Genomic DNA, 60,948 nt, shown 5'->3' on the forward strand with positions numbered 1-60,948 from the left:
ATTTTATGATGAGTTTATTTTCACTGAAAGAAAACCATCAGAAACAACATCTTCTTCCCAATATTGAAAGGTATATGTGTTTGACAAACTAGAACTCTGGACACATTTTCAACACCCAACACAAAGAAAAATCATCTCCCATTTTCAGAAAATAAATCGTGAAATTGTATGTTAAGACACCACTTGGAAACTTCAAACATTAAGAAAATGCATCCTTGAGGAGGGAAACACAAATCTTTACCACAAAAAAAAATGCATAACGTGAGTTTCTAAAGTAAGGAGATAAATATTTATGGGGTATCTTATCCTTTCAAAACGTTTATAAGTGGGAACTTTTAGTTAGCTCACAAAATAGAAGTCAAATGAGCTGCAGGCTTACATGACTAAGATAAGAGAAAATAAAACACATGGAATTATGCATGGTCATATATAAAATGAGAAGATACATATAAAACAAGAATTTCTTCCCATTTACCAATGTAATATAATACAATTTTAGCTTAGAATCAATATATTTCTAAATTATTTTTAAAATGTTTTCTTTATGCTCTTTATATTATAAATAATTCAAGAAACATAGCTCATATGCTTTTTACAGCACTGCTTAAAGCCATAAGAAGAATTTTCATTTATCAGTACTTAAATATTCATTAATATTGCCTGTAGAAGTAGGTAGGGAAACAAATTATAATCATTATTCAAATTTTATTGTGTGTTGTTATTGATGGCTAATATCGAAATTGTTTTTACATAAAAGTAAAATATTAAAGCATTTAATAAGAAAATTACCTTATCTAAAATATTTGGCATGTTTACAATGCTTAACAAATCTGTATAGTAACCAAATGAATGTTTTCTCATTTCAGATAATTAAAAGGCTATATACTCATCTTCTAAGTATAATTTGATACCCATATTTCAATTTCCAAACCACTCTTTCTAGATAAGAAATAAATGTTCTGAAGTGGTTAATGTAATGACTTAGAAATCTATCATTGTATAATGTGTTTAAGTTATGATCTACTATTTAAATGACAAACAAATATATGTATAAACATACATATATAACACACACACACATATTGAATGTATATGTACAACTTGCTATAAAAGAGTAGTAAAATGTTCAACTTTCCTATCATCTCAAAGTTTTGTATTCTATTATACCAATAATCACTACCACAATAAAAACAGCAGCATTTATTGGCACTATTAACTCAAGAACCTAAAACACCAACTACATTAATTATATTCATTATGCTTAATTGAACATAATCATCTAACCTAACAATTCCTTGTACACTAATTAATAAAACAGCATGTCTTCTGGATCAGAAATATACAAAAATAGCCATTCTTTATGAGATAATTTTGTTAAAAATGTGTGAACCACAATTTAGTATATATAAAAGATGTGGAAATACATTTAATTTAGTAATTTTAATGTGTTTAGTGTAATATTCATGCTGATAACGACTTAAGAATATAATGATGGATTTTTTAACATAAGCAAATGTTTTCCAATAGTCCTTGAGAATATTTACTGTTCTTATTAGCATATGATTTAGCTGAGTTTGCTACCCTCAGTAGTTATTCAAATTTTCATCTCACCCATCAAATGCTTAACCAATCCATTTACCCTCACTCCAAGTACATGACTTTGTGTTCTACCTAATACAATATTTATTGCAACGTTGCCTCTCCAAATAATAACCTAAACTAAGTATTCTGTATATTTCTCTGAAAGAGGTGTCCTCACCGTCCAAAGTTTCTGATCCCAGTGAAACTATTTATAACAAGGTCAATAATTACTGCCATTATTACTATATTCCACTGATACTTTTCTATTCCTTTCTGCTCTTCTCTGGAACAGTTAACTGAAATTGCCTTCCTAAACTGTCCCCTCTCTTATTTTACAGGGCATCCCTACCTCCTGGTTTCTTTCTCAACTTCTTCATGAGATTTCTTTCCTATTCAGTAACAATTTCACTACCATTACTCACTTGCCCCCTTGGATATCTATCTTTCCTTTATATATATCTCTATCATATACATTTTAGTTAGATGCCCAACAGGTAACTCAAAACCAACTCCAAAAATAATTTCATCATCTCTTAGCCTGTACCCTCTATAACTAACCCCAAATCTTCTCCTCTTCATGCCTTCCCTAACATAGTACATGATGTTGAATTTCATCCCATCATTCAAGGCAAAAATCAGTGAGACATATAGCCTTCTTCATACATAAGCTGTACACAATTCCTATATATTCCATTTGTTCAATATGTTTTTTTAAAAAATTTGCCCTGTCTTCTATTAAAAAGAAAACTATTGACACAGCTTCATTTTAATCCCTTCTTCCTGGCTGGAAATAGCTTGAAGAATAGTCTTTCTGCTTTCAAACTTTCCACAATTTGTTTTCCACACAAAAGCAAGAGTAATTTTTATATATATGTATATATAAAGTATATATGTATCATAAATCGGACATCAATACTTGCCTGCTGGAAACATTCTAATACAATAAAAATAAAAACTAAATTATTATTTTCTTTTTTGTCTTTATTGTTTTTTAAGCATTTTTAGTCATTTTTTACTAATGTATAATATTTGTACATATTTATGGGGTCCATGTAACATTTTGATACATGCATACAATATGTAATGATCAAATTGAGCTATTTAGGATATCCATCACCTTAAACATGTATTATTTCTTTGTGCTAGAAACATTTCATATTTTCTCTTCTAGCTCTTTTGAAATATACAATATATTGTTGTTAATTATAGTCACCACACTGTGCTATGGAACAATATAATTTATTCCTTCTGTCTGAATGAATATTTGTGCTGATTAACAAACCTCTTTTGGTCCACACCCTCCATATCCTTCCTAGTATCTGGTAACTATCATTCTACTTTCTGCCTCCATAAGATAAATTTTTGTAGCTACCCCATGTGAGTGAGAACAAATGATATTTGTCTTTCTGTGCCTGGCATATTTTACTTAACATAATGACCTTCAATTACATTCATGTTGTTGTAAATAATAGGATTTAATTCTGCTGTATGGCTGGATGGTATTTCATTGTGTGTGTGTGTGTGTGTGTGTGTATACACACACACGTATATATATATGTGTCCATCAACTAATGAATGGATAAAGAAAATGTGAAATATATATATATTTCATATGTATACATATATATTTCATATATATATTTCATATATACATACATATTTCATATATATACCTGTATATTTATATATGTATATATACATATATACATATATATTTCATATATACACATATATATTTCATATGTGTGTGTATGTATACACACACACGTATATATATATATATGTGTCCATCAACAGATGAATAGATAATGTGAAATATATATATATGTATATATACATATATCCCCATATACGTATTTCTTGTTTCTTGTATATATCCAATTTTAGGCCCTCATTGGATGAATAGTTTGCAAATATTTTCTCCCATTCAACAGATTTTGTTTTCTAAAGACACATATATGACAAAATATATAACATATATATGTGTGTGTACATATATATGTGTGTGTATATACATATATATATATAATCACATTTTCTTTTTTTTTTTTTTTATTATACTTTAGGGTTTTAGGGTACATGTGCACAATGTGCAGGTTTGTTACATATGTATCCATGTGCCATGTTGATTTCCTGCACCCATTAATTCGTCATTTAGCATTAGGTGTATCTCCTAATGCTGTCCCTCCCCCCTCCCCCCACACCACAACAGTCCCCGGAGCGTGATGTTCCCCTTCCTGTGTCCATGAGTTCTCATTGTTCAATTCCCACCTATGAGTGAGAACATGCGGTGTTTGGTTTTTTGTCCTTGCGATAGTTTACTGAGAATGATGGTTTCCAGTTTCATCCATGTCCCTACAAAGGACACGAACTCATCATTTTTTATGGCTGCATAGTATTCCATGGTGTATATGTGCCACATTTTCTTAATCCAGTCTATCGTTGTTGGACATTTGGGTTGGTTCCAACTCTTTGCTATTGTGAATAGTGCCGCAATAAACATACGTGTGCATGTGTCTTTATAGCAGCATGATTTATAGTCCTTTGGGTATATACCCAGTAATGGGATGGCTGGGTCAAATGGTATTTCTAGTTCGAGATCCCTGAGGAATAGCCACACTGACTTCCACAATGGTTGAACTAGTTTACAGTCCCACCAACAGTGTAAAAGTGTTCCTATTTCTCCACATCCTCTCCAGCACCTGTTGTTTCCTGATTTTTTAATGATGGCCATTCTAACTGGTGTGAGATGGTATCTCACTGTGGTTTTGATTTGCATTTCTCTGATGGCCAGTGATGAGGAGCATTTCTTCATGTGTTTTTTGGCTGCATAAATGTCTTCTTTTGAGAAGTGTCTGTTCATGTCCTCTGCCCACTTTTTGATGGGGTTGTTTGTTTTTTTCTTGTAAATTTGTTTGAGTTCATTGTAGATTCTGGATATTAGCCCTTTGTCAGATGAGTAGGTTGCAACAATTTTCTCCCATTCTGTAGGTTGCCTGTTCACTCTGATGATAGTTTCTTTTGCTGTGCAGAAGCTCTTTAGTTTAATGAGATCCCATTTGTCGATTTTGGCTTTTGTTGCCATTGCTTTTGGTGTTTTAGACATGAAGTCCTTGCCCACGCCTATGTCCTGAATGGTATTGCCTAGGTTTTCTTGTAGGATTTTAATGGTTTTAGGTCTAACATATAAGTCTTTAATCCATCTTGAATTAATTTTTCTATAAGGTGTAAGGAAGGGATCCAGTTGCAGCTTTCTACATATGGCTAGCCAGTTTTCCCAGCACCATTTATTAAATAGGGAATCCTTTCCCCATTTCTTGTTTTTGTCAGGTTTGTCAAAGATCAGATAGTTGTAGCTATGCGGCATCATTTCTGAGGGCTCTGTTCTGTTCCATTGATCTATGTCTCTGTTGTGGTACCAGTACCATGCTGTTTTGGTTACTGTAGCCTTGTAGTATAGTTTAAAGTCAGGTAGCGTGATGCCTCCAGCTTTGTTCTTTTGGCTTAGGATTGACTTGGCGATGCGGGCTCTTTTTTGGTTCCATATGAACTTTAAAGTAGTTTTTTCCAATTCTGTGAAGAAAGTCATTGGTAGCTTGATGGGGATGGCATTGAATCTATAAATTACCTTGGGCAGTATGGCCATTTTCACGATATTGATTCTTCCAACCCATGAGCATGGAATGTTCTTCCATTTGTTTGTATCCTCTTTTATTTCATTGAGCAGTGGTTTGTAGTTCTCCTTGAAGAGGTCCTTCACATCCCTGGTAAGTTGGATTCCTAGGTATTTTATTCTCTTTGAAGCAATTGTGAATGGGAGTTCACTCATGATTTGGCTCTCTGTTTGTCTGTTATTGGTGTACAAGAATGCTTGTGATTTTTGTACATTAATTTTGTATCCTGAGACTTTGCTGAAGTTGCTAATCAGCTTAAGGAGATTTTGGGCTGAGACAATGGGGTTTTCTAGATATACAATCATGTCATCTGCAAACAGGGACAATTTGACTTCCTCTTTTCCTAATTGAATACCCTTTATTTCCTTCTCCTGCCTGATTGCTCTGGCCAGAACTTCCAGCACTATGTTGAATAGTAGCGGTGAGAGAGGGCATCCCTGTCTTGTGCCAGTTTTCAGAGGGAATGCTTCCAGTTTTTGCCCATTCAGTATGATATTGGCTGTGGGTTTGTTGTAGATAGCTCTTATTATTTTGAGATACGTCCCATCAATACCTAATTTATTGAGAGTTTTTAGCATGAAGGGTTGTTGAATTTTGTCAAAGGCCTTTTCTGCATCTATTGAGATAATCATGTGGTTTTTGTCTTTGGTTCTGTTTATATGCTGGATTACATTTATTGATTTGCGTATGTTGAACCAGCCTTGCATCCCAGGGATGAAGCCCACTTGATCATGGTGGATAAGCTTTTTGATGTGCTGCTGGATTCGGTTTGCCAGTATTTTATTGAGGATTTTTGCATCAATGTTCATCAAGGATATTGGTCTGAAATTCTCTTTTCTGGTTATGTCTCTGCCAGGCTTTGGTATCAGGACGATGCTGGCTTCGTAAAATGTGTTAGGGAGGATTCCCTCTTTTTCTATCGATTGGAATAGTTTCAGAAGGAATGGTACCAGTTCCTCCTTGTACCTCTGGTAGAATTCAGCTGTGAATCCATCAGGTCCTGGACTCTTTTTGGTTGGTAAGCTATTGATTATTGCCACAATTTCAGAACCTGTTATTGGTCTATTCAGAGATTCAACTTCTTCCTGGTTTAGTCTTGGGAGGGTGTATTTGTCGAGGAATTTATCCATTTCTTCCAGATTTTCTAGTTTATTTGCATAGAGGTGTTTGTAGTATTCTCTGATGGTAGATTGTATTTCTGTGGGATCGGTGGTGATATCCCCTTTTTCGTTTTTTATTGCATCTATTTGATTCTTCTCTCTTTTCTTCTTTATTAGTCTTGCTAGTGGTCCATCAATTTTGTTGATCTTTTCAAAAAACCAGCTCCTAGATTCATTAATTTTTTGAAGGGTTTTTTGTGTCTCTATTTCCTTCAGTTCTGCTCTGATTTTAGTTATTTCTAGCCTTCTGCTAGCTTTTGAATGTGTTTGCCCTTGCTTTTCTAGTTCTTTTAATTGTGATGTTAGGGTGTCAATTTTGGATCTTTCCTGCTTTCTCTTGTGGGCATTTAGTGCTATAAATTTCCCTCTACACACTGCTTTGAACGTGTCCCAGAGATTCTGGTATGTTGTGTCTTTGTTCTCGTTGGTTTCAAAGAACATCTTTATTTCTGCCTTCATTTCATTATGTACCCAATAGTCATTCAGGAGCAGGTTGTTCAGTTTCCATGTAGTTGAGCGGTTTTGACTGAGTTTCTTAATCCTGAGTTCTAGTTTGATTGCACTGTGGTCTGAGAGACAGTTTGTTATAATCTCTGTTCTTTTACATTTGCTCAGAAGAGCTTTACTTCCAACTATGTGGTCAATTTTGGAATAGGTGTGGTGTGGTGCTGAAAAAAATGTATATTCTGTTGATTTGGGGTGGAGAGTTCTGTAGATGTCTATTAGGTCCACTTTATGTAGAGCTGAGTTCAATTCCTAGATATCCTTGTTAACTTTCTGTCTCGTTGATCTGTCTAATGCTGACAGTGGGGTGTTAAAATCTCCCATTATTATTGTGTGGGAGTTTAAGTCCCTTTGTAGGTCACTGAGGACTTGCTTTATGAATCTGGGTGCTCCTGTGTTGGGTGCATATATATTTAGGATAGTTAGCTCTTCTTGTTGAATTGATCCCTTTACCATTATGTAATGGCCTTCTTTGTCTCTTTTGATCTTTGTTGGTTTAAAGTCTATTTTATCAGAGACTAGGATTGCAACCCCTGCCTTTTTTTGTTTTCCAGTTGCTTGATAGATCTTCCTCCATCCCTTTATTTTGAGTCTATGTGTGTCTCTGCACGTGAGATGGGTTTCCTGAATACAGCACACTGATGGGTCCTGACTCCTTATCCAGTTTGCCAGTCTGTGTCTTTTGATTGGAGCATTTAGCCCATTGACATTTAACGTGAATATTGTTATGTGTGAATCTGATCCTGTCATTATGATGTTAGTTGGTTATTTTGCTCGTTAGTTGCTATAGTTTCTTCCTAGCCTCGATGGTCTTTACAATTTGGCATGTTTTTGCAGGGGCTGGTACCGGTTGTTCCTTTCCATGTTTAGTGCTTCCTTCAGGAGCTCTTTTAGGGCAGGCCTGGTGGTGACAAAATCACTCAGCGTTTGCTTGTCTGTAAAGTATTTTATTTCTCCTTCACTTATGAAGCTTAGTTTGGCGGGATAGGAAATTCTGGGTTGAAAATTCTTTTCTTTAAGAATGTTGAATATCGGCCCCCACTCTCTTCTGGCTTGTAGAGTTTCTGCTGAGAGATCAGCTGTTAGTCTGATGGGCTTCCCTTTGTGGGTAACCCGACCTTTCTCTCTGGCTGCCCTTAACATTTTTTCCTTCGTTTCAACTTTGGTGAATCTGACAATTATGTGTCTTGGAGTTGCCCTTCTCGAGGAGTATCTTTGTGGCGTTCTCTGTATTTCCTGAATCTGAATGCTGGCCTGCCTTGCTAGATTGGGGAAGTTCTCCTGGATAATATCTTGCAGAGTGTTTTCCAACTTGGTTCCATTCTCCCCGTCATTTTCAGGTACACCAATCAGACGTAGGTTTGGTTTTTTCACATAGTCCCAAATTTCTTGGAGGCTTTGTTCATTTCTTTTTATTCTTTTTTCTCTAAACTTCCCTTCTCTCTTCATTTCATTCATTTCATCTTCTATCAGCGATACCCTTTCTTCCAGTTGATCGCATCTGCTACTGAGGCTTCTGCATTCTTCGCGTAGTTCTCGAAACTTGGCTTTCAGCTCCATCATCTCCTTTAAGCCCTTCTCTCCATTGGTTATTCTAGTTATCCATTCTTCTAATTTTTTTTCAAAGTTTTTAACTTCTTTGCTATTGTTTTGAATTTCCTCTCGTAGCTCAGAGTAGTTTGATCGTCTGAAGCCTTCTTCTCTCAACTCATCAAAGTCATCCTCCATCCAGCTTTGTTCCATTGCTGGTGAGGAACTGCGTTCCTTTGGAGGAGGAGACGTGTTCTGTTTTTTAGAGTTTCCAGTTTTTTTGGTCTGTTTTTTCCCCATCTTTGTGGTTTTGTCTACTTTTTGTCTTCGATGATGGTGATGTACAGATGGGTTTTTGGTGTGGATGTCCTTTCTGTTTGTTAATTTTCCTTCTACCAGACAAGACCCTCAGCTGCAGGTCTGTTGGAGTTTACTAGAGGTCCACTCCAGACCCTGTTTGGCTGGGTGTCAGCACCGGTGGCTGCAGAACAGCGGATTTTCGTGAGACCACAAATTCAGCTGTCTGATAGTTCCTCTGAAAGTTTTGTCTCAGAGGAGTACCCGGTTGAATGAGGTGTCAGTCTGTCCCTACTGGGGGGGTGCCTCCCAGTTAGGCTGCTCAGGGGTGAGGGACCCACTTTAGGAGGCAGTCTGTCCGTTCTCAGATCTCCAGCTGCGTGCTGGGAGAACCACTACTCTCTTCAAAGCTGTCAGTCAGACAGGGACATTTAAGGCTGTGGAGGTTCTCGCTGAGTTTTTGGTTGTCTGTGCCCTGCCCCCAGAGGTGGAGCCTACAGAGGCAGGCGGGCCTCCTTGAGCTGTGGTGGGCTCCACCCAGTTCGAGCTTCCTGGCTGCTTTGTTTACCTAAGCAAGCCTGGGCAATGGCGGGCGCCCCTCCCCCAGCCTCGTTGCCGCCTTGCAGCGTGATCTCAGACTGCTGTGCTAGCAATCAGCAAGACTCTGTGGGCATAGGACCCTCCGAGCCAGGTGCGGGACACAATCTCCTAGTGTGCCGTTTTCCAGGCCCGTTGGAAAAGCGCAGTATTAGGACGGGACTGACCCGATATTCCAGGTGCCGTCTGTTTTCCCTTTCTTTGACTAGGAAAGGGAACTCCCTGACCCCTTGCGCTTCCCGAGTGAGGCAATGCCTCGCCCTGCTTCGGCTCGCGCACAGTGCGCTTCACCGACTGTCCTGCACCCACTGTTAGGCACTCCCTAGTGAGATGAAACCGGTACCTCAAGCAGAAATGCAGAAATCACCCGTCTTCTGTGTTGCTGGGGCTGGGAGCTGGAGACCGGAGCTGTTCCTATTCGGCCATCTTGGCTCCACTGTTTGTTTTCCACATTTTCTTTATCCATTCATCAGTTGATTGACACAGGTTCCTTCTGTATCTTGGCTATTGTGAACAGTGCTTAACTAAAAATGGGGGTGCTAGCATCCCTTTGATATACTGATTTTTTGTTCTTTGTAGAAATACCACATAGTGAGATTGTTAAATCATATGGTAATTCTATTTTTAGTTTTTTGAGAACCTCCATATTGTTTTCATAATGGCTGTACTAATTAACATTTCCACTAACAGTGTACAAGAGTTATCTTTTCTAGTTAAATCTTATGAAAAACAATATGGAGATTCCTCAGAAAAAAATGGAACTAACATTTTATCCAGCAGTCCAGCTACTATCTACTATCTACCCAAAGGAAAACAAATCATTATATTAAAAAGATAAAAACCAAAAAAATTCCACCTGCACTCATATGTTCATTGCAGCACTATTCACAATAGCAAAGTCATGGAACCAACATGTGTCCATCAGTGGTTGACTGGATGTCGAAAATGTGGTATAGATACACCAGATAATACTACACAGCCATAAAAAAAAATGAAATTAAGTCCTTTGCAAAAAGATGAATGGAGCTGCAGACCATTACCTAAGTAAAGTAAGACACAGAAAACAAAATACCACATCTTCTAACTTAAAAATGGGAGCTACACAATGAGTACACAAGGACATAAAAATGGAAATAATAGACAATGGGGACTCCAACAAAGGAGATGGAGGGGGACAAGGGTTGAACAATAACCTATTGGGTACACTGTTCACTATTTGGGTAATGGATACGCCATAAGCCCAATCCCTACCAGTACACAGTATACCCGTGTAACAAATATGCACATGTATCCTCTGAATATGAGATGAAATAAGTTTTGTAAACAGCTGTAAAAATGAATACTTTTTAAAAAATATATAGTAATTTTGAAGAGTTCCCTTTCCTCCATATCACTGCTGGCATTTGTTAATTTGGGTTTTAATTTTTATAATAGCCATTCTAACTGGGATAAAATGATATCTCTTTTTGGTTTTGATTTGCATTTCCCTGATGATCGGTGTTGTTGAGTATTTATTCATATACTTGTTGGCCATTTGTAGGTTTTCCTTTGATAAATGTCTTTTCAGATTCTTTGACAATTTTTTAATGGGATTTTTTTTTTTATTTAGTTTGCTGTTGAGCTCAGTTTCTTGTATATCCCCAATATTAGTTCCTCATTAGATGAATAGTTTGCAAATATTTTCTTCCATTCAACTGATTCTGTCTTCACTATATTGATGGGTTTCCCTTTTTGTTCTGATGTTTTTTAGCTTAATATAGTCTGGTTTGTCTATTTTTGTTTTTTGTTGTCTGTGCTTTTGAGGTCTTAGCTGTAATATCTTTGCTTACACCAAAGACTAGATAAAGTGATCCTTTCATACTCAACCAATACCTTTTTCCCTAGCTCCTTACAGTCCAGCTTTATGACTCTATCTAATCCTCTAATACAAAAATAACGTTTAAGAAAGCTGCCTGGAGTGATGTGGTATTCACCGCATGTGTCCAACTTGCACCACAAGTGGAAGAAGCCAAAATGCAACCCACCCTAGGTTATATACCTCAAGGGCCATGTGAGTCCCTGGAAAAAGTTTTGAAGGGCACCGTGCCTCCAGTGAACAGATAAAAAACCGCGGCTATCCCAGAGAGCTCTGCCCTAACTTAAGATGATACATGCGGGAGAGACAGAAAAAAGAAAAAAAAGGTTTAGGCTGTCTCAAGCAGTGGTTCTGTATCTAAAGGTGTTGCATTATCAGTACATTCTACAGTTTTTCTGAGATATATAGGCAAACAAAGGAAGGAGGGAGAACTGGGTCAGTCCAAAGCCATCCAGAGAACTACCTCCCATATGCAACTATAAAGCTTGCTCTAAAAGTAATAATGTAATCCAATTTAAAATACTCTCATACTGTAATGGTGGTGAGTAAATCAATTTAATGCTAATATAAAAAAAACCAAACTATTAAAAATAACCATAGCTACAATAATTTGTTAATGGATATACAATATATAAAACATGTAAAATATGACATCAATAACACAAAATAAAGGAGAAAGAGAAGTTAAAATGTAGAGCTTTTATATGCAGTCAAAGTAAAAATATTACTAGTTTAACTTGTCATTAGCTTTTATAACTAAAAGAGGTTTTATGTAAGCCGCACAGTAACCACAGAGAAAAAAGTTATAGTAGATACACAAATAAAAAAAGAAAGAATTAAAGCATACCACTAAAAAAAATCATGTCACAAAGCTAGACAGTAAGAAAGCAAGTAACTACAAAACAGTCAGAAAATCAATTGCAAAATGGCAGCATAAATCCTGACCTATCAATAATTACCTTAAATATGATGAAAGAAATTTTCCAGTCAAAAGACAGAGTGGCTAAATCAATTAAAAAAAAACAAGAAAAACAAGCTCCATCCATATGCTACCAGTCAACAAACAACTCACTTAAGCTTTAAGCATACACATAAGCTGAAAGTGAAGGGATGGAAAAAGATATCCTATGTAAATGGTAAACAAAAGAGAGCAGAGGTTCTATCCATCTATAACACAAAATAGACTTTAAGTCAAAATTGTCACAAGAGACAAAGAATTTCATTGTATAGTGACAAAGCGGTCAAAGAATCAAGAGGAAATAACAATTGAAAATATGTTCCACCCAACATGAGAGCATCTAAATACATAAAGAAAATACTAACAAAACTAACGGACAAAAATACACATTAATACAATAATATTAGGACATTTAAGTATATGATTTTCAGCAATGGATAGATGTTCCAGACAGAAATTTAATAAGGACACAGTAGACTTGTATTAATACAACACTATGGACCAAGTGAACCTGACAGACATGTATAGAACATTCTAAGAGCACCAGAATATCCATTCTTTCTGAGCATAAATGGAACATTCTCCACAGATCAACGTAAGGCCATAAAGAAAGGCTTAACAAATTTAAGAAAATTAAAATCATATCAAATATCTTTTCTGACCATAATGATAGGAAATTAGAAATCAGTAACAGGAGGAATTTTAGAAAATTTATGAATGTGTGAAAATTGAAAAATACAATTCTGTAAAACCAAAAAGTAAAAGAAGAAATAAAAATATAAATAAAAAGAGAGCTTGAAGGCCAGGCATGGTGGCTCATGCCTGTAATCCCAGCACTTTGAGAGGCCGAGGCGGGCAGATAACCTGAGTTCAGGAGTTTGAGACCAGCCTGGACACCATGGTGAAACCCAGTCTCTATTAAAAATACAAACATTAGCTGGATGTGGTGGCAGGCACCTGCAATCCCAGCTACTCAGGGGGCTGAGGCAGGAGAATCACTTGAAACCAGGAGGCAGGGGCTGCGGTGAGCCGAGATCACGCTACTGCACTCCAACCTGGGTGACAGAGCAAGATTCTGTCTCAAAAAAAGAGATATTGAAACAAATAAAAATTTAAACACAACATACTGAAACTCGTGAGATATGGCAAAAACAGCTGTAAGATGAATGTTTATGGCAATAAATGCCTATGTTAAAAAAATAAGAAAGATCTCAAATAAAAAAAAAACAGCATTGTACCTCAAAGAACTAGGAAAACAAGAACAAAAGATCAGAGCAGAAATAAAATGGAGACTAAGAAGACAACAGAAAAGATCAATAAAACTAAAAGTTTTTTTGTAAAGATAAACAAAATAGCCAAACTTTTAGCTAGACTTTAAAAAAAGAGAGAAAATGCAAATAAATAAAATCAGAAATAAAAAAGAAGACATTACGACTCAAACAGAAGTCCAAAAGATAATAATAAATTATTGTAAATAATTATGAGCCAACAAATTGCATAACTTAAAACACATGGATAAATTCCTAGACACATACAATCTACCAAGATTGAATTATCAAGAAACAGAAAATCTGAACAAACAAATAACGAGTAAGGAGACTGAATCGGTAATAAAAATCCGCCATCCATGAAAAGCTCAAGACCTGAAAACTTCACAGCTGAATTCTACCAAGCATTTAAAGAACTAATAACAATCTTTCTCAAACTCTTTCAACCAATTGAAGAGGAGGGGATACTTCCAAACTTTTTTTACAAGGCTCGAATTACCATGATATCAAAGCTAGAAAAGGACACACGAAAAAGAAAAATCACCAGTACAGGCCAATATTTCGAAAGGATATAGATACAAAAATTTTCAACAAAACAACTAGCAAATCAAATCCTTCATTACAACAAGAAAAGTCACTCACCACAATCAAATGGGCTTCATCCCAGGGATACAAAGATGAATAAACATATGTAAATCTATAAATGTGATACACCACATTAATGGAATGAAGAGGAAAAACCATATGATTATTTAAATAGATGCAGAAAAAGCATTTGGCAAAACTCAATATCTCTTCATGATAAAAAAAAAAGCTCAACAAATTAGATATAGGAGAAAATGTATGTCAACACGATGAGGGTCATATATGACAAATACTCAGCTAACATCATACTTAACATGGAAAAGTTGAAAACTTTTCCTCTAGACTCAAGAACAAGACAAGGATGCCCACTCTTGCCACCTATACTCAAGTAGAAGTGCTAGCTACATTAATTAGGCAAGAGAAAGAAATAAAATACATCCAGATTGGAAATGGGGAAGTTAAATTGTCCATGTTTGCAAGGACATGATCTTATACAGAGAAAACCTTCATGATTTCACCAAAACTGCTAGAGCAATTAAACAAATTTACTAAAGTTGCATGATACAAAATCAACATACAGAAATCAGTAGCATTTCTTTTTTTTTTTTTTTTTTTTTTTTTTTTTTGAGACGGAGTCTCGCTCTGTCGCCCAGGTTGGAGTGCAGTGGCGCAATCTCGGCTCACTGCAAGCTCCGCCTCCCGGGTTCACGCCATTCTCCTGCCTCAGCCTCTCCGAGTAGCTGGGACTACAGGCGCCCGCCACCACGCCCGGCTAATTTTTTTTTTTTGTATTTTTAGTAGAGACGGGGTTTCACCGTGGTCTCGATCTCCTGACCTCGTGATCCGCCCGCCTCGGCCTCCCAAAGTACTGGGATTACAAGCGTGAGCCACCGCGCCCGGCCTAATCAGTAGCATTTCTAAACACTAAAAGCAAATTATCTGTAAAAAAAAAAAATCAAGAAAACGATCCTATTTACAATAGCTATAAAAAATACATAGGAATAAATTTAATCAAAAGAGGTGAAATATCTCTACACATAAACCTACAAAACATTGATAAAATAAGTTCTAAAAGACACACACAAAAACTGGAAGATACCTCATGTTCATGGACAAAGATGTACTCATGGTGATACCAGAAAATATACATACTTACGATAAGTTAAAAAGAACATGTTTTTAGATTCTTATAATCATTGGCTTGCTACCACATGGTTGTTTGAGGAAACGTTAGGGGAAAGGTAACATAACCACCGTGTAGAAAGAGGTTACTGAATGAAAGAGATATCTAACAATCCTGTTGACATCTCTTGGATGCTGTTGGTTATACTACCTTGATCTTAAATGTCTGCTGCAGAAAGATTAAGATATTTCAGAATGTTGGATGCCAATTTAGAGAAGTTGGGAATTTTCCTCATTCCTTTCCCCTGATGTTTTACTTTCTATTTGGTCTAAACTAGTCCATAATTTTAAGCCGGGATTGTTATTACTTGAATTTATTAATGGCAAGCATTTTGATTAAACTCTCTTGACTGGTTTTCTCATGGTTAATTTTATTATACTTCAAACTGTTTTTACCTGACGTCCACTGTGGAAATATATTTATGTTAGTATGGGCCTTTATGTCTGAAAGAACATCTTTCTGTTTTCCTGCTATAAGAACATACATATATTGGAATGTTTTCATACTATAGATTCTTTAAAAACAGATATAGAATTTTTTTTCCTTAAAATAAACATGGAATAAATAGAAGGTACAGGATACTAGAAAATATTATAAACTCAGGAAATTCTATCATATGGGTTTATATGTATGTTTTATTTTACATGTTATTATATACTATCTATATTTATAGAATGGAAACTAAGAAACATAATGGGCTTTATATCTTTAACTTTTTAATTTATTCTAATATCTTATCTAAAATATTTTATTTTGTGAATGTTGTCTATCAAACGTATAAATATTTGGATTTAGCAATAGAAAATCACTACAGAAATCTGGAAGTCAATACTCATAGCTTATGCACCACACACACATACATACACCCTTGCCATGACATTTTAATTCTATAAAATCTAAAGTGAGTATAGGAACATATCTTTTTGAGTTAGGAATTTGGCAATCAAAAATTCAATGGAGGGTAAAAACACGTAAGTTTTTATTAATTTGAACATCAATATTTCAAGTGATATTTGGGGGAGCATCATGAAATAGGGAGGCAGTTTAATAGCTGAGGAAGATTGCTACCACAGATAGTTTTAACTCTGCCATTTGACAACTTTGTGAAATTAAACAAGAACTCTGCCATTTGACAACTTTGTGAAATTAAACAAAGTACTTTGCCCTATCTTGCTTTATTTTCCATATCTCTATGAACCTTAGTTACTAGTTTGTTACAAACCAAAGATCAAATCAGTATGAAGTGTTATTTGCTAAAATAATGAATGAGTTTGTTGGTTAATACCTGCATGGAACTTCCTCCTGTTGTCTACTGATCTGCTGAAGATAAGGCAATTTCTTGCAGGTACCTGCTAATGAGTGGTAGGAGAGCTTCTTTTGGTTTGCTGTTATAGTGAAAGAATAGCTTTGGGATTCCACATTTATGCCAAATATATCCCCACTCCATAGGCCATACCAAACTTATTCTAGGTTTCATTTCTGGTGTTTTGTTTCTAAAGCAGGAAAGTCTAAAGTTCAACTTCCTCCAGTTTAGAAAATATACTCATAGTAAAGTTACCTTCTGGAGAAATTTAATTCTTTGGAATTTGTTTTTATTTGCATTTGGGCCAGGAGATTATATTTTATCATCTCTTTATTTCATTTATTTTACGCATGTATTTTTAGTGGTTTTTAATGAAAAAAGCAGTCCATACCTAGTCAACAATATTTTATCGCCCGTAAACAAAGCAATCTCCCATCCATATTCCTGGAAACTGGAGGTTTTGTATATGTTTTAACTTCTATTTTATGTTCTAAATTACAAATGTGTTTTGAGAGTTATATATGGCTTCCTATTTTAAAGTATAAGATATCTAAGTCAGATAAAGTTATAAGCCAAATAATACTTCCTATCTCAGGTCATGTGTGAACTCTGTTTGGAATGAAGACCATAATTTACAAAGCTGAAGCAATGGAAAATGGCAGAGAAAATAGTAAAGTCAAAGTTAAAGGCAAGTGGCCCTGCCCCCACAGCCACCACTGCATATAGATGCTGGCAGCCCTTCCGTCTGTGCATCACCAATGCTGAACAGTGCAAATGGCATGCACAGAGGCTGACAGCCCTGAGCCTGCCAGCACCCCACTACTGTCATGCTGCCACTGCTACCAGTGAAAGCACGCACAGGAAAGCCATAGCCCTATTCCCACCAGTACCCTGTCCCAGCCAATGTGTGTGCACCTCACCACACTGCCAAGCTGCTAGCACACATGACTGAGCATGAATACCACTGTTGCTGTACCAGTGAAGCACTTTGACTGGCATCACACATTAGAGTGTTGTGGCCAGCAAACTGGGAACAACTCAGCCCCTCTAGTGCAGCAGGCTCCTAACCTCCAGGGGTCAGAGAACAAAGCCAGGGGCCTAGTCCCCATCCCCTGAGTTATAGCACACCATCCAGGAGTGATAATCTGAAACTTGGCTCCCTAAAATCTTCTAGAAACAAAAGAGTCAACTGAACCCACATTACACCACAATAAAATCCCCAAGGGCATAAAAAAAAATTCAAAAGACAGAAATGTCAATGATTGAAAGAACATCAGCACACACAGTTAAGAAAGAACCTGTGCAAGAACTCTAGCAAATCAAAAAGCCAGAGTGTCTTCTCACCTACAAATGACCACACTGTGTCCCTGGCAATGGTTCTTAATCAGTCTGAAATGACAGAAATAGAATTCAGAATTTTTGTTTTATTTTCTTTTTTGAGACAGAGTCTCCATCTGTTGCCCAGGCTGGAGTGCAATACAATGGCGTGATCTCAGTTCACTACAACCTCCACCTCCCGGGTTCAAGCAATTCTCTTGCCTCAGCCTCCCAAGAAGCTGGGATTGCAGGTGATTGCCACCACGCCTGGGTAATTTTTGTACTTTTAGTAGAGATGAATTTTAGTAGAGAGTAATTTTGTACTTTTAGTTGGCCAGGCTGGTCTCAAACTCCTGACCTCAAGTGATCCACCTGCCTTGGCCTCCCAAAGAAGTGGGATTATAGGCGTGAGCTACTGCGCCCGGCCGGAATTCAGAATACTGATAGAAATGAAGATCATTGAAATTCAGGAGAATTTCAAAGCCCAGTGCTAGGAATCTAATGAATGTAATAAAACAATACAGAAGATGAAAGACAAAAAGGCCATTCTGAGAAAGATGTAAACTGCTCTGACAGAGCTGAAAAACTTACTTCAAAAATTTTATAATAAGAGCCGGGCATGGTGCCTCATGCCTGTGATTCCAGCACTTTGGGAGGCCAAGGTGGGTGAATCACCTTAGCTCAGGAGTTTGGTAACAGCCTGGGTAACATGGTGAAACCTTGTCTCTACAAAAAAAAAATAAAAATTAGCCAGGCGTGGTGCTGTGCATCTGTAGTCCCAGCTACTTAGGAGGTAGATAGCTGAGCCCAGGAGGTTGAGGCTGCAGTGAGCCATGATCACATCACTGCACTCCAGCCTGGGCAACACAGTGAGACCTTATCTCAAAAAAAAAAAAAAAAACCAGAATTTTATAATATAATAACAAATATTAACAGCAGAATCAACCAAGCCAAGGAAAGGATCTCAGAGCTCGAAGACTGGATCTCCAAAATAACTCAGTAAGAAAAAAAATTGTAAAAAAATAATAAAGAATGAACGAAGCCTTGGAGAAAAATGAGATTACATAAATCAACCAAATCTCTGACTGATGTACTGCCATCCCTGAATGAGAAGTAAAGACAGCAAGCAACATAAAATACATATTTGAGGATATCGTCCATGAAAATTTCCCAAACTTCACTAGAGAGGCCAACATTCAGATTCAGGAAATGCAGAGAACCCCAACAAGATCATGTACAAGTTGATACTCTCCAAGACACATAGTCATCAGATTCTTCAAGATGAAATGAAAGAAAAAAAAGTGTTAAAGAGGCCATTGCATTCCAGCCTGGGCAACAAGAGCGAAACTCCTTCTCAAAAAAAAAAAAAAAAAAAGGAAATTCCAACACAGAATTTCATATCCAGCCAAACTAGGCTTCATATGTGAAGGCGAAATAAGATCCTTTTCAGAAAGGCAAATGCTAAGGGAATTTGTTACCACCAGACGTGCTTAACAAGAAGTCCTTAAGGAAGTGCTAAACATGGAAATGAAAGACAGTTAACTGCTACCACAAAAGCACACTTAATTACATAGCCTATTTACAATATAAAGCAACCACACAATCAAGTCTGTGTAATAACCAGCTAACAACATGATGACAGAATCAAAACTGCACATATAAATATTAACTTTGAATGTAAATGGGCAACTGAAAGGCACAGAGTGGCAAATTGAATGTAAATGGCCAATTAAAAGGCACAGAGTGGCAAGTTGGATAATGAAGCAATACCTAACTGCATGCTGTCTTCAACAGACACATCTCACATTCAATGACATCCATAGGCTTGAAATAAAGGGATGGAGAAATATCTACCAAGCAAAGGAATAATAGACAAAAGCAAGGGTTGCTATTCTAATTTCAGACAAGACAGACTTTAAACCAACAACAATATAAAAAGACTAAGAAGGACATTACTTAATGGTGAAGGGTTCAATTCAACAAGAAGACCTAATTATAGCAAATATATATGAACCTAACATAGCAGCACTGAGATTCATAAAGCAAAATTCGCACATAATAATAGCAAAAGACTTTGACACCCCACTGATAGTACTAGACAAACAATTAAGGCAGCAAATTTAAAAAGATATTCATGATCTGAAATTGACATCTGACCAAATGTCCCTAACAGATATCTACAGAACACTCCACTCAAAAACAGAATATACAATCTTCTCATCTCCACATGGCACACAATCTAAAATCAACAACATTGGCCATAAAACAATTAAAAAAAAAACAAAATCATACCAACCACATACTTAGATCATAGTTCAATAAAAATAGACATCAGTACTAAGAAGATATCTCAGCACCATAGAATTAAATGGAAATTAAACAATCAACTGCTGAATGATTTTGGAGTAAGTGATGAAATTAAGGCAGAAATCAAGAAATTATTTGAAACTAGAACAAAGACAAACACGCCACAGTCTCTGAGATTTAGCTAAGGCAATGTTAGGAGGAAAGTTAATAGTGTTTAATGCCCATATCAAAAGGTTAGGAAGTCTCAAATTAACAACCTACCATCACATCTAGGGAAACTAGAGTAACAACCACCAACCAACACTAAAGCTAGCAGAAGACAAGAAATAACCAAAATCAGAGCTTAATTAAGTGAAATTGAGATGCAAAATAGACAAAAGATAAATAAATCCAGGAATAGGCTTTTTGAAAGAATAAATAAGTCTCTTTTTTATTAGTCTAGGTAGTTGTCTATTACATTACCTATCACTAGCTAGACTAATAAAAAAAGAGAGAAGATCCAAATAAACACAATTAACAATGACAAAATGAAGAAGAGACTACTATGAACAACTCTGTGCACACAAACTGAAAAAAACTAGAAAAAATGGATAAATTCCTGGAAACATACCACCTCCAAAGATTGAACCAGGAATAAATAGAATCCCTGAACAGACCAATAATGAGTTCAGAAATTGAATCAATAATGAAAAGCCTACCAAGTAGACAAAGTCCAGAACCACATGGATTCACAGCTGAATCCTACCAGATGTATAAAGAAGAGTTAATACCATTACTGCTGAAAATATTCCAAAAAGTTGAAGGAGGGACTCCTCTCTAACTTATTCTATGAGGTCAACATCATCATGAACAAAAACCTGGCAGAGACACACTCAAACAAAACTTCAGGCCAACATCTTTGATGAATATAGATGCAAAAATCCTCAACAAAATATTAGCAAACCAAATCTAGCAGCACATTGAAAAGCTAATCCACCACAATCAAGTAGGCTTTAGCCTTGGTAATGCAAGGTTGGTTCAATGTACACAAACCAATAAACATGATTTATCACATGAACAGAACTAAAGACAAAACCATACGATCATCCAAATAGATGCAAGAAAGGCTTTCAATAAAATCCAACATTCCTTCATGTTAAAAATCCTTAACAAACTAGACAAAAACATGGAAAAAAACATACCACAGAATACTAAGAGCCATCTATGATAATCCCACAGCCAACATCATACTAAATAAGCAAAAGCTGGAAGCATTCCCTCGAGAATGGGAGCAAGATAAGAATATCCACTCTTGCCACTCCTATTTAACATAGTCTTAGAAGTCCTAGACAGAGCAATCAGGCAAGAGAAAGAAATAAAAGGTATAAAAGTGGGAAGAGGGAAAATCAAACTCTCTCTCTATTTGCAGATGATGTGATGATTCTATACCTAGGAAACCCCATAGTCTCTGCCCAAATGCTCCTAGATCTGATAAATAACTTCAGCAAAGTTTCAGGATACAAAAACAATGTATATATGTCAACAGCATTTCTATACATCAACAATATCCATGCTGAGAGCCAAATCAAGTACACAATCCCATTCACAATAGCTAGAAAATAAAGAATAAAATATTTAAAAGTATAGCAAAGGAGGTAAAAAAAAAAAGCTTTACAATGAGAATTACAAGACACTGCTCAAATAAATCAGAGATTGACAGAAACAAATGGAAAATTATTACATGCTCATGGATAGAAAGAATTGATGTTGTTAAAATGGCTATACTGCCCAAAACAATTTACATATTCAATGCTACTTCTATTAAACTGCCAATGACCTTCTTCACAGAATTAGAAAAAAAAATCTTAAAATTCATATGGAGCCAAAAAAGAGCCTGAATTGCCAAGGCAATCCTAAGCGAAAAGAACAAAGCTAGAGGCATCATACTAGTTGACTTCAAACTGTACTACAAGGATGCAGTAACCAAAACAGCATGGTACTGGCACAAAAAGAGACATATAGACCAATGGAAGAGAATAGAGAGTCCAGAAATAATCCAGCACACCTACAGCCATTTGTTCTTCAACAAAGTTGACAAAAATTAGCAATGGAGAAAGGACTTCTAACCCTAACTCTATTCAATAAATGGTTCTGGAATAACTGACTACCTATATGCAGAAGAGTAAAACTGGACCCCTTCTTTACACCATATACAAATATCAACTCATGGTGGATTATAGACTTAATTGTAAAACCTAAAGTATAAAAATCCTGAAAGATAACCTAGGAAATACCATTCTGGACATAGGACCTGGCAAAGATTTCATGATGAAGATGCCAAAAGCAACTGCAACAAAAACAAAAATTGACAAATGGGACCTAATTAAGCTGAATAGCTTCTTCACTGCAAAAGGAACTATCAGCAAAGTAAACAGACAGCCTATAGAATGAGAGAAAATATTTGCAGACTATGCATCTGACAAAGGTCTAATATCCAAAATCTATAAGTAACTTAAATTAACAAGCAAAAAAGCAAACAACCCTATTAAACTGTGGACAAAGAAAATGAACAGACTCTTTTCAACAGAAGACATACATGTGGCCAAAAAGCATAGGAAAAATTTCTCAGCATCACTAATCATCAGAGATATGCAAATCAAAACCACAATGAGATACCATCTCATACTAGTTAGAACAGCCATTATCACAAAGTCCAAAAACAGATACTGGTGAGCTTGTAGAGACAAGGGAATGCTTATACACTGTTCTTGGGAACGTAAATTAGGTCAGCCATTGTAGAAGGCAGTGTGGCAACTTCTCAAAGAAGTTAAAACAGAATTGCCAGTCAACCCAGAAATCTCATTTTTGGATATATACCCAAAGGAACATGAATTGTTCTGTCATAAATATACATCGATGCATATGTTCATCACAGCACTATTCACAATAGCAAAGACCTGGAATCAACTTAGATACTAATCAATGGTAGACTGAATAAAGAAAATGTGGTACATATACACCACAGAATACTAAGAAGCCATGAAAAAGAACAAGATCATGTCTTTGCAGCAACTTAGATGTAGCTGTAGGCCATTATCCCAAGCAAATTAATGCAGAAACAGAAAACCAATTGCTGCATGTCCTTACTTAGAAGTGGAAGCTAAACACTGAGCACACATGGACACAAAGAATGGAACAACAGACACCAGGACCTACTTGAAGATGGAGGCTGTGAGGAAAGTGAGAATTGAAAAGCTACCTATTGGGTAATATGCTTATTACCTGTGTGACAAAATAATCTGTACACAAAACCCCCATGACACAGAGTCTATCTGTATAATGAACCTGCACATGGACCCCTGAACCTAAAATAAAAGTTAAAAAAATTTTTAAATAAAGTTAAAGGAATCTTTCAATAAACTATTTTCTAGACATGAGAAATAATTGATCCATTAAATGATCCAATATCATAAATGGGTCTACATTTTAAGATAATACAGTTAAAAACTACTAAAATATTTTCATATATTTAGTAAATATTTGTATTGCTCCAGACAAAGTTTTAGGAATTCCGAATGTGTGTTAAATAACATTCCTTATCTCATGATTTTTTTTATTTTTGACAATAAAAATTGTATATATCTGCAGTGTACACATAATATTCTGATATATGTATACATTGTGAAATGGTTACAACTAGGCTAATGTATATCTGATAATAAATATAACTAGACACTAGAAAAGAATTTTTAAAATTAAGTTGAATTATTTATTTACCTTATTTACAAATGTATACTGATTATCCAGTAAGTCCCAAGCATTAAGGCATGTGATTCTAAAAAGGAAAGACAAGCCTCCTTGGAGAATTCATAGTCAATTAGGGAAGACAAACAATAGACTTTGACAAGTGTTTTGATGGGGAAGCATAGCATGCTATAAGAACAATTACAGAAGCTCCTAACCAGTCTAAGACTCTGAGAAATGATTCTTAAAAGGTAATATATAAAATGTAATCTTAAGAGTGAGTAGCAGTTAGGTGCTGAAAAGGGACTGGTGAAATGGTAACCATATACTGAAAACCTGTAAGCAAAATATCAGCATGCTTATTCCAGGAAATACAAGAAAAGTTTAGTTTATCTGGAGCACAAATTGAAAGAGGAGAAAATAAATTGAACAGGAAATCTCAGGCCAAATGATTTAGGACTTTGCATGTCATGTTAATGGTTGGAGTTTTATGTTAAGCACAATGAAATGTTTTTAAATCATTTTGATTTAAGAGGAGAAATGATCAGTTTGCATTTTTCAAAGATCACTCGAGTTTAATGCCATATATCAATTGGAAAGTATATATATATATGTATATATGAGAAAGATGACTAGTTATGAAGTTGCTGAGGTCAAGTTATGAAGCTAATGTTCAAGTTAAGAGATAGGTGTTGGCACTGGAGTTAGATAAAATTGGAATGGTTTCAGGGCTATATACAGAAAGAATAAATTAGATTTGGTTGCCAAATGGAAGTAAGGTTGAGAAAGGCAGGGTAAAACTAACTCGGACTATAAATGAAGAGATTAACTGAATAAGAAGTAATTCCTCTTCCATTTAAATGGGTGTTAATTTTAAACGTTGATGGAGGTAATCGAGGTGTAAATGTAAGCCTGTTGGCAGTAACTACTACTACGTTGTTTCTAATTTTTTAGGGAAGCACAGGGAGGACAGTGTAGCAGTTAAGAGGGTGAAAGTATAAGGACAATCATGAAGAATCACAAACCAATGAAAGTGCTGTTGACATAAATGACACTATATTCTCAGGCAATGCTAAGAAAAAAATAAACTATATTTTCCAGTGGTGCCAGTTTAACAAGCTGAGTGATTTTCTCCAGGGAATTAGGTTGTAATTTTACCAGTCTGGTGGAACCAGAGCAAGAGTATTTTGGGGCTACAGTAATTGAAGTAACATGACTAACCTCCATGGTTTTTGGCAGGACTGTCTGATGTCTCAGTCTTAGCACAAAAGTCCTGAGTTTCCAGAAACCCCTAGTCTCAAGCAAACTGTGATAGTTAATGACCTTAGTCTTAGAAAAACCTGTCATAGCAGGGTAGAGAGATCCAGATGAAATTAAAGGCATAAATGACTTGAGGAGCCAACACGGTAGAAAATTAGGAGGCAAATAAGAGAGTAAGTTGCTAGGAAGTGAGATTTAAAGGGTCTGAATTTAATATTCCTTAGTCCTGCAGTTGCGGGTGCTAAAGTCTAAAGAGTAGGAAACTAGAAGGTGTTATGAAGATAAGCTGTTGGAGATGAGAACGTGAAGGACCTGAAAATCCGTATTGTTGGATGGGGTTTCTACAATTAGTATTAATAATGCATCCCATGGGACAACATTTTCAATAAAATGGTAGGTACTATGGATGTGTAAAGGTAAAGGCATTTATCCTAATGGCATAAGCTCTAAATGGGCAAATTGGGTTTTCTTTTTTTTTTTTTTCATTTTAAAAAAAGGATCAAGGAATGACAACACGGAAACACTGAGGAAGTGAAGAGAACACTTACTATAGTTTTCGCCAGTGATGTGTAGTCAGAGTGTAAGACAACAAATTCCACCCGGAAGGGAGTCAAGGAAGTAGTCTCTTCAGGATAGGATCAGGTTTTGTTAATATAAGAAATGTTCATTGAAGAGACTTCATTAATCCTTAAAAAGTGGTTTTTAGAGACAAATAAAAATGCTATTCTACTTGTAACCAGACCATAAATTTTTCCTTAACATTTTTTCAATCATGGGTGTATACTAAATTTTGACAGGAGAAATATAACCTATCCAGAGTTTTAACACTTTATAATGAAAAAAAGACCCTATAATTTATTCACTTTGTTTTTCAAATTAAAATCAAATCTCATTTCAACTACTTTATGAGAAAATACATTGAGAAAACAGGTTTGCATGGTAATGTTAAATTATAGCCCCAGATGACAAAAAACATAGACTCCCATGGCTAATGGAGATGTTCAAAGTTAAAACAGAATCAGGCAGCCATGGCTGGGTGAGAGAACGGTCACATACTCTGTGTTCTTGGAAAGATTTTGTAAAGGTGCTACAGAAATTCCCTTTTGATAATCAAACCAAACCAGTCCCTGTAGTTGGTGCCAAGATATACTGTGGCTGGACTCCCTCTACCCAGGGCACCACTGAAACTGGTCATTTGAAAGAAACATCTGACAGAGACATCTGCTTTGGAGCTTGGAAACCACCCAATCAGAGCTTGACTATTTTGACCAATCAGAAGTAAACAAGTTTGAAACTTGTATTTGCATAAATTGTCCTCAGTGAAAACCTGGGTGAGAATTTTCTCTATTTAAGATAGCCGCTTTCTTCGTTCTTCAGAGAGCACATTTTCATTGTATTGAAGGCTGCGCTTTCCCAATCTGCAGATTTTGTTTTAATAGAAAATAAACTCTTCGTTTTTCCTCCATAGAGTTCTTGGTCTTTTGTTAACGAAGTACCATGAGGTATAAAACATGTGACCAACCCAAGTCTGATGGTGATATAATTGACAGAATATGAACTAACACAGGTAAAGTGTACATCTTATCTCTGTGAACCACAAATAGAGCCGTCTCCTAATCAGAACTATGTTTCCCTGGCCTTTGAATCCTCACAAATTCTGTCAGGGGTTCCAATAGTAATCTCTACTCTTTGGGTATAAGTAAAAAGTATTACACTCAGCATGTTCCTGGGTATGCACTATAAGGTCGAGTGCATCAAAAATAATGTTTTTCCCCTTGTTACCCAGGGTTCAGCCTGCTGGGCGTATCTTATTGCTTAAAATATAAACAATTATTTATTATTATAGAATGAGGATATATTTATCTAGTGAGCTTTAACAAAATCAATGGCAGATGTGGAATATTCTATATATCTTGATTTTAGTTAAATAGGAAGAAATTTTAAAAAGTTATGAGTTTTTATTTTGTGATTTAATACAAGAAAATATAAATGTAAATTACGCTGATGATATTTGGATATAAAATACTTCTCCAAGTTTCTACTAATAATTTAACAATTTTAAAATTCGGCATATAATGTTGAACTTGATAAAACCTAAATTTTAAATATACGCATTTCTTTAAAAATGGAATCTTCAGAAGTTTGGAATTATTCTAATTTGCAAACAAATATTCTGACAAAAAATTATTTAATGCTGAAATGTTAATGATATATTTGTAGTCTAACAAATTGCAGATCATTATAAAGAAATGAATTTACTTAGCATATTTGTCCAAAATGCTTTTTACAAGCCTTCAATATTTCTATAAATTTTAGAATTAGCATTACAAAGAAATTCTAGGAACAATACTCTGTTATGGTCACGGTTACTAAAAACAAACAAAAAACAAAACAATTCTAATTCAGAAAACTTGAGATTCTTCCATGTGCAAGACACTGTGAAAGATACTGGACTAACAAAGAATCAAAAGCATATACATTTTAGTTTTTGAATATTAGGAGTTTATATTCCAGCAAAGCAGACTATGTATAAGTAAACCATAAAATCATATTATGATAAAGGATATGATATAGATATATATTAATGAATAGCTAAGAGTGTGGATTGTGTGATAGAGGTACAGACATGCATTAGATAACTGAGCTTAAAGCAAAAGCAGGAGTTAGTTACTGAAAAGCACAACTAGCAAAGTGGGAGCAGAGGAATAAAGATAAAAGAATATAAGTAAGAAAAGTTGATATAAAAAGATGTATCAGTTTCCTAGGGCTGTGATAACCAGGTACTAAAAACTGGACTGTTTAAAACAATAGGAATTTATTCTCTCAATTCTTGAGTCTAGAAGTCTTAAATCAAGGTATCAACATAGTTGGTTATTTCCTAGGGGTCTGAGGGAGAAACTGTCCCACATCTCGCTCTTGGATTCTAGTGACAGCCCAGGTAACCCTTGGCATTCCTTGGATTGTAGATTCAACACTCTAATCTCTGCCACCGTTTTCACGTGGCCTTATCTTTATGTCTCCATGTCTTCTTATAATGTCACCATTCACACTGGATTAGAGACTCATTCTACTCCAATATAAAAGACTTACCTTAAATAATTATATATGTAACAACTCTATTTTCAAACCAGACAGCACTCTGAGGTCATGAGAGTTAGGACTTTAACCTATCTTTTTTGTGGGGACGTCATTCAATAAATAACATAAGGGCTAACACATATTGAGCAGTAACTAAACAACGTGTGTACATTACGGATTTTACCCCCAGTGTATGGGTATTATATTGCTGTGTGGTAGTTAAATACTATAATCTTAATTTTACAGATGTAAATTTCCTGGTCACACAGTTAAGCAACATTAAAGCAAATTTAAAAGCCTATATTTTAGCCACTATGTTTCCTGCCTCCCAAATAGTTAAATTTAGTTGGATCCATTCATGGCATATGTAAACAGAGAAGTTTGTAAAATAAAGAATGACATAAAAATAGGATGAAATTTGTACTTTACTTGGAGACTATCGTAAGTTACATTTGTTTCTTATTCATAATCTGATCCATGTTTCATTTAAAAAAATACTGGTAAACATATGAGCCATAGTAGTTTCAGAAGATATTGAAAGAAAAAGGTATGTTAAAAGCTAGTGAAGTATTACCTAAGAGATCATGAATGCCTGTGATAGTGACGGGAGACAGACAAGCTCCTAGGCAAGCAGAGTCAGGAAACCCGATCCTCAAATCAAGGGCAGCTTAAAGCCTGAAATCCAAGCTGCCAGTTCCAGATAGGGTCCACAGCTGCAGTGAGAACTATCCCTGTCCTACACACTCTGTCTCAATTGGTTCCTTCTGAATGATGCCCTTTAACCAATCCAATGGTGCTTTTCCTAATACCACCCATGGACCAATCAGCAGGCACTTCCGCATTCTAAGCCCATTAAAAACCCAAGGACTCAGCCTCACAGATGGCTAACCCGCTTTCAGGTCCCCTCTGGCAGCTGAGAGTTTTCCTTCTGTAGCTCAAAATTCTTTTCAGCTGGCCGGGCGCGGTGGCTCACGCTTGTAATCCCAGCACTTTGGGAGGCCGAGGCGGGCGGATCATGAGGTCAGGAGATCGAGACCACAGTGAAACCCCGTCTCCACTAAAAAAATATAAAAAATTAGCCGGGCGTGGTGGCAGGCGCCTGTAGTCCCAGCTACTCGGAGAGGCTGAGGCAGGAGAATGGCGTGAACCCGGGAGGCGGAGCTTGCAGTGAGCCGAGATTGCGCCACTGCACTCCAGCCTGGGCGACAGAGCAAGACTCCGTCTCAAAAAAAAAAAAAAAAAAAAAAAAAAAAAAAAAATTCTTTTCAGCCTTATTTACTTTCTGGTGTCGACATATCTTATTCCTTTATTGCAGGACAAGAACTTGGAACTTGCTGAGTTGCGGATGGCGGGAGTAGAAGAGTTGTAACCTTCCCTCCTGCTCCCCGAACAATTAGAGAAGAAACCGTTGGACGCCATTCCCTCGGGTTAGCCCAACTGCGAGAGCGAAAAAGTTGTGACGTCACTGGCTTACCCAGCGAGCTAGCTGTGGGAGGCGGGAGTAAAAGAGCTGTAACCTTCTCTCCCGCTCCAGGAACTACCCTCCTGCTTGACAAATTACAGGAGCGAAAAAGCCACATATCAGAGGAGACTTCAGGGTATGTTTATATTTGTATTATAGGATTTTTTTAAAGATTAAATGAAGTAGCATTTCTGAAATGTCGGGAACATAATGTTTGAAATAGAATAGAATATCAATAAACGGAGCTGCTCTCATTAGTTGAATTCATAGAGAAAACCAAGCGCGCGCGCACACACACACACACACACACACACAGCCCTAAAGACTATAAGGTTCTTATAGAAATAACATTAAAAATGTTTTTTAAAAGTGAGGCCTTACCTCTGCCCGGCCGCCGCCCTGTCTGGGAAGCGAGGAGCGCCTCTGCCCGGCCACCGCCCTGTGAGGAGCGCCTCTGCCCGGCCGCCCAACTGACTGGGAAGTGAGAAGCGCCTCTGCCCGGCCGCCCAACTGACTGGGAAGCGAGGAGCGCCTCTGCCCGGCCACCGCCCTGTGAGGAGCGCCTCTGCCCGGCCGCCCAACTGACTGGGAAGCGAGGAGCGCCTCTGCCCGGCCGCTAGGCAAACTTCCAAGTGTGAAATAACAGCCTTGTGTGTGATCTTCTCTCTTCCCCAAGTTTGCACTTTCGACATTAAAGTTTACTTTTTAGTTAAAAGTTTAAAAAAAAAAAAGTGAGGCCTTAAATATATAAAGTATATCCTGTTGAATTTTTAAAACTAATAATTTTATATTATTATTGAATATATCTAACCTCTTAACCATTTTTCATTGGCAGAAAATTAAGCCTCACAGTCTTTCCAAACAACTTTGTGCACATATTAAGTAAAGGAGGAGGTACTGCTTACACCTAAAACCTAACCTCAGATGAATTATGGAGTGAATATAACTACTACTGAGCTAAACGTTAAAAACAAATGTGTAAGATCTCATAAAGACAAATCATGCAATATTTCATTTACTCATTATGTTTATTGTTTATGTGTGCATCTAGTATCTGTTAATCTCAGCTTTACCACAATATCTAAAATAAGAAGTAATTCTTTCATCATCTTGACCTTTTGGACAGTTTACCATAATCATACACAAAAGATTCAGTAAACTATTTAGGTTTTCAGAAAAAGAAGTCATAGAATACAAAGTGGCATTAACTATCCAAGACTATTTAACTTAACTAAATATATAAATAAATGTGTTCCTGATATGCCATTTCTAGACAAGTTCAAGCCCCATATGAATGAGACAGTAACAGTTTTGTTTTGATTTTTTAAAATTACCTTTTCCTGTAAAAGAGCCAGCTCCTTGGTTTTAAAGAAGAAATAATGGGAAAAGAAGGGTATTCTGAGAGTTCAACCTTCTCTTTCTTTTATTAATTGTTTTAACTTAGTCAAAGTACTTACTGCTTTGTAGCTACACTGACATGATTTTATGTTTCTTAAATCGTAATACAAGAGTTAGAAATTACTAGAATATTTCCTAAATATGTCTTTGGAAAATCGCATTATACATGTAGAAATCTTAAAAATAGTACTTCATTTGGCAGTATATCTGAGGAAAAATAAGCTTTAGTGGTTATCTTATTCCGTTTTGTCCTGCTACAACAGAATACCTGAGTCTAGGTAATTTATAATTTATATTTATCATGGTTCTGGAGGCCTGGAAGACCAAGATCAAAATGTGGCATTTGGTGAGAGCGTTCTTGCTGCATCTTTACACGTGGTGGAAGACAGAAAAGCAAAAGCGAAAAGGGGATCAAACTCATTCTTTTATAACAGCATTAATTCCACCCATAAAGCCAGAGCCCTCATGACTCAATCACCTCTGAAAAGTCTCATCTAATAATACTGTCACAATGTCAATTAAATTTCAACACGGGTTTTGGAGGGAACAAACATTCAAACCAAAGCAGTGGCTTTATGGAAGAAAATCCAATATAGAAATTCAGGAACAATACTACTTATTCCACTCTCCCTTAAGCAAAATGCAGTGTAAATACTATTTAATTCATTGTGCTTACATGAAGACTAAATGTAATTGCCCAGTCGTCCATTGATTTACCCCTTACAGTTAAATCTGGTGATTTATATAGACCCATGCTATGGTTTATAGGAAAAGTTGAAAAAGAAAAATATGTAGTCTGCCCACCCAACATTTTTTCAACAACATCTCCTCAAAGAATGTAACAAGAAATAATACAGTAAAGTCCATATTTCCATGGAGTAGGAAAAGACTTGACTAGAGTAATTATCAATATTGTTAGAAGAAAAGGTCAACATATATGATAAATCTCTAAAAGATGTTATTGTTTTCATATTAGACCCTACAGAACTTAAAACAAATGTAAAAAGATCTCTCAGTATAAGTAACATAAAATCTAGTATAAGTAACTTAAACCTCAGCATAAGTAACTTAAAATCTAGATCAGAATATGATGCATTACATATTACAATATATTAAATAATAAATTGGCCAGACATTAAAAAATAGTGAGCTAAATGCACACATTTCTAGTAGTAAGACATTTGAGAAAGGGATAGTTGGCAAGATGAAAAAGCGATAAACTTAAATCCAAACACATGACTCTTATTCTTACCTCTTATGTTAAGTAGTTCTATGTATTAATTAAGTTCCATACATTTAGGCTTTTTTTTTTTCTTTTGAGACGAAGTCTCACTCTGTTGCCCAGGCTGTAGTGCAGTGGCACAATCTTAGTTCACTGCAATCTCCGCCTCCCGAGTTCAAGCAATTCCCCTGCCTCAGCCTCCTGAGTAGCTGGGATTACAGGTGTGCACCACCACACCCAGCTAATTTTTGTATTTTCAGTAGAGACAGGGTTTCACCATGTTGGTCAGGCTGGCCTCGAAATCCTGACCTCATGATCCTCCCACCTCAGCCTCCCAAAGTGCTGGGATTACAGGCATGAGCCACCATTCCCAGCCCATATTTAGGCTTTTTTTTTTTAAGACTTCTTTTACAATTGCAAAAGACAGAAGACAAGTTTAATTATATGACACTTCCAGAAAAAGTGAAAAATATTACCATTGATAGCATACAGCTCATAGAAACCATCATACAACCACTTCATTTACTAGAATTGACAATTCATCTGATTATTTCTGATTTACCTAAATTAAAACTTTTTATGTTTATATGCAAGGCATATTCTGGGTTTAAGGTTGTAGGGTGAAAGTGTTACATATGTTATGCTTCATATTGTTTTAAGGCCTCCAAGCTAGTTTTAATGTTATTTTCATGAAGTTTATGCTATTGAATATTGAAAGAAGATGTTTAAATATTAGTTTAAATTGGGGTCTTTTGTATATTACACAGTATGCTTTCTTACAAATTTCAAAATTACCTTATGGATAGTATAATTGCATAGTATTTTAAGAGTATAAATTGCAAATAGGTATTAAAATATGTTACTATTTTTGTAAATCTGTTTGATAATTTTTTGTTGTTTTGAAATAAAAATAAAATAATTATAAATAGCCTTACTTCTGTTTTTTATCTGTGGCACAAAATGTTTCAAAGTTCATTTATAAGTATAGCTGGCATTAATTCAACTTAACAAAAAGAGTCAACCTCACAATTGTTTGTGTAATCACTCCTATCAGGGAATTGAAGACTCCCCGGTATATATCCTTTGTATAATACTTATACAGCTCTGGGAACCAAGGTTTACAAATAAATTGAAGCATAATTTTATTTTTTAAAAATATATAATTTCATGAGTATATGTTAACTGTTTTTATACATTAATGTTCAGAGAAAATAATTTGAGTTTTATTTCCTAAAACTTCTAAGATTAAGAAAAATAATTTACAACTTTTTAAAAGAGGATCAGCTATAGGGAATGCATAATAAAATGATTCATCATTCATGGTACTTGATATTTTATTTTCACTGGGTACATTAAATTTAGCATAAAGAGATTAAGCAAAAAAAATTATAAAGACTTTTTCAAACACCATTTGCCCCAGCAAGTGTTGGACTCTGTTGGTGACTCATAGTGGCTGTTAACAACAGGGTTAAGTACAGAAATTTTTCTGCTTAAAAAACTTAGTTGTGCTTATTGAGAAAAAAAAAAGTTCAGCAGTGATATATTAAAATGGAATTTCAGCATTGTTCATTGTTATGGTTGTCTGTTGTCTTAGTCTGTTTTGTGCTGCTCTAACAGAACACCACAGACTGGGTAATTTATAATGAACAGAAATTTATTTCTCGCAATTTTGGAGGCTTTGAAGTCCAAGATCAGAAGCCAGCATCTTGCAAGAGTCTTTTTGCTGTCACATAACATAGCAGAAGACACAATTTAGTAAAAGGACAAAGAGAGGGTGAGACAGAACAAGAAAACCAGGACAAAATTGTCTTTTTACAAGGAGCCTACTCCCACAATAACAAACCCATTCTCATTACATTGACATTAATTCATTCATGAGGGCAGAGCCCTTATGGCTTAATCACCTCGTAAAGTCCCATCTCTTAATTCTATTAAGTGGCAATTAAATTCCAACATGAGTTTGGGAGGGGACAAGCATTCAAATCATAGCATTTATCAAAACTAAAGCAAGCTATTAGGAAATAAAATTCTTCAGTTTTGAACTAAGGGTCATGAGAACCAATCTAAAAGACATATTTACTTTATAGTCATTGGATCACTGGTTTTTGATACCGACTGTATATAAGAATAGTTTTTAAAATCCTAAAACCAAGGTCATATTTACATCTAACCAAATAAGAATCTCTGTTCATAGATCCTTGGTTTCAGCACTCTTCAAAAATATCTGAGATCATATTTATGTTCATCCAGACTGATAACCAATGATCTATAATGCCATCTTCTTTCTTAAAAAACAATCTTAGAGAGATCCTTGAGGCTTTGTGGTCAGCAAAATATCATGAATATTCTCTTCATTATAAATGATCAACTAGATTTATTCTTAATCAAAAGTGCCTAACAGTCAGTTGGAGGTACATACTACTGCATAGTAGTATCAAACATTTCATGAAATATAAGAGCTTTCAATTCAGCACAGAACCAGAAAAGACAAACTTCAGTTTGACATTGCTTAAGCCCACTTCCTGGATACTCAGAGGATATATTCTGGAAATTTGGGGATGCAGAGACATAAGTCATTGTCATTTGAGCTTGCCTCATTCAGGTTCCCAAAGCTGATAGTTAGATTTGAAATTACTTCGCTCTAGACATATCTCTAATTATCATACAACGTTTCATAGAATTATAAAATAGTAATTTAAATTTTAAACATAATAATTATGGGTCAAATAGCTTTTGGGGACAGAAAGGGAAGCATAAAATTTGGAGGTTTCAACCCATCACAATTTCAGAAATATTTATTACAGAATTTCAAGCTGAAATTAACCAACAGCAACATATCTTCCATTAGTTTTGATATAGTAATTTGAGATAATCAAATTCAGATTTTTACATAGTGTATAAACCTCTTTTGAAAATTTAATACAAGAAGCATTTATAACAAAATTGAAGTCCTTTAGCAAGATGCTTAAATGGAGTGCACTGTTAAGACAATGTTCATTCACTGAGACGGGAGACTTCATTTGATATGTACTTTGCCAATCACTTTGTAATGGCAAATATCATAATAGAGAATTTAACATGCATGAAAATATTCGACCAAAGAATGTTTATTACTTCTGTTAGTAGCAACATATCTTGAAAGGATAAAAATAAACTTCACTCAAATATCTTCATTATAAAATGCAATATTAATCTGGTGAACTATTAACTCTTTCATGGCTGTATTATGTAGGTTCAAAATATCTAAATTTTCAATTATCTTTTTAACTTAGCTTATTTTTTTCCTTTATGAAGCTCTGTAAAATGTAGAGAAATCATATTTCTAAACTGAAATATACCAAAGTAAGCTAAAAGAATAGAATAATCATATAATAGAAGTTCTGGCTTCAGTGCTAACATGTTAAAGCAGCTAGGAAATTATCACTCCTGCCACCATAATTGCAACAACATAAATATGTAAAACCTGAAAATCAGTGATTTTTCTTGGAAACATTAGAGAACTGAGTGCATTATCCTGTTCTTGCATTGCTATAAAGAACTACTTAAGACTGGATAATTTATTAAACAAAAAATAGGCTTAATTGACTCCAGGTTCCAAAGGCTGTAAAGGAAGCATGCCTGGGGAGGCTTCAGGAAACTTACAATTATGGCAAAAGAGAAAGCAGGCATGTCCTACATGGCTGAAACAGGAGAAAGAGGGAGTGGGGAAGATGCCATACACTTTTAAACGACAAGATCTCATGAGAACTCACAATCATGAGAAAAGCAATGGGGAAATCTGTCACCATGATCCAATCACCTCCCACCAGGCCCCTCCTCCAACACTGGAGATTACAATTTGATATGAAATTTGGTCAAGGACACAAATCCAAATCATATCACTGAGACTGCAAGGCAAAAAGGCACTGGGAAATCTGGAGAGAGATACGGATCTACAGAGTCACAGGCTAGATTTGCTTACCTGGAACAGAAACCACTACAGCCAAAAACTGATAGGATACCTCATTGTCATTGTAACTAAATACTGGAGGCTGAGTATGGACTAGCATGAAAGAGAGGGAATCCTTGGAGATTAATTCATAAAGAAGTCAAAACATTTTTGGGGCGGTTTACCTCCAGGAACATCACCTCTCCTAAGTTCTCACAGGGAAAAGTTAAGAAAGATGCCTTCCTGGCTCTGACAAAGGTAGAGGAAATACGATTACTTCAAAATGACTTAAAAGTGTGTTCCATAACAAAGCTCTGTGCTACAGAGTAAAAGACTATACCAGAGCCATCTTGATTACATTTTACTGGGAAAAGTTTCAATCTAGAGAAGCACCATATAAAAATTAAATTGAAATGGATTTTATGTCTAAATGTAAGACCTAAAACTCAAAAATTATATAAGAAGGTGTTGCTAAAGGAGATTAACATTTGAGTCAGTGGACTGGGAGAGGCAGGCCTACCCTCAATCTGGGTGGGCATCATCTAATCAGCTTCCACTGCAGCTAGAATAAAGCAGGCAGAAGAACAGGGAAGGACTAGACTGTCTTCGTCTCCCGGCCTTCATCTTTCTCCTCTGCTGGATGCTTCCTCCCCTCCAAATCAGACTCCAAAGTCTTCAGTTTTGGGACTCATGGACTTACACTAGTGATCTGCCAGGGGCTCTTGGGCCTTCAGTCATAGACTGAAGTCTGCACTGTCAGCTTCCCTACTTTTGAGGTGTTGGGTCTTGAACCTGGCTTCCATGCTTCTCTGCTTGCAGATGGCCTATTGTGGGACTTCACCTTGTGATCACGTGAGTCAATACTCCTTGATAAACTTTCCTTCATAAATACATCTATCCTATTAGTTCTGTCCCTCTAGAGAACACTAACACAGTTGTATTTTATTTTCTATTATTTTGTGGAGGGTTATTGCATCCATATTAATAAGAGATATGGTTCTGTAATATTTAATAATATTACTAGTAATATTATTACTATAAATTGTCAGGACAAATGTTTTCACCGCTGAATTCTATCAAACATTTTAGGAAAGAATAATATCCATTTAATGTAGTGCTCTCATACAAGTAAAGAAGAGATCAGTGGAATGGAATAGAGTCTATAAGTAGATCTACATATAGGGTCCATTTATTTTAGATAAAAGTGCAAAGAAAATGCAAAGAGAAAAGGTTGATATTTTCAATACATTTTACTGGAAAAGTTTCAATCTAGAGGAATGCCATATAAAAATTAAATTGAAATGGATTTTATATCTAAATGTAAGACCTAAAACTCAAAAATTGTATCAGAAAACACTGGAGAAAATATTTATGAATTTGGGTTAAACCGGTATTTTTTAACATGACATTAAAAGCATAATCCACACAAGAAAAAAGTTATAATTTACACTTTATAAAAACTCTAAATGTCTGTTAGGTCTATTTTACCTAATGTGCAGTTTAAATCCAATGTCTCTTGGTTAATTTTCTTTCTAGATGATATGGCTAATACTAACAGCATGGTGTTGAAGTCTCCAACTTTTACTGTATTTGAATCTGTCTCTTCATTTACATCTCATAATATTTGCTTTATAAATGTCAGTACTCTGGTGTTGGGTGCACATATATTTTAAATTGTTATACCCTCTTGCTGAATTTATCCTTTTATCATTATATCATGATCTTTGCCTCCTTTTATTGTTTTTGATGGAAAGTCTATTTTACCACATATAAGTACAGGTAACCCCGTTTGCTTTGCTTTCCGTTTGAATGGAATATCTTTTTTCTGTTCCCTCTCTTTACTTTCAGTCTCTTTGTGTCTTTACAGGTGATATGAGTTTCTTACAGTCTGAATTTAGTTGGGTTATGTTTTTTTTTTAATGCATTCATACAGCATACCTTTTCTTAAGTGAAAAAATTAATCCTTTTCCCTTTGAGGTTATTATTGATACTTAAGAGCTTGTTCTTACCATTTTATTAGTTGGCTTCTGGTTGTTTTCTGTATCCTTTGTTCTTTCTCTGTTATTGCTTGTTATTGTAGTCTGGTGGTTTTCTGAAATGATCTTATTTTAGTTTTGTCTATTCCTTGTTGGTGTGTTTGGTGTAACAGTGGGTTTTACACTTTTATGCATTTTCATGATGGTAGATATCACTCTTTAACTTTCAAGTGTAGAACTCTCTTAAGCATTTATTGTAAGGTCAGCCTAGTGTCGAGAAATTCCTTCAGCTTTTGCTTGTCTGAGAAAGACTTTATATCTCTTTCATTTATGAAGAATACCTTTAGGGGATATATTATCTTTGGCTGGCAATTTTCCTTTCAGCACTTTGAATATACCATCTCATTCTTTTCTGGCTTGTAAGGTTTCTGCTGAGAAATCCACTGTTAGTCTAATTGGTTTCCCTTATAACTAACCAAATGCTTTTCTCTTGCTGTATTTAGAATTATGTCTTTGTCTTTGATTTTGACAATTTGACTATAATGTGCTATAGGAAAGACCTTTTTGCATTGTAGCTCTCGGGATCTCTGGGTTTCCTGTGTCTGGATGTCTAAATCTCTTTCTAGACTTGGAAAGTTTTCAATTCAAATATTTGGTCGCATTATGGTGTTCATATGCCACTAAGGCTTTGCTAATACTTTTTAATTCTGTTTTTCTTTTAATTGTCTGACTGGGTTATGACTGGGTTATTTCAAACGACCTGTCTTCAAGTTTTGAAATTCTTGCTTCTGTTGCTCTAATCTATTGTGAAGCTTTTGAATGTATTTTGTATTTCATTCAGTGAATTCTTCAGCTCCAGAATTTCTTTATTTTTTAGTGATATATTTTTGGTAAATTTCTCATTTGTATCCTAAATTGTTTTTCTGATTTCCTTGCCTTATTTTGGTATTCTCTTGTATCTCACTGAGCTTCTTTAATATTATTTTGAATTTTTTGTGGGATTTCATAAATTTCTTCATTTAAATTTGTTGCTGGAAAATTGTTGTGTTCCTTTTTCATTTTTCTTGTGCCCTTATGTTGATTTCTGCACATGTGATGTAACAGTCACTTCTTTTAATTTTTTGAATTTGCTTTTGTATGAAAGAACTTTTTCCAGAAGATGTATCTATGGTGTTGATGAGGTAGGGCACTTTGGCTTTGATTCTGGGTGCATGCAATAGTATAGTCTCCATATGATTGTAGTTGTAAACAAGGTCAGTGGTGCCTAAGTTTCTTCAGTGGCTTAGGGTGCAATTGGTAGTGGAGGCTGTGGTGAAGTTTTATTGAGAAGGGGGACATTGGGTGGGCCTGTCCTTAGGCCCCAGTGATGGTAGTGGTAAGCTGAGTGTTCTTGACTTTGGGCACCAGGGTGGTATATGCTGGCACCAATGTTAGCATCCAGGTGGGCCACTTCTTGGGCCTCCATGCAACTTGTGTGTGTACTGGTAGTAGCAATTGTGGGTTGAGCCAGTGAGGGAGTCCTTGGGGCCTTGGACTATATGAGTGGTTTGAGTGATATCAGTAACAGTGGTGGGATTAATCTCTAAGTCCAAAGCAGTTTACTCTGATGTTGGTGGTGGCTGTGACAGGCTTGATGGGCCAGTCCCCAGGACCACAGGTGGCACATCAAGATGGTTCCCCACTGTGGTGGTGGCAGTACATTGGGTGGGCCCAACCTCAGGCCTCTGGGCAGAGGGCTCGGGTACCTACTGTGGTAGATGGGTGGGATGGTTCCCAGACCCCAAAACATCATGCTCAGGCACTGGAGGGGCAGAGCTAGGTTGGGAAAACCTGCTCTCAGGACCCCTTGTGGTGCTTTAACACACTGGCTATGGTAAGCAGGAGTGGAGTAATCCCCAGGCCCAAGGCAGTGGATTGGGGCATCAGTGGCCACACTACAGCCTTGCTACTAGGGAAGGTAGGGTTGCTTGCAGTGGTAGCAGCCATATGCAGGTGGCTGGGGAGTACAGTTTAGTTGCACTTCAGCCCTGACTTTTGCATCCATAGCTGCAGCTGCTGCAGGTGGGGAAATTTGATGTGAGTGCATATGGAAATGCATAGTGGCTTTACTGCTGGGGCAACAGGGTCTTTGCCAATGGCTCACCTTTATCCTTGAAGGCAGCAGCCAGCTATGGTGTGTGGCTGTAGGCAGGGCACGTCAATAAGTCTCCAGAGATGTGGAGATGCAGGTTCTGTTATGCTCCACAGTAGGATGCAGTCTGGTGGTGGCTGGGTTCTCAATATGTCATCTTGCTTTAGCTCCTTAGGGCTCAAGAGGTATGTGGGACCCAGCATGAGCTCCCTCTCTGAAGCAATGCCTTGCACAGTCTCTAAGCAGCTCCCTGTGTTAGTCTTTGAGTCCATGAGGATCTAGAGTCTTTTTCACCATTAGGATGCAGGAGTCTGCAGTGGGGATGTGAACCTCTGAAGTTCACTCACTTACCCTTTCTCCTTCCCCACAGAGGCCCCCTGCTGATCCCAGCTGAGGAGCCTCCCTCACTCACCTCTCCTTCCTTGCTTTATGTTCTTCCTATCACTTGACTATTTTTTATTCAAGTTGTCTCTCTCAGATGACCTATCCAAAGTGTGATTATCTCATTACTATTTTGATTCTGCTTTTTGACAGAGACAAATACCAAATGCCTCTAGTCAGCCATCCTGAAGTCCTTCTGGACTGAACCCTGGATGCACACAAAAACACACTGTCAAGATTATGCTAAATGGAAGAAGTCAAATAAACAATATAAGCATACTGTATGTTTTCATTTACATAAAATTTTAGAAAAGAACAAACTAATCACTGTGACTGAAAGCAGATAAGTAGGTGCCTTTGGATGGGACAAAGGGTTAGGGAAGGACAGAAGAAAAGTACTCCAAAGGGGCATAAAGGAATTTAGGGGCTGACAATACACTTATAATCTTAAGAGTGGTTTGGATTTCACAAGTGTATAGATATTTCAAAACCTGTCAAATTCTACACTTTAAATACGTACAATTTATTGTGAGTCAATTATACTACCACAGAGCTTTACAAAATATCTTGATGGCATTTTCTTTTACCTATAAATCTAATTTTCTTATCCTCTTCATAAGATTTATATCTTGGAAGAACCGGTCTTTTCTTTCTGTATTTCTTTCCTCACCTTGTGTTGAACCTTAATTCATGCCAATCTGGCTTCAGCCCCTAACTTCTGTCAAAATGTTTGCACTAGAATAACCAAGGTTCTCTACATTACTTAATCCAAATCACTTTTTCCTCTCCTGTCTCAATTAACTCCTCAAGAGCATATAACATTGTTAACCATTTTCTTTCTGCTTCAAACACTTTCTGTTTTGCTGCTACAAAACCATTTTCTTCCAATATTTTTGCTACTCTCATTCTCCAATGTTGGCTGAATCTTCTTAACTTGTTCAGTAAACTTTGGTGTTCCCAGGAATTAGAAGTAGCCCACTGTTTTCTGCTCTATAATCTACACCCTTATTTATTTTAGTTAGCTTCCTTATATTCCAAATTATTCCAAAATACTTTTTCATGGCCTAGCACTCTCCCCTGAATTCTAGTCTCATTTATTCAATATGTCATATGGTATCACCACTCAGATACATAAAGATATCTTAAACTTATTAATCATTTAATTTATTCCCTTCATTCTCTACAATGTAGCCAATAGGGAGTTTTAAAAATGCAAATCTCATTTGCTACCCACTTTTGAAAATACATCAATGGTTTCCCAATGATTAGCTCAGATTAAAATGTAAGTATTTAGCATGATCTAAAACATAATCTTGCCATTGCCTGCAGTAACTCATTTTCTATGCCCTGCCCTTTATTCTTTGGATTCTGGCTGTACAATACTGTCCTTATTTTAATTACTAGACATTGCTTTCTCTCAAACAAGGCCTTTAATATGCTTTTCTTACCAGCTGGAACTCATCCCAAGTACTCCCTGCATTTTATGTTTTTAAACTCTCCTCCTCAGATCTCAGCTCAAATAAAAATTTTCGTTATGGAAGGCTTTTCTGATTTCCTGTTATCTGACCTAGAAGTAACTTGTTTCTTTTTCTCTTGGCACTTTTAACATGTTTTGATTATAAATTGATGTGATTATAATTTTTGATCATAATTTGATTAGTGGCTGTATTTTGCCACTAATCTATAAAACCAATAAGGCCACAATGATGGTTGTGTTGTCCATTTCTCTTTCCTCACTGCTCTCAATGGTGCCTGACAGAAGGCAAATGAATTAAAAAAATGGGTATTGTGTGAGCTATGTCAAAGTTAACCCTTTTAAAAACTGATTTAAGACACTTAATAGTATATTCTAAATAGCACAGGCTTGCAGCCAGAAAGTCATAGGATCAAATTTAGTCTCCACCACATCTTTGATGTGCGATTTTAAACAATTTATTCCACTCTCTGATGGTAACTTTTCTCTCTTTATTATGGGTGTAATATTAGCTCTCCTTTGAAGTGTTTATGTATATTAAGTTCAATGATGAATACATAACTCCCAGTAGAGAGCCTCCAGAACCTCGTGATCAGTTTTAACATTCAGTAATATATTTTAAAAGGAAGTTGCAGGCAATCATTTAGTTATTTAATAAATTTCAGGAAAGAGTAAAATAAAAAATTGGTTGTGCTTTGATATAACATACGTTCAGAGACAATATTTAGCTTAACAAGTTGAATTCAGTAAGCCCAGTTTAGAAAATGGTCAGCTCATATTGCATCGGCATGCTTGTTCATATGGTTTGAATCTATGTTCAAATATAAAAAAAATTGATATGGTTTGGATCTGTGTCCAATACAGAATATTGGTACTGAGAAGTGAGGCATTGCTATAAAGATACCTGAAAATGTGGAAGCAACTTTGGAACTGGGTAACAGGCAGAGGTTGGAACAGCTTGGAGGGCTCAGAATAAGACAGGAACATGAGAGAAGGCTTGGAACTTCCTAGATACATGTTAAATTGCTGTGACTGAAAAGCTGATAGTAATATGGACAGTGAAGGTCAGAGTGAGGAGGTCTCATATACTGATGGGAAACTTATTAAGAACTGGAGAGAATGTCACCTTTTTTATGTATTAGCAAAGAAAGTGAAGGCATTATGTCCTTGCCCTCAAGATGTGTGAAACTTCGAACATGAGAAAGATGATTTACGGTATCTGGTAGAAGAAATTTCTAGGAAGCAAAAGTGTTCAAGATGTAGCCTGGCTGCTTCTAACAGGATATGCTCATTTAAATGAGCAAAGACTTGACCTGAACCTGGAATTTATATTTAAAGGGAAAGCAGAACATAAATGTTTGAAAAATGTGTAGCCTGGCCAGGTGGAAGAAAAGAAAAATCCATTTGCAGGGGAGTAATTCAAGCAGGCTGCAGAAATTTGCATAACTAAAAGGAAAGCAATTTCTAACAGTGAAGACAACGGGGAAATGGTCTTGAAGGCATTTCAGAGAACTTTGTGGCAGCCCCTCCCATCACAGACCTGGAGGCCTAGGAGAGAAGAATGGTTTCATAGTCCAGGCCCAGTGCTCCACTGCCCTGCTCACCCTCACGACACTGTTCCCTGCATCCCAGCCACTCCAGCTCCAGCATGGCTAAAAGGGCCCCAGATACTACTCAGACCATTGCTTCAAAGACTGCAAGCCATGAGCCTTGGCAGTTTCCATGTGGTGGTCAGCCTGAAGGCACACAGGGTACAAGAGTTGAGGTTTTAGAGCCTCCGCCTAAATTTCAGAGGATGTATAGAAATGCTTGGATGTTCAGGCAGAAGCCTGCCTGGGGAGGAATCATCATGGAGAAACTTTACTAGGGCAGTGCAGAAGGGAAATGTAGGGTTGGAGCCCCCACACAGAGTCTCCACTGGGGCACTGCCTAGTGGAGCTGTGAGAAAAGGCCACCATCCTCCAGACCCCAGAAAGTTAGATCCCCTAACAGCCTGCATGGTGCACCTGGAAAATCTGCAGGCACTCAATGCAAGTCTGTGAAGGTAGCCATGATGGCTGAACCCTGCAAAGCCTCAGAGGTGGAGCTGCCCAAGTCCTTAGGAGCCCACCACTTGCATCAGTGTGCCCTGGATGTAAGAAAAGGAGTCAAAAGAGATTATTTTGGAGCTTTAAGATTTAATGACTGCCCTGCTGGGTTTCAGGCTTCTGTGGGGCCTGCAGCCCCTTTGTTTTGACCAATTTCTTTCTTTTGAGGCAGAAGTATTTATTCAATGCCTGTACCTTCATTTTGTCTTGAAAGTATCTAACTCACTTTTAACTTTACTAGCTCATAGACAAAATGGACTTTCCTGGTCTCAGTTAGACTTTAGGCTTTTGACTTAACGCTGGAATACATTAAGACTTTGAGGGATTGTTGTGAGAAGAAAATGAGATTTGGGAGGGGTCATGGGTGGAATAATATGGTTTGGATCTGTGACCTTACTCAAATCTCATGTCCAATTGTAAACCCCAAAGTTGGAGGTGGGGCCTGATGGGAACTGATTGAATCATGGGAGCAGTTTCTCATAGTTTAACACCATTCCCCTTGGTGTTATCCTCACAAATAGTGAGATCTCATGACATCCGGTTGTTTAGAAGTGTGTGGCACCTCCCTGCTCTCTCTTGTCCTCCTGCTTCAGCCATGTGAAGTGTTCAGTTCCCCATTGCCTTCTGCCATGATTATAAGTTTCTGGAGACCTCCCCAAAAGCCATGCAGATGCCAGTATCATGCTTTCTGTACAGCCGGCAGAACCATCAGCCAACTATACCTCTTTTCTATATAAATTACCCAGTTGCAGGTATTTATAGCAATGCAAAAACGGACTAATACACGTGCTTAACATTTATTTTATTATTTTAAGCTCTACTTACTACCACTTTCATTCTCCAAGCTTTTATTTTCAATAATACTCAGATCAAAAGTGTATTTTTTCGCATACTGGTTAGAGTTATATAGCTATTTAAATCTATTATATCACATTATTTACAATCTAAATAATTTCATTACCTCCCAGTATTATTGGCATACTTTTGGTGGTTTATTAGCAATATTATGAAATAATATGATTAAAGTCATAAAGAAATATGTGAATTAGCCCTACTTTTGTTAATTGTGCAATTACTAAATAATTCATAAAGGCACACATATTTTCAGTCATTATTCATGGTGTTTTCATGGATACAATGTGTGAAACCAAATGTGTCATCTCTTTCTTCTTTATGGAAAAATAATATGTCTATCATTTTCTTGACATTGGCATGAGTGAAAGTTGTGTGAAACTTTTTGCCGAAGAAGACCAAAAATATAATATAAAAATAGCACAAAACCCAGAAATAAATGGTTTAATATAAATAACATTTCCAGATTAGATAGACAATACTAAACTTTAAGAACATAATGATGAAAATAATGTTTTAAAATAGCTCTAGTTTTCCAGCAACAAAAGTTTCATTTTGTAGGCCAACGAAGTATGCCAATAAACATATAGTTACAAAAAGGTTAGTTAATGCAATGGTGTTAGGTACCTTTCATGCTTCTGATTCAAGGATATATAAAAAAACAAGTTAATAATTATATCTCTAAGGAAATTTTAACATCATTATGCTAACATGTACATACGAAATGAATTTTTTATTGAAATCAACATGACCTACAATGCAGTAAATCAGAAGCATAGCAAATTAAAATGTCCACACCTCCACAAAAGAGGTTGTATTAGTCTGTTCTCACATTCCTATAAATAACTACTTGAGACTGAGTAATTTATAAGGAAAAGAGGTTTAATTGACTCACAGTTCTGCAGGCTGTACAGGAAGCATGGCTGGGAAGGCCTCAGGAAAGTTACAATCATGGTAGAAGGCAAAGGGGAAGCAGGAACATCTTACATGGCTGGAGAAGAAGAAGGAGAAAGAGAGAGATAAGGAGGAAGTTCTACATACTTTAAAACAACCAGATCTCATGAGAACTCACTCAGTATTAGGAGAACAGCAAGGGGGAAGTCTGTCCCCATGATTTAATCACCTCCAACCAGGCCCCTCCTCCAACACTGAAGATTAGAATTCAACATGAGATTTGGGTGGGGACACAGAGCCAAACCATATTATTCTGTCCCTAGCCTCTCTCAAATCTCATGTTCTTCTCATATTTCAAAACACAATCATGCCTACACAACAGTCTGCCAAAGTCTTAACTCATTCAAGCATTAACTGAAAATACCAGGTCCAAAGTCTTATCTGAGACAAGGTGAGTCCCTTCCACCTACGAACTTGTAAAATTAAAAAAAAAAAACAAAAAAAACAAGTTAATTACTTCCAAGATACAATGGAAGTACAGGCATTGGGTAAATGCTCCCATTACAAAAGGGAGAAATTGGCCAAAAGAAAGGGGCTACAGGTCCCATGCAAGTCTGAAACCCAGCAGGGCAGTCACTAAATCTCAAAGCTCCAAAATAATTTATTTTGACTCCATGTCTCATATCCAGGCCACACTAATGCAAGCGGTGGGCTCCCAAAGACTTGGACAGCTCCACTCCTGAGGATCTGCAGGGTACAGCCCCTCAGCTGCTTTCACAAACTGATGTTGAGTGCCTGCAGCTTTTCCAGGTGCATGGTGCAAGCTGTCTGTGGATCTACCATCCAGGGGGCTGAAAGATGGTGGCCCTCTTCTCACAATTCTACTAGGCATTGCCCCAGTGGAGATTCTGTGTGGGGGCTCCAACCCCACATTTCCCCTCTACACTGTCCTAGTACAGGTTCTCCATGAAGGCTCTGTCTGTACAGCAGACTTCTGCCTGGACACCCAGGCATTTCCATACATCCTCTGAAATCTAGGCAGAGGCTTCCAAACTCTCTCAACTCTCCCTTGGCACACTTGCAGGCTTAACAACATGTGGAACCTGCCAAGGCTATGGCTTGCACCCTCTGGAGCTCAACCTGAGGCATATCTTGGGCCATTTTAGCCAAGGCTAGAGCTGGAGAATCTGGAATGCAGGGAGCAGCGTTCCATAGTTATGCAGGGCAGTGAGGTCCTGGGCCTGGCCCACAAAACCATTCTTCCCTCCTAGGCCTCCAGGCCTGTGATAGGAGGGGCTGCTGTGAAGGTCTTTCAAATGCCTTCTAGGGCTTTTACACATTGTCTTGGCTATTAACATTTGGCTCCTCTCTACTTATGCAAATGTTTGCAACTGGCTTAGATTTCTCCCTAGAAAATGGGTTTTTCTTTTCTCCCACCTGGCCAGGCTGCAAATGTTTCAACTATTATGCTCTGCTTCCCTTTTAAATGTAAGTTCCAGTTTCAGATCATCTCTTTGCTCACTCATATGAGTGTATGTGGTTCAAAGCAGCCAGGCTACATATTGAATGCTTTGCTGCTTAGAAATTTCTTCTACCAGATACTCTAAATCATCTCTCTCAAGTCCAAAGTTCCACAGATACCAAGAGCAGGGGCACAATGCCTCCAGTCTCTTTGCTAAAGCATAACAAGAGTTATCTTTGCTCTAGTTCCCAATAAGTCCCTCAACTCCATCTGAGACCCCCTCAGCCTAGACTTAATTGTCCATATCACTATCAGCATTTTGGTCACAACCATTCAACAAGACTCTATGAAGTTCCAAACTTTCTCTCACTTTTTTATCTTCTTGTGAGTCCTCCAAACTCTTCCAGTCTCTGACCATTACCCAGTTACAAAGCTGCTTCCACATTTGCAGCTATCTCTATAGCAATGCCCCAATTCTCAGCACTAATTCTCTGTATTAGTCCGTTATTACATTGCTATAAAGAACTACCTGAGGCTGGATAATTTATAAAGAAAATAGGTTTAATTGACTCACAGTCCCACAATCTGTACAGGAAGCATGGCTGTGGTGGCCTCAGGAAACTTATAATGATGGTGGAAGGCAAAGGGGAAGCAGGCACATCTTACATGGCAAGAGAAGAAGAAAGAGAGAGATAAGAAGGAAGTTCTATACACTTTTAAACAACCAGATCTCCTGAGAACTCACTCAGTATCAGGAGAACAGCAAGGGGGAAGTCTGTCCCCATGATTCAATCACCTCCCACCAGGCCCCTCCTCCAACACTGTGGATTAAAATTTGACATGAAATTTTGGACAAACACAGAGCCAATCCATATTAGAGGTGGTTTAATACCTTTCCCTTTGAGTTTGGACTGGAGCCACAACTTTCTTGGACCACTGGAACACAACAGGAGTGACATTATACAACTTATTAGGTTGAGCCATTAGAGATTTGCCATTTTTGCTTTAACTTGTTTAGAAAGTTCCTTCTTGGAACTCACTCATCATGCAAAGAGAATGTAGGAAAGTTATATGGAGGACGTCCAAAGTGCTCCTATTGACTGTCCCAGCTAAGCGTTCAGTCAACAGCTGGTGCCAACTACCAGCCATGTTATGTGAGCCATCTTATGTGTTCCTGTCTTTGAAACTCCTACTGACTATAGCCCCAGGAAGCAGAAGGCCCACTCAATTCAGTCCAGTCAACTCCCCTAAAAATAAGATATACTAAATGTGATTGTTCTTTAGAACCACTAAATTGTAAAATGGGTTGCTACACAAAAGCAGAAACTGAAACAGAAGACAAAGGTTCAACTCTGATTTTAAATGAATAGTGACTTTGGAGTCAGACTGCTTTTGATCCTTGAACTGGCAGGTGTTGTATGACCTTGGCCAATTCACAATTCATTCCATTTCTCTGAGTCTCAGTTTCAACAGAAATCACTTCATAGGATTGTCGTGAGAAGTGAAAAGAAGAGTTCCTGAAAAGTACTTACACGGTGACTGGAACTTAATAAAAGTTCTGTAAATGTTGGCTGTTGCTGTGTTGTTGCTATTGATGTTGATGGTAACTTTGTCTGTAGAAAATATTATATATGAAGTTTCACTCTGCTGAGGACTTCTGGTGTTAAGCAGGGGATGGAGAAATAAAAAAGCATAGGATTAGAAGAAGGGCTTCTGTCCAGAAACATATTTCAAAGGGTATCTTTTAAATAAAAGCAATATTTTTGCATGTAAAGGCAATTTAGAAATTGAGTCTATAAAGCTATGACTTATTTTTCATAAATCGAATTTTTAGAAAAAGTATATTATACCATGCCTCCTTTTCTAGAAATATGCAAATACATGCATTTATTATGATGTTGTTATGAAGTCTGAATACCTATAGGTAGTTGACTATCTACAGTTTGGAATAATAATAGAATTGGCATTACTACTTTCTTAATGAAAAGAGTTGTTTTGGTTATTTAACATAAAATTGAAGTTATCCCAGAAATATGTTGTAAATCATAGAAGTCATACACGTCGCAATAATATTTCCTGATATGCCCCATTGCATTCTTCATTTCTCTGATTAAATTTTACTTTCTGACAAGAACTTCCATTTGAACTGGATAGACATAAAACTCTTTCCTTTCTTATTTATATTTTAAAAGTTTCCCAGTGGTATTCTCTAATTAGTTCTAAATTTTGACACCACATTCAGAATGGCTTTTCTTTGTCCTTAAGGGAAAATTGATATTGGATTGATACTAATAGCTAGTATCTATTTGTGTATCCAAACAAGTATATGTTTGACCAACTGCATATTGTAAACCACTAATTTCACTTGCAATGAGTCAAACTCCTAATTTCCTCCACATCAACCCTTTATAGCTCAGCAGGACACGTCTGTTCTCTCAAGACCATTACAGATTTAACTTATCCAGTAAGGAAGGGCAGTCATTCTGATACATGATTATGAAAAATTATGCTACTGCTTCCTACTGATCTGTCCACAAAACCACATGGGCATCTCCCTCAATGTTATTTCCTTAAAGCTCTCCTATGCTTGACTAGTTTCTATAGAGTTCATGATATTAATATAAACTTAGCACAGTTCCAACATATCATAATAAAGGCAAAAGAAAGCAAATTAAGCAAACTTAAATCTCATTTATAAACATGACTAAAGAGAACACACATATTAAAATTTATCCAGCAGTTCCTAAAGATACTTTCTTATTTAGTGTAGATTAAAGGTAGCTAAAACACTCAAGCTCAGTCAGACCAGTTTGTTCAGTTCTTTCTCTTAGAATTGACCTACTCAGAAACCTTTTGATCAATTTAAAAGCTGCCTTCAAATTCCTATTTTCCTAATTACATGAATCAACAGAAAAAAAAATGACAGTAAACATCTCAGAATTCGCTGCAGTATTTTTTAAACATTAAACAGGAAATCCTCACAACATCAGAAATATAAGAAAATTCACTTTAATGATAAGGATACAAAGAGATAATTGGCCAGTGCCAGCTATCAGATTAATAATTAATGACTAAAATAAAGTGTATGCTTTTAGATTCTCAATCACTAGACTTGTGTTTATGCATCTTAACATTATTTTTTAAATCTTAAATGGCATATATGAGTTATATCATTTGGAAAGTATTATGAGGATACTGGAAGAGAATTTCTTCAGTTTGTCCAGGCTGTGATGGAAGCAGAACTCACAAATCAATCCTACTGGTAATTTCACAGTGAATATCTTTACAATAATATAATGCTTTCCATGCAAGACAGAATCACAGTAAGTGTAACTTAGATGTCAGACCAAAGCCACAGCCTCACGGAAAATAAATAATTCCAATTGCATTTCCAGGCTTCCTTGTTCAGTAGAGACTCAACCAAGGACTACATGAGCTAAGTTGTCCATCAACAGTTAGGTGTCACAAGATTTACCTACCATAAAGATAGGCATGACCAGTGATGAGCTTCAGGACATGCTACCCCAAAATATGACACTTTGGTATATTCAGTATTTTAAGTGGAAGGAATTTGAGAAATCGAATGTGAAAAGGTCTCTGACTTGCTCCCACCTTTCTTCCCTGAAGGTCATAAAACCTAGGAAGGCTTTTCTAACTTTCCCCTGAGGCAGGTCATAAGATTCTCAAGTTAGAGATACCCTCTTTATATCCAGAGGAAACAAGTATCATTATCTCTGGAGAAAGAGGGACACAGAAACCTAAATGAACAAGCCTTGCTAAATTTCCTCCAGTTTCTTACCTTTAGCTCATACCCACTTTGTCCCCTGATACTTCTCCATGACAATCTAGTTTTCATCAAACAGTCTAAAAAAGCCACCTAGGTTTAACTGTTTATTCAGTCTTCAGTTCTTTATGAAGGACACGGTGTCACATAAAATTTATATTAAGTAAATTTGTACGCTTTCCTTTTGTTAATCTGTATTTTCTTAAAGGGGCCTCATTCAATGAACCTAAGATGGGTAGAAGGAAAAGATATATTCCCTCCCCCACACCAGCAACACATTAATACCAAGTGGAAGTAGTATATAAACAATAGAAACCTAGAATGTTCTGCAGGCATAGCTAAATTGCATGAGGAACTGGCTCACATTCTCAGTTCTATCTATTCTGGCTGCATTGCAGCCTCTCAAATCACAACTATGGCTCCAAATTCAAACACAGCTTAAGGATGGTGTCGCATGTTGATACCATTTAGATACAAACAGCAGTCTCATCATATTTAGGTGGCATTAAAGGACAGTGGAGAAGGAAATGTTTTCCAGTAGGCAGAATTTCAAACAATACATTTGGTTGTCCATTTTACCTGAAGGAGAGATGACCTGAGACATAGATGGAAGGAGGAAAGATGAGACATAGATTGAAGGAGGAAAGATGGTCCTCTTTCCCTGTCCTTGGTAGGTAGAGATTGGGAAATTGGCCTATAAATGACCACTAAGATTCTTCTCGCCGAGGCTTTGAAATGTGAAATATGAGAAAGCTATGCAAAGATACAAAGTCCAGCCAGAAATTATTTGTGCCACCTGTGCTAGAGTCAAGTATAACGAGGACAGCAGCAGCAGCAGCAATGAGAATCAGCTGAAGATAGAACCAGTGGTAGCATTCCAACTAGGCAATTTCTCTGGGTTGTTCTGCTCACACTGGTCCTTGTCCAAGTCTTGTTTTACAGAGTACTCTTAAATTTCATGATCTTGCAGAATCTTTTCTAAAAATTATTATTTTATTCAAAACAATCAGAGTTAATGTTTTGAAATTAAGATGTATGGTGCATTGTCTTTTGCCTCTGTGTATAAATAATACAAAAACTGTTTAATTCACCAAGTCACAGATTCTTTAAGTGAACATTAGTTTTTCCTATGCCCATATGTGCACTTCTTTGTAAAATCCAGTTTTAGCATGATTCCTGAAAACTTATTTTAGCAAGAACCCCCAACTCTTGGTATCTTATCACCCTAGACATCTGATCTGTGTCCTTATCCTCCACCATCCTCCAGGTAATGTCTGATCATTGTGGCCTATGTCCAACAAGAATCATATTAGGTAAGTTTAGCTAGATTTTCCTCTAACCCAAAATGTTTCCTTTTGGTAGTTTTCCATCCACCAACAACAACCTAACTACTTGGCTTGAAATTTCCATTTGGTCATGCTATATTTGGAATTGAGCCCAACCTCCCTCTACTCCTGATAAATCCCATTGCAATGCTCCCTATACCTATGGCAATAGTCCTCCCTCCCCACAGACACACCTTGAATAATGTCTGCCTTATCATCTTTAAAAAGCATAATAATTTTATTTTAACACTAGAAATATGTTTTATGAGTTTAATGCTGAGTCTATTAAAAAAAGAAAAATATCTTTACTTCTAATGTATGAATATCTATGTACAGAGATTTGTGTTTCAGGGCTAAATTGACATTCTATGATTACATTTTATGCATAAGATAGCCACAACAGTTAATAACAAATGTATATATATTGAAATGCACTAAAATATTATTTGCATGTTTTTGCTTATAATGTGAAAAAAATTGAAAGTGATTAGAAAATTTCTAAAATGTTGAAAGAATCACATACTAATTGGTACTTGGTAGCTGAGATTGATATTTTTTTTCCTAAGAGGAAATATGAAGATTTTTCAGAACATTATTGCACTTGAAATAGAATGCAAATTAAAATTTAATCCATACATTTTAATTGGTTTTAACACAAGAAGTAGTCTAAGTATACTAATGTGGCAGGACTGTGAAATAATCAGTAAGCAATAAAATAAATTTTTAAAATGCATAATTGGAAAGCAATAATAAATAATGTTTACTTTGTTTTGAATAATCTATGAACTATAATTACTGCTTCTGTTTATTCATGTCTGGCTCAAAAACGTAAATCAACTTAAGGCCAAGTAGGCTTCTTTCTTTTTCTTTTGATCTTTTGGGGAGTTTTTTATATTTTTTGTTTTTGAATTTTTGCAGGGGGCAGAATTTCTGCTTTACTCTTAAGCTGGAAGAAGACCCTACTAAACCCACAAATGAAAAACATAATTTAAAACTTAAGTGCATCATTTGCCATTTGAATTATTATAATTAAGCATGTTAAATAGTCCATTGCTTCAATGTCTGTGTTTTTCTGTGTTCAGAGTACTCAAATATGAATACTGAAGATATTTTTTACCACTGAGACAGTAAAGAAAGTATCATCAAATGGAGCAAGTGACTGAAAGGAACTGTGGTCACTACAAATGTCAATGAAGCCAGAAATAGTCCTTTAAAAATCAGCTATGCTGCCAATGAATGCAGAAATGGCACAGCTTATGAGTCATTGACATAATCAACATAATAGTATAATACTAATCAATTAATACCACAGCTAGGATATTCCAGCATTTTAATTCATTTTGACATGTTCAATTTAAAAGACCACATTCTATGTCTGTAGAGATAAATTATTTGTATTACCAAAATTGTTTATATTTTTCTACCTTTTTAAAAAAATAAAAGTGATTTAAAGCAGTCATTTGAACTTTACTCTGTTCTTAAATACGGGAGGGGGGGCAGGGAAGCATTAGAAATAATAAAGAACATTCTCTTTTTCCAATCTCCAAACACATATTTAATCGGAATAATGTAACTGATGGATGTCCTCCACAAAAATATCTAGAGGTGATGGACCATGCCCAAGTTGCTCACAAGGCACTTAATAAATGAGGACAGGAGAGAGAAAGAAACAGAGGCAGAATAAGAAAGCATTTCAGATGGAGTAAGTTGTAGCTTTTTTTAAAGTAGAGACATAAAAATGTCTGAATTATTTTTAACTGCTTGATATATAAATATGTAATAATGTCCCAGTATCTCAAAAGAAATAATGCAACTTACAAACACTCTTAGGTCTGAATTTATGTACTGATTTTTTCTAATCCAGAATCTAAATTTAAACAAGCCTCAACTCTGATTACATACTGATGCAAATTAGTTTGCCAGAGTTATCATGATAAAATATATGCTTATACAAATCCATAGGCACATATTGATACTACCTAACATGCTACCCCAATTGGTATCGGTATTGTGTGAGATATTAAATTTACAATTAAAATTATAAAAAGACAACGGCTTCTGCCAGGCTCTCCCCAGTTCACACTAAAATACCTATGAAAAAATATTTTTAAAATCATGAAAACTTACTTTTTTGAAAATAAAACTATCGCTGCTTTATAAGTAGTTCACCTTAATTAAAATGTCTCATAATTTCATGAAGAAAAAAATATCCACTGTTCTTTTACATCTAAGATGGATCAGCTTCACAAACAGCAAAGAAAGTAGAAAGATGGTTTTCCCTTCCTTCACTGCATGCTTAGAAACCAGAAACCCTTAAGCTATAACAGCCATACTTTAAAAGCTGACAGTGTTCCATCACTGTAGATTCTTAATTTCTAAGGAATCCTATCTTTTATCATTAATTTTCTGTTTTCCATGTATGAAGATATATGACTGCTTTGACATTCAAAATATTTTAGAATAAAACAGAAATTGGGGATTGGCAGTGTATGTTTTCTATTGCTGCTATAACAAATTACTGTCAACTTAGTGCCTTAAAACACAAATTTAATATCTTACAGTTCTGGAGTTCAGAAGTCTGACAAAGGTCTCATTGGACTAAAATCGAGGAGTTGGCAAGGCAGCATTCCTTTATGGACACTCTAGGGAAAATCTATTTCATGGCCAGTTCCAGCTCTTAGAGTTTGCCTAGGTTCCTTGGTTTGTGGTCTGCTTCTATCTACAAAGTGAGTAATGGCAGGTTGAATATTTGCATTGCATCACTCTAACCTCACTTCCATCATTGCATCTACTTTTCTGACTCAGGCTCTGACACTTTTGCCTACTACTTCCACATTTAAATGATCTTTTTGATCCCATTGGACCCATTAGTATAATCAAGATAATCCTATTTTAAGGTCGAAAGACTAGCAACTATAATTCCATCACAATGTTAATTCTCCCTTGCCATGTAACCTAACATATCCACAGGTTCTAGACATTCAGACACAGACATATTTGCAGGGAAGGGTTGGGCAGGGGTGGGATTATTCTGCCTACTAAGCACTATAATATTGTTTGCTGGAAACTATTAAGAAATTATATAATAGACACAAACTGAAATGCTGGGAGGAGTAAAATCTGCAGACTATATTTTCCAGGTACTCTAACAATGTATTATAGAAGTAATACACGGAATATAAGTAATCTGCCTCAGGCCAGCAAAACCATCAAAACCATAAGAGATACACGACAACCTAATATTGAAATGAAGCTGTGAACTAAACGTCCATCAGCATGGTACACTAAGCTAATTAGAAAAGCACTCCCACAGTCTGAATGCAAACATATAGGTACTGTGGATAAAATTTAATATAAAAATGTTTTTAAAAACATAGCTGAATTCAAAGAGAGAAAAAGAAAAGTGGAAAGAAATTTTTTTAAAAAGAAGTAAGAGGAAAAACAAAATTAGCACAGGCCAGAAGTACAGGGGAAATTGAAAGCCTCTGCTTGTGAGAAGGAGTTGATGGTCTAAGATCTGAGTTCCTGCATCAGCCTGAGAAGTCCCTGAAATGTGCTCATAAGGATGGGAAGCACTACCTTGAACTAGCATGAGGTGGTAGGCTGAATCTGAGAGACTTATATCATGCTCCAAAGTCGTATTTTCCTGATTTAAAAAAAATTTAAAAGGTGTAAAAACTACTTTGATGCCTTCTCCTGCCTCTTACTTAGGCAAGTAGGTGTTTAAAAATATACCTGAAAAAATTTACATCTTGATCCATGCACAGTGTGAAGTCTGAATTTGAAATATATTTTTGATGCTGAAATCTTAATCAATGAAATTAAAATAAAATCAGTCTGGGAAATGTGAGACAACTAAGGACTTCAGCAAAAAGAAAAAAGAAAAAAACTTTTTACCAAAGTTCATAGAATCCAAAGAACAAAAGGCTACCTAGAGTAAAATATCAAAAAAAAAAAAAAAAAAAAATCAACATCTACTTTAAGGAATGAAACACTAGGAGAGTTTGTCATCAGGTTATTTAGAGATCCCATGACTCTAAATTGTAAAAAACAAGAGATTATGAAATAAATATGTTTTAAATAATTAGTAAGAAATAAATACCTTAAAGAAAAAGGACATTATAAGAAAGTGATTTTTAAAATATATAACTTCAAAAATAAAAATATATTTTCATTAAAAATGAAATTCAATAGATAATTAAAATAATAGATTTATTTTTTGAAAGAAAAAATTAGTGACCTGAATGTTCCAAAAGACATAATCACCCAGAATAAACTGCAGAAGGTTATATAGAGATAGAAAACTGTTGAGACTGAAATATCATCAACTTTAGCAGAATAAAAAGAAATAAATCTACAATCAATATATTCCTCTTCTAAACAGAATGTAATAGCTTTCAGTACTACTATTACCAAAAACAAAAGGAAAAGCCAAGCAAAATGGAAAAAAAAATTCTTAAAGAAAATCAGAAAGCTTCAGAAGCCTGAAGGACTAGTGGGGCCAACATTCTGAAGAGAAGAATATCATAGAAAATTGAGCTGACATTCTACATATACATTTTTCCAAGAGGTATTTACCAAAAATGGTCACAGCAAGAGATTGAAAATCCAGGCTTAGCTGAGACAGAACCACTACTGAGGAACAAAAAGACATGAGAAGAACTTTAGGCAGTCTCCAGTGCTAGAGATAAAACTGGAGATTTGAGCAGCATAAAACAAGCTGTCAGATTTACCTTTATTGCTCAAAATCTGATGTGACAAGAGGTAGAAGGTTACAAAGCTAAGTTGAATGCATACTGAAAGTTGAATGCATACTTTCTACCATCAGTTAACGCTGAAGAGTCAAAGATTTATCTTTGGGGTCCAGCTAAGAAAAGGTCCCAGGGAATATTCCAGACTTTTGTTTCAATTTGTTGCAATTCCTAACTAACTATCCCCAGGGAAAATGGCCAAAGGGAGAGAAGGGAACCCTTAAAAAACATAACCTTACCTCAATCCAGTTCAACCCTGATTAATTTAAGGTAGCATTTTTTAAAACGTCATCTGCATATGTGAAAAAATCTTTTCATCATAATACTAAGATGCTATTTATCTTTTCCATTCTGTTGACATCTGCACTGATGGTCCAAAAACAATGGTGGTTAAAAGAGTTGGTGCCATAACACTAATTAAAGTGCTGGCACCAAGCTGCACTAGCACTCATATTGCACTCTGCTTCACAGCTTGGACCCACAATTAAAATCCCCACACAGTTTTTTAAAATGCCAATTTCACATATGACAAAGAAGTAAAAAGTATTAATTTTATTAAATCTTGACCATTAAAAATATATTTCTTTATGATGATAATGTAATCATTAGTAAAGCAATTCTGCCCTTTTCTAAAAAATAGGATATTAACTTCAGAAAAAACAGTCGTGTGTTTTTGAATTGTAAGCTGGACTGGATATGCTTTTTCCATGGGACATTCAACATAACTGTTGAATGGAAATCTAAAATGAAGAGGTCAAGTGAATGGAGCAGGAACAATATTTGAACAGATAATGACCAAATTTTTTTCTAAATTGGATGTAATAAAGAATGTATCACTGGTAAGAAAAATAAAATAATAAAAAATGTAAGTCATACAAAAGAAAGTATAAAGACAGACAAAAGTGGAATAAGTACAAAACATACAATAAACCAATAGATATACATTTAAATATATCACTTCTTATATTTAATACAAAGAAAATAAGTACTCCAATTAAATACAATATTTTCAAACTGAGACAAAAATTCCCATATATCTGCTGCTTTTAACAGACACGACTTACAACTAAGAAAACAAGAAGACTGAATATAAAATGATGTTAAAAATAAAACCATAAACAAGCACAAAAAGATGGTGTGAAACAAAAAGAACACAAAATGTAGATTCTAAGATTGAAATCACTAGTACATGCAAACAGGGCCATATCATAATGATAACATGGTCCGTCTACAAAAAGACATAACAGTTATAATTATATTAGCACCTTGTAATATAGCTTTAAAATGCTGAACCAATAATTGGCAGTAATTAATGAAGAAATGGGTAAATTCAGAATCAAAGGATTCAGAGTGATATACGATTGTCATATATATTGACATACGATAAATGACATCAACATATTGACATAAATAGAAAGCTGTACCCCACAATGACAGACTTTAATTCTTTTCAAGTGCATATAAAATAATTACCAAAATTGATAATTTTCTTGATTCTTTAGCAAGGCTTAATGTGTTTCAAAAGATTTAAATTATTTAGAGAATATTCTCTGACCCCAGTGAAATTAAGCAAGAAATCAGTAGAAAATACTAACTAGAATATCCCCAAATGCGCTAAAGAATTCATAGATTGAAGAAGAAATCACTACAGAAATTAAAAAGTATTTTAATTGAAACCTAATTGAGATAGAACCTTTTCAGTTTTGTAAGAGGCAGTTAAAGCAGAACTTAAAGGAACATTCAGACCTTTAAATACATATAAAAGAATGAAAGTTGAAAATAAATGATTTATCTATGCTTCCATCTCGAGATGGCAGAAAAACAGCACGAAATCTTACCAAAGAAAATAGAAAGGAGGAATTAATAAACATAAAAGTAAAATCAGGGAAATATAAAATAAATGTACAATAGAGAAAGTCATCTAAGATGAAAGATCTTTTATTTGAAAATATGAATTTTTAAAAATTTTTAACGAGTTATTTGCAGAACTAGTCCAGAAAATAGAAATAAAGAGACCAGTATCAATTTAAATGAAGAGAACATTATAGATCCTGTAAACATTAAGAGATAACCTAAGAATACTGTAAACTTTAATAAATTTGAAAATATAAATGAAATGGTCGTACGCCTTGGAAAACACAACTTAGAAAAGAGCTGGAATACTAGATATAGCATGTTTAAAGAAACTGAATCCATTTCTAACACTTTCTACAAATAAAACTTCATGGACAAAAAGCTCCACTAGTCAAATCCAAATATTGAAGAAGGAAATAGCATCAGTTTTATATAAACTCTTCTAGAAGACAATGAAAGAAATAAGTATTTCCAACATGTCCCAAATTGCAAACAAAAACCTGAAAAGGGCATTATAAGAAAGAAAAATTACAGAACCACCTCTCTCATTAGCATAAATGGTAATACTCTAAAGAAAATATCTGTAAATTGGGTCAAACAATGAAAGAGAAAAATAACATCACAACCAAGTGGGTTCTATTCCATCCATGCTAAGTGTGTTTAGCATTTGAAAATTATGGTACATTAACAATGAAAATATTATCCCAATAGATTTTTAAATGATTTGATATTATTCAAAAATCATTATTTATTAAAACTAAAACTTTTGGAAAGTAAATCTTATTCTTAATAATGAATTTTTAAAAGACTTAATCCTGAGATCAGGAGGAATACAAAGATTCTCACTAACCCAAATTTGTTCAGCACTACACAAGAGGTGGTAGACAACTGCAACCAGACAAGAAAAGGTTTAAACAATGGCAGTTAAGGAAGTTGGAAATTTTTTAAATATGTATGAAAACTTTCATTATTTACAGGTGACATGACTATGATTGCAGAACCTCTAAAAATATTTTCAAAATATTAAAATTAATAAGTGAGGCCAGGCGCTGTGGCTCACACCTGTAATCCCAACACTGTCGTAGGCCGAGGCAGGTGAATCACTTGAGCCTATGAGTTTGAGACCAGCACAGGCAACATAGTGAAACCCAGTCTCAAAAGAAAAAAAAAAATTAATAAGTGAGTTTAGCTAGGTTTTGGGATGCAAAGGCAACATATTATAACATTCGGGATGCAAAGGCAACCAATAGTGCCTTTCTATAGAACACATGCAATTGTAAGAAAAATAAAAATGTTAGATATAATACAATATTAATAGCATAAAAATCAAATATCTAAAAGTAAATGTGCAAACCAGTACACTGAAAACTTCATGAGATTAATGATAGGTATCAGTCAAAATGTTAACTAGAAGAATATAGCACATTCATGAATTGGAAGTGTATTTTAATAATACAAATTTCCCCAAATTCATGTATAGCTTTTATGCCATCCTAATCAGGATCCAAGCTGGTGCCTGTGTGGGTACTTACGTGTCTACATAGAAGTTGGCAAACTGTCTCCAAAGTATATATAGGAATGTAAAGAGCCAAGAGTAACAAAGACAATCTCAGAGGAGAAAGCTGGAGAACCTACATTACCAGGTATCAAGACTTATTATTAACTACCACAATTTACAAACTGTTTTATTGACAAGCCTAAAATATATTTTAAAAGTGTTTAAATAGGGTCTAGAAACAGATACCATGCAAGGTCATATAATAAAGCAACGGCGCAATACATTAGGT

General features: G+C 35.9%; 1 long non-coding RNA gene across 1 annotated transcript; it reads left to right on the forward strand.

Moving 5' to 3' along the window:
- Positions 1–29,667: 29,667 nt before the first annotated feature.
- On the forward strand, positions 29,668–53,754 carry LOC129480313 (uncharacterized). The gene is made up of 3 exons (XR_008656987.1): positions 29,668–29,778; positions 52,499–52,544; positions 53,639–53,754. It is a non-coding gene; the product is annotated as an uncharacterized lncRNA (long non-coding RNA).
- Positions 53,755–60,948: the final 7,194 nt, after the last annotated feature.

Source organism: Symphalangus syndactylus, chromosome 4 (assembly GCF_028878055.3).
Source record: "Symphalangus syndactylus isolate Jambi chromosome 4, NHGRI_mSymSyn1-v2.1_pri, whole genome shotgun sequence".
Lineage (NCBI taxonomy): Eukaryota > Metazoa > Chordata > Mammalia > Primates > Hylobatidae > Symphalangus > Symphalangus syndactylus.